Source organism: Ambystoma mexicanum, chromosome 12 (genome assembly GCF_040938575.1).
Source record: "Ambystoma mexicanum isolate Mex_15411 chromosome 12, UKY_AmexF1_1, whole genome shotgun sequence".
NCBI lineage: Eukaryota > Metazoa > Chordata > Amphibia > Caudata > Ambystomatidae > Ambystoma > Ambystoma mexicanum.
This window is the reverse complement of record NC_090936.1, coordinates 1,179,186,745-1,179,258,833: the sequence shown is the minus strand read 5'-3', so window position 1 is coordinate 1,179,258,833 and position 72,089 is coordinate 1,179,186,745.

The window sequence follows — 72,089 nt, the reverse complement described above, 5'->3', positions numbered from 1 at the left end:
GCCTCTTATAACAGATTGAGACACCTTTCCTCCAGCTCCGACATGGCAGACATGCAAGAACTACGTGAGGAATTACGAGCCATGCGTCTCGAGATGACCACCCTTCGCTAGGAGAATGACACTCTTCGGCAAGCAATGGGTCGAGGATTGAATGTTGCTCCACAACCTGAGAATTCTATGGCTCACACAACTCCTATGAAGTTCGATGGTGATCCACGTCGAGTGGCAGAGTTTTGTAGCCATTGCCGGATTCATTTTCAATTTCGATCAAGCCATTTCAATCAAGACAAGGCCAAGATAGGGTACATCCTAGGTAACTTGACCGGCAACGCTCTAGCTTGGGCTGCTCCCCTGGTTTCCGCCATTAGTCCCTTGTTGAGTGATTTTGCTGCTTTTGAAAAGGCCTTTCTGGATATCTTCAAACCACCAAACCTGGCTGCCGTGGCCCAGAACCAGCTGATGGAAATCAAACAGGGATCCGGTGACATCATTAACTACATTAGTCGGTTTCGGCAGCTTGCAACTGATTCCCAATGGCCCGAAATCACTCAGAAGACTTTGTTCCGTCGTGGGTTACGAGACGAGTACAAGGATGAATTGCTGCATATTCCTGAACCAGAAACCCTACCCGCATTGTTGGATCAGGTCCTCCGTATCGACCACAGACTGGCTGAAAGGAGAAGTGAACGTCGTAAAATGGAAAGATACCATCCGGGACTCTCAGTACACCCTTCAGGATCTACAACCCCAACTGACGCGGGTCCTGAGCCCATGCAACTGGGAGCTATTTGCGGACCATTATCTGTGGCTGAGAAGAAGAGACGACGTCAACAAAACCTATGTCTGTATTGTGGAGGAATTGGACATTATCTAGGAACCTGTCCTCTACGTCCCTTGAAGAAGTCGGAAAACTAACAGGCCCGCTGTGTGGTGAGAAGGCAGCAGTGGGCCGTTTTTCTGATTCAGACCTTCCTCCCATGCACTCGGTGCCCTTGTTGGTCTTGGAAGTCGGTATTGCATGGCAAGGGAAATGCATTAAGACCAGGGCTCTTCTGGACTGTGGAGCATCAGGCAATTACATTGATGCCTCGTTTGCGGTTTCCAATGGGATCCACCTGTATCGCAAGGAACATTCAGCAGTGGTTGAGGTAATCGATGGTACGCCATTGTCTTCGGGTCCTGTGTGCCAACATTCCGGTCAGTTATGGTTATCAGTGGAAGAACATCTTGAACGGATTTCGTTGGATGTGATCAAGTCTCCTTCCTTCCCTGTAGTGCTCGGTTTGCCTTGGCTGCTTTACCACAATCCACAGGTCAATTGAACTTCCCGAACCATGGTCTTTTCTTCTGTATGTTGTTTTCAGGAATGTCGTCTTCGTGATACCCTTCCGGCGAAATCTGGTGTGGGGCTACCCACTCCCGGAAATACCTCTGTCCGCCTATGTGTTACTCAGTACATACCTCAGGAATATGCTGAATTTCTCAAAGTATTCTCCAAACCAGAAGACATTCCATTGCCTCCTCATAGACAGTTCGACTGCTCCATTGATATTCTGCCTGATGCAGTCATTCCTCATGGCAAGATTTATTCTTTGACGCAATTAGAAATGGGTGTCCTGCAGGAGTACATCGAGGATTGCCTTGATAAGGGCTACATTGTACCATCTAAATCCCCTGCGGGATTTCCGCTTTTCTTCGTCAAAAAGAAAGAGGCTGCTTTGCGCCCTTGTATTGATTATCGCCAGTTGAATGAAATCACATGCAAGGACTGATACCCCCTGCCACTCATCCGGGACATCATTGGATCCTTGAAATCTGCTCAGATCTTCACCAAGTTGGATTTAAGAGGAGCCTACCACTTGGTGCGGATTAAAGATGGTGATGAGTGGAAGACAGCCTTCAAAACACCTTTTGGGCATTACGAGTATAGGGTAATGCCATTTGGACTCTGCAATGCCCCAGCCATCTTCCAGCGGTTCATGGATGTTGTCTTTTCAGATCTTGTTGGAGTGTCAGTATGGGTATATCTGGACGCATAGCTCTCAACTCACCCGCTTTTGGCGGGTGTCACCCGCCTTGAAAGCAGATGAATCACCCGCCAATTCCCTCATACGCCCATTCACTTCTATGGGCCTCTCACCCGCCAAAAAGAAAATCGGGTGTTTTCACCCGCCTTGCTGACAAAAAAGGTTGAGAGCTATGTGGACAACATCTTGATTTTTTCTTCTACTCGCATGGCTCATGTCGAACATGTTCAGGAAGTCCTCCGTAGATTATCTGCCAATCATTTGTATGCCAAAGCTGAGAAATGCCAATTTCATCTGGAAAGTGTGGAATTCCTAGGCTATGTAATCAGCAGCACAGGAGCTCGGATGGATCCCACGAAGCTGCAAGCCATGCAGGAATGGAAACAGCCCCATGATGTTAAGTCACTGCAACGGTTCTTGGGCTTCGCTAATTTTTACCGACGTTTCATTCCTCAATTCTCTCACTTAACTGCCATGTTGACTCGTCTGACCAGCAACAAGACGCCATTCTTTTGGGATTCTCAGGCCGAAGTGGCATTCCAGGAATTAAAGAAAGCCGTTATGTCAGCTCCGATTTTGAATCATCTGGATGACAAAAAACCATTCTTAGTTGAAACAGATGCTTCAGACTATGCAGTTGGTGCAGTCCTGTTGATCCAGTTACGGAAACAGAACATCCTGTGGCCTACTATTCGCGGAAGCTGTCACTCAGCGAAAGAAACTACGCTGTGATCGAGAAGGAACTGTTGGCCATAAAAGCAGCCTTCGAACATCACTTGCTGGGTGGTAAATATCCAGTGGAAGTGCGCACAGACCACCGTAACCTTCAATTTTTACGTTCCTTGCAATGCAGAACCTCACGGCATGCACGTTGGGCCTTTTTCTTTTCTCAGTTCGATTTCGTGGTGACTTACATACCTTCCTCTCAGAACATAAAGACTGATGCCCTGTCCCAATCCTTGGAGGACAACATAGACAGAGCCAAGACCAAGGAACCCTTGATTGCTTCGAAGCATTTCCTATCGATGTTGACTCCTCAGCTTCAGCAACTCTTAGATGCCACTCGGACGGATCCCTCCAGATCCCAGATATTGCAACGTTATGACATCTGTGAACGCGACGGATTGCTTTTCTTCAAGGATCGCCTGTACGTCCCCACTTTGAACCTTCAAGAGGACTGTCCTACAGAATTGTCACGATTCCGTTCATCGTGGGGTCAATACCACCCAAGAATTGGTTGCACGACAATTCTGGTGGCCAGGATGGGCCAAACAAGTTAAGCAATATGTGTATTCTTGCCCTGTTTGTGCTCAGGTGAAGGTTCCATGCAAGAAACCCCTTGGTCTACTGCAACCTACTCCTACGCCACCGTACCCATGGCATACTATTGCCACGGACTTCATTGTTGAATTACCGCTCTCTGGTGGGAATACGTGTATCATGGTAGTGGTGGATTGTTTTTCCAAGTTGGCCCACTTCATACCTTTTCCGAAGCTGCCCACTGCCTCCCAGATGGCTCGACGTTTCTTACATGAGGTGTATCGTCTGCACGGTCTTCCTGAGAAGATTCTGTCGGATCGTGGTTCGCAGTTTATTTCTTCTTTCTGGGATCAACTGTGTCGTCATTTGGACATTCAGCGCGCTCTGAGTTCCGGTTACCATCCCCAAACCAATGGGCAAACCGAGGGTACTAATCAATCCCTTGAACAGTACCTGCGATGTTACGCCAATGCCACTCAAGATAACTGGTCAGATTGGTTGGACACTGCGGAGGTGGCTTACAACAATGCTGTTCATTCTGCTACCGGACTCAGTCCCTTCGTTTGTTCTGCACCCCAAGCTGCTGCCTCTTCGTCCGATGCCTCCTAATGCCGTTCCATCGGCTGATGCCATGGTGGCTCTCATCCGTGATCAACATCGCCTGGCGGCCAGTACCTTGGCAGTGGCACAAGCACGTATGAAGGTTCAGGCCGATAAACGGCGGAGTCCTGAGCCCGACCTTCGGGTTGGCGATATGGTTTGGCTATCCTCCAAGAATCTGCCTGTTCGCAATTTGCCCGTGAAATTGGCTCCCTGCTTTTTTGGGCCCTTTCGCGTCCTTCAACGCATTTCCCCTGTTGCTTTTCGTTTGTCTTTGCCTCACTCTTGGTGGATACATCCTGTTTTTCATATCTCTCTTTTGAAACCCTGTGTGCCCGATGTTCTTGGCCATCCCTGTTCCCGTCCTGCCCCGGTGTTGGTTCAGGGGGTCCCTGAGTTTGAGGTACAGGAGATTTGTGATTTGCGGATTAGGTGTGGGGTGCTTCAGTTTTTGGTCAGTTGGAAAGGCTATCCGGCTTGTGACCGCACTTGGGGGCCTCGCTCCTTTGTGCATGCCCCGCGCTTGGTTCGGGACTTCTTCCTTCGCTATCCCTGGAAACCTGGTGCCCCGGGGTTGCCCGGGAGGGGGTATGGTGTCACGCCGCGTGCGCCACTCACCTGTTCTGGGGGTCGGGGTCCTCAGCTGTGGCGGTCTCCGTCCTGGAGATTGTATCCGCGTTGGCGCCTTTCTCTACGGCGTACCGGGCTCCCGGGGCGCAGCCATCTTGAATGTCCTGCGCATGTGCAGAATTTCAGTATCCGACGTTTCATGCATGCGCAGTGACAGCGGCTTGCGTTCCAAGCCTCGCTTTGGTCCCAGGCTATAAATAGCTTCTGCAGACCGGGAAACAACGCGTCTCAATGCGGTTTGTTCCGTGTATACGCTCCAGGAGCCCTGCTTTGCCTGAGTCTCTGTTCTGCTCATGTCCTGTTCCTGTTTCTTCCTCGTGCTTAGCCCTGTGCTCCTTTTTGCCTTGCTTGGTTCCTTGAGCCCTGCCCTGCCTTGGTTCCTTGCCCTTTTGGGTTCCAGTCTGGTACTTGGTCCTTGGGGTTAGGTAGGTCCCTGCCTGGGTTCCTCTGGTCCTGCACCATTCCTTGGTTGGGAAGGGGTCCGGTCCTGGGCTGGTCAGTTCTCTTCCCCTATTCTTTCCTTCCTTCTTGGAGGGTCTGCCTCCCCATTACCTTTTCTACTGGTATTGTGCCCTGCCGGTCTCTGTGCCATTTCTACCACCGAGGATATACCGAAGATCTGTCCTTCGAACTGCTGGTACCGAAGTGGACATCATCTGGCCTTCTCTGTCAGTGTTTACACTGTCCTGACGTCACGTAAATACAGAGAAGTGCTACCCGTGACGTTGGGAACTGGTTCAGCTCAATCCTGTCATTTATTGTCAGGAGGGTGTTGGGTCGGTCCCCCACGTTGCTCTTTAATCTTTGCGAAGATTCATCGACAGACTGGCAGCCTCATCTCCTCGCTCCCCAGGAAGAAAAGGTAACCAGCGATCTCGTGACGCCTCTTATAACACACCTCTACACACCCTGGGACCCTTAGTCCCTGCCAAATACAGTACACCTCTACACACCCCGGGGCCACACCCGGACAGCCAAACTGCACCAAATTGGTGCGAACATTGGACCAGTGAGTTTCACTTCCTGGATGAGGGAAATCACGTCGGAGCGCAATCTATGCATCCACAACGCCGCGCACGCTGTTACGTTCCAACGTTCTGGCCATGGAGACTGGTACGCCACCTCAACGTCATCATTGTCCATTTCAGCACCGGAGGGATCGTATCGTTTCACTCCTCCACTACAGAGACCCCGCACTTCTGCCAACATGACGGTGGAACATCCAGTCCTCCAGATGAATGTCACACTGGCAACACTTCTTGCCATCCCCTCCACGCCGGCACCTCCAATCTACCGCTACTCACAGGACCCAAGGATACAGCTGACCAGGTCCTATGTCCTCCACACTGGAACACTGGCTCCTCCTCCCTTCCGCTCCGGCACTGGACACGAAGACCCATGCTCGGTAGGTCCCAGCGACAGACGGCGGAAAACCGCCAACTGGAGATTGCACAGTGACCCTGCTAAAACTAGGAACACGCAACGCCCAAACCTCCTTAGATGCTCCAACACACGGCACTGGACCCGGGGACAACTGCACTTCCAAGCCCCCGCTGCAGGCTGTAAGGGAACACCTTTGGGCACTCTCGCTATCTCAGGAGCCACTTACTCTTGTTCAACACCACCCGGCCTGTTGTAACGCTCACCTGATTCTCGCAGAGGCGCCGGTCTTGACTGGGCGACTACCGTATCATCAAAGGTGATGTGTAGCACCCGGTTGGCTCTTTGGGCTGGACCTCTGTGCACTGTATGCCTGACGTGTAGAGTAAGATGTCTGCAGATAGAAAATATGGGGTTAATGAACTGGGGTTATTGGGGTGTCCCTATCTCTTTCCTCTTCTCCTCTCCTGTAGACCCCCAAAGGTTAACGCTCTCACCTTAGGTAAGTGAATGCCGAGCTCTCCATCTGCCTCGGGGCAGGGTGCTGTAACCAGTTTCTTCACTGGATAGGTAGCGCAGGCCTCTTGACTTCAGAGGACTGCTGTCCGTCGTTTACTGCACGAACGGTAAGTTTCGAGTCATTCAAATGTCTTTAAAGTCTTTAGTAATGATGTCTCTTGTTTTGCAGGGTTCCGGCGATGGCGGATGACGGGCTGAAGTGAGTTGAAGATGGAGCCCGTGTGATGAATAGAAGCGCCTGGAAGCACGTAAGTAAGCGCTTGTTGCCTGCTTCACTATGCGCTCTAACTGTCTTTTTATTTTGCAGGTACGAGTTCGGAGCGGCTGCAGGGTGCCGGAATACCCACTGGATTAGATGTGGAAAGGAGTAATGGCACGTGAGTATTAAAGTTCCCCAATGTCTTTAAACGCACCTTGTTTTGTCTTTCAGATGCGGGATGCAGCGCCGAAGGCCTCCGGAGCGTGCGAAGAGTTGGTAAACTTTTGCCTTTCAGATGCCGGAATGCTAACCTGTTCTTTCTTGTCTTTATAGGTGTTGCTGAAGACTGGATTCAGGATGGTAAGCCTTTGCCTTTCAGATGCCGGAATGCTAACCTGTTCTTTCTTGTCTTTATAGGTGTTGCTGAAGACTGGATTCAGGATGGTAAGCCTTTTTTCTTAGGCCCAGGACCGGATGCAGAAGACACGATGAGCGTTCTGCTGCAGAGGTTGCAGAATAACGCAAAGCAAGATTCATCCACCGGGTGTGGTTTAAATAGCCTCCTGTAGTGCTTAGATGTCTCCTTCCACAGCCACGCTTAAGTAAGAAAAGAGTTCCTGGTAAGAAAAGAGTTCCTGCCTTCCAGAAGAGTTCCAGTGTTCTGAATCTAGGGAGTGGCTCCAGCCCCACCCAACAGGAAAAGTAGTTCCAAACAGAAGAGGATCAGAGGCTCAACTGGCAGGCAAGTAAGCAGCATGGTCTGCTGAAGGTAAGTCCATCCAAGCATTATGAGCCCGGCGCTTCCAGCGCTGGGACTGGGCATATTTATGAGCCTGGTGCCACTGGCGCCAGGACTGGGTCCAAAAGGTCCCAATTGGGACTGGTTGGCACTCGGAACCTGGGTTATGGATCTGCTTCCAAGGGAGTTGGGAAAACCCTGACCTTTTGGAAGCAGAGACCATGACACCTGTTGAACTGCAAACTCTGGTCCGGACTCCAGAGCTGCACTGCTAGCTGCTACCAGGACATGGACACTTGGAGGGCGGTGTCCTGATCAACTACTGTCCCCTCCACGACAGGATCCCATCCTCGTTGCCAGTGTAACAAAGTGGTATTGTTCATCAACACACCTGAGCCAGCAGGTAAGTTATATGGGTTTATTAGATATGTAGTACAGCAGAAACACTGGCACATCCTTGCCAGCCAGCTCTCCTTCTCCAACTGTCCGCCATGGAACATACATTCAGATAACAACACTCCATCCACAGTGACATCCCTGCATTCCACACTGACACCACCACACTGTCACGTTTACCTGGTCTCCGAGGGGCGTACTCGTGTCCGCGGGATGATGTCTGCACTGGTGTTGCTCTGCTTAAATGAGGGTGCTAACTTGCGTCTTCCCTTCGTTCTTGCCTCAGGAGATGTTCGCCTGCAAGTCGAAACAAGATATTAGCCAACTGAATGGAGCTGGTTTTGGTTTTCACCTCCTTCCGATTTTCCTTCTCTTCCTCTGGCTCACCTTGGTTTTTTAATGGGTGAGCTCTCCGTCCTGCACATTCTGCAGGGGCGCGGTTACACTGTCGTTCCAGGATCAAGTTACTTCACTGATCCGATGGAGGTTGCTGAAGTGGAAGGACCGGAGTAAGCAGGTGAGTCTCTATTCCAATACCTCCTTGGAAAAGCTGCTTTAAGTCTCTCTGCTCAAGGTATCTAATGTTCGTTCTTGTCTTTCAGGTGCGGCATTAAGCGGCTTTCGGATGATGGGATGACTCTTCTGACAATGATGAGCAGGATTCCTGCCGATAAGTATAGCGCTGTGCGGGACGCACTCATTGTTTGCTTTATTTAGCTTTCCTTTGCTGTGTGCAACTAACCTGCTTTGTCTTTTCTGTTCGGCAGGTGCAGCGCAATTCCAGGAAGAAGATGGAAGAACCGTCTGATGGTGTCGAGTGGCGGCGCGATGCAGAATGATGGAGAACTGCTCGATGGAGTTCCTGGAGGTGGCCGATTCAGGTGAGTAGTTAGCCAAGAGGGTACCTTCTGTTGGGTTCTTCTACAGATGCGGCGGTCCGTGGGTAAGAAGAAGGCGAGGTCAGGATGTTCTGCAGGTAAGGCCTCCAATGCGTGAATAACTCCTGTTCTTCTCTTTTCACAGGTGCCGATGGATAGAAGACTCTGGACGGGCGTGGCAGAAGGGAAGCAAGAGCTGAACTGACACGGTGAGCATTACGCTGCAGGAGTGCGGAATAACACGAAACGTGTTCAGTTTTCAGGGTGCGGTTTATAGCCTTGCAGGTAGTTCCAGAAAAATAGTCCCCTTAACTGTATCCTGCCTCTCAAGTAAAATAGTCCCAAGCCACATCCTGTACTGAATGCCTCACCATCTCAGAGAAAAGTCTATGGACCATATGTTTAACACCTACCATGAGCCTGGCGCCAGCGGCGCCAGGACTGAGTCCAGGTAAGCCTAGCTGGGTCCTGAGAAGCCCCCAAGGAAGCCAGAGGCAGGGATGGGCTCGCCAGTTTCAGGGTTTTGGGAGCAAGCACCATGACACACACCAAGGGAAGTGGACGGAGACACACATTATAACAATCTTCTCGGGCGAAACCAGCCTAGGTGGCTCTGTTGCTTCCCAAAGATAGGTCTGCGCTCCATCAATACTCTTATAATAATAATAAAAAGTGAGACCTGGGATAGAGTTTTCGTGAAACATAATACAGCACCAAATAAACACCAATACTTTTTGTCCTACTACATAGAGAATAATATGAAAATGTCACTTTGCCAAGATACCCTCAGTCTGCGCGAGACAGCCTTGCAATCTCACATGTTTAGTAGCCAACTTTCTGCGTGTTGTTTATTGGGTAACTCCATCGATGGAGGAGTGGGTATTGCCCCCGCCCACACACTTGTCAGCCTGTGTGCTAAACTTTCTTCTAATGTGTCCCCAGTCAGTGTGCCATCATGTCCTGGCCTGCAGCTGCACACCTGCACCACACACTCCGCCCCAGTGCAGGAGACTCCCCTGACCTGCATACCAAAGTTACTTGCAGTTCTCAAGACTTCCAGAATCCTCCCATCCCCCAGCAGCTGCTAGCATACTTTGACCCTCCTAGGCTGTGGTTGATTTGATTGCAGATACCAGTCTATTTCTTCCCTGTATGTCTTGTGTAGATTTTCAGGCCATTGTCATTATGCCCCCTCCCACCTCTGGTGATGCAGCAGCTGAGGTCAGCCAGTCTTCTGGGCTCAGTGTCTTCAGAAACCGTCCACTTATCTGACTTTAATTCTTTGGTCATCTTGCTGATTCCACCAGGAATAGGACTCCCAGCTGGCCTATAACTATGTTCTCTGTCTCTGATCTTTGGGCAGTGGCTCTACCAATCTCTGGACCCACTTTGACCAGGCTCTCTGCCCTTAGTGCTTCTGCATTTGCCGCACCCCTGCTGAGATGCCATTGGTTCTGCCACCATCTTCTCAGAAACTCCTCTTTTGGCCCGGCCAATGTTTGCTCTTTGCTTTGGACCTCTGTGTCCAACTCCATCTCCTTCTCACTTCCTTCAACCTCCTTTAATGACAGTCTCCTTCCTCCCGCCTTTGGTCTCCTTTACCCTCCCCCTCAAGCTTCTTTGTCCCACCTCCACAAGCTCCCTCAACCGCCTTCTCCCTCTTTCTTCCATTCTCCTGATCTTTCCCTCCATCTTTTTTTCCTCTCTCCTCCTCCCTCCACTCTCCTCTTCACGCTCTACACTTTGTCTTTGTTGTCAAGCTACCACCCACTTCTTTAATCCTAGCCCCCTTTAATACCATTGGCCAGCCGGTAAATATGGGCTCTAAGAGCTGATGTGGCAGCACCTGTGTTCCCTATCTCCTACCAAACTGTATCTTCCAATGTTTACGTTATTGATTGTCAGCCTGCGGCTGCAAGGGTGGAGTTCTTAAAAGGGCATCTGCCATTTTGGAGTCAGGCAGCCCAGTCACAGTAGCAGCCTGACTCTGCCATGGTGCCTCTGGGATGTGTGTTTCTCTCATCTCTAGGTTGTGATGTATTTGCGATAGTTCCCTTCCCCATGTCAGCGATGAACTACGTGTAAATTTGGAAGTAAGGTCACGCACCAGAGCACAATCCACTCTCAATTTCTTGCTCCTACCCCCAAACCCTGGAGCAGTGAACCTTAGACAGGGGGTCCTTTATGTCACGGGAGGTAAAGTGATTTGCCTAAAATTACACAATGTGCCCAAGTGGAGAAGTCCAGAATAAATGCCAGGTCACCTTAGGCCACAGTAGTTAACTAAGTGACTAAAATCAGAACATTAGAGGCTTAGTGGTGTCTGAGAAAAACAGAACATTCCCCAAAATGTGAGTACCCTTGAAAGGCCAGAAGTTCTGGGCAGTGCCTGTCCACATGGCAGTACCTCTCAAATGTTGCTAGAGCGGTACGTGGTCCAGGGCACAACTGGGATGTCATGGCCTTATCCCATTGCTGGTTCGTTCACCCTCCTCCACCTCGCCGGCCCTCCTACCTCTGTGGTGACGTATGGAGTACTGTACAGGGATGAACCCCACTTGGAACCTATGATGTGAGTACTTGCAGTTGAATGACCATACCTGGCATGGGCTGCAATTCTTTTCATTTTATGCCTGACATTTGAGGGAATACCTGGCACGTGAGGTGAGCACCTGGCAGGTGTGTGATGGTCTTGCTGGGCACTGAAATAGAATCTAATGTATGTCATGCGAGTGCCTGTCATTTCCTGGTAATAGCTGGCATATAATGTGAAATCCTGCATATCTCATAGGAATGCATGGTATATGATATGTGTACTTGGAATTTCAAAGCATTGGCTGTCATTTAATTCGTGTATCTGGCATTTGGTGCTAATTACTGGCACTGTTAGCATTTCTAAGTATTTGGTGGGAATACATATATAGCATTTGAGGGCACTGCAAGCACATGCCTTTGCTTGTGATGGCTATAGATAGCCTATGATGTGAGCACCTAGCATTGGCTGGGAATAGCTGGCGTGGTGTGAGTACTTTGAGGGAATACCTGTTTATGTACTTGCCATTTGATGGCAATACTTGATGCAATGCGAGTACCTGGGCATTTAGTGGCAATACTTGACAACACAGAAAACAAATGCACTACACAAAACCCAAAAACAACACTAGTGGGTCTACACACAATCCACTAATTCTCTACTATTGTATAGGATTTGTTGCTGTGACTGTAGATGTTCACTTCATGGTAGATACATCTTTAATACACCTTGAAAGGTCTTTCTCTGACCTATACATGTTATCGTCACACCTATCAATCCATTCATCCAGAGAAACCCCACTCAGCTTGTCTCCATACAGGGGGCTGTCCCTACTCACACAGCCCAGAGAACAGCCAGGCCTTTCTATACCCGTTGGAGGCGGTTTTGTAAACTTCCTGGCAAGCGTGCAAGTTAAGCTCCAAACGTTGCATACTGTAATACAGCGCATATTACTTGTTCATTACTTACTTCCTATGAATGAATCTCTCCATCTCTTATGCGCGTCATAGATTCACTCACGGTCCGTGTCACGTCACGTGACTTTCCTGATTCCGGTCACGTGATAGCATTACGCGTTTACGCGACTATCACGTGTCCGGTATTTAACACACTGTGTTCTGTGACACGGTGCTCCTGATTGTATTGTGGTATTCCCACGTTCCGGAGCTCAGAGTTTTCTTTCATTGAATTCAAAACCCCTGCGCTTCTTCGCGTTGGTTATTTTCTTTCACGTCAACTGTTCCCACCTAATTCGGAGCAGCCGGACTTAACCCCGCTTCCAGCGGCGGTGCTCTTTTCATCGTCAAGCTGTTCCTTGTCTCCCGGAGCAGCTGAAGTCCTGCGGCGGTATTCCTTTCATCGTCAAGCTGTTCCTTGTCTCCCGGAGCAGCTGAAGTCCCGCGACGGTGCTCCTTTCATCGTCAAGCTGTTCCTTTGTCTCCGCTAGCCACAGTCAACTCCCTCTCCAGTCTCTGCGTCTACTCGTGACATCTCGAACTTGCTTTACACTGCCGTAACTGTTCCCTGTGCCATTAGCTGAGCCATTCACTCTGCATTCCTCAAGGGCAAGGCGATTCTGGTACTGATACCACTCCGCTATACATTTGTTTCTGAATCCAATAATACCAACTCATTCTTCCCTACTAAGGATATCTGCCAATATTGTTTCTAGACATTTCTGACTCACGAATTCGACAAGGGTATTCCATCTGGGCTTCACCTGGACATCATTTATCACCTCTACTTTCTTGGTCCACAACGCATGAATAAGTGCACTGGACTTTATGGACGCTGCCCTGAGTGCACCAACCCGTACCTAGTGTGGCCCTCGTTCCGTTCCGGTTAGTTTCCCTACTAACTACCTTTCTCTGTCGTTTCTAATTCCTCCCTTGGATTTGACAAGCAACTGTCCTGTGGAACAGGTTAGTGTCCTAAGAATAAGACTAATAGTGTTGTTTTACCTTCTGAGCCTGTTCCTAAATCCTTCCTATTCTTCTTTTCTCCAGTTTGGTGGTTATCCTATACAACGCTCTTTCCACTAATTACTCCCTTTGGCCGTGACTTGTGCTAGTCAGAGAGGGACATTAGTTGGAAGGTCTGAATTTGATAGACTTCGTTCTACCCTGGGTCAGCGTCAACGACTCCTCGTGTATCCTTTTTGAGTACTACGTGTATCTTTTCACTGGTGTGCTAGTAGCGTCACTGATGTACAACAGTTATTTATTTCCGTTAGAACTAAAAGTGTTTTTTAAAGATTGTTTTGGGGATGGCCCACCTTTCGACCCTCCTGAGTGGAAGAAACCCCATAAAACAGGTTATTTGAACCATGTCTGTTGTGAGTAGAGGAACTTCCACACTCTTGTATAATGTTATTTAACTGTGCATAGAGTTAGCTGCTAGAACAATGATTCTGCTTACAGCATAGAAACAGAAATAGTCTTGGCCAAAGTGCACGTGGATAGTGACACAATGCCAAGAAGAGGGCTTATGCAATTCAATTAAATCCTCTGGGTAGGAAGGAATTATGGCTCAATAGTGGTAAATCACACAAGAGATGTTCCAACACCACAGATGGTGAATTTGCGGGACACTGTTATGCATTCTTTCCCTTTTCACTGTGCCCGATTGCTGACCCTTCCATTTCACCTGGTCATCAATGTCTTCTTCTTTTCTCTCTTTACACCGCTCCCCTCTCTGCCCTCATCTCCTCCTTTCACCTTTCCTTTCACTGTTACGCTGATGGCACTCAGATCTTTCTCTCTTTCCGTTTCTTGGATTCTGCTCTGCACTCTACCGTTTCAAACCGTCCTGCAGCTGTCCAGAACGGGATGTCTTCCCATTTTCTACATCTCAATCCCTCAAAAGCTGAGGTTCTGTTCTTTCCCCCTTCTACTACCTCGTCCACTCCATCCCCCCTTCTCTTTCCTTCCCTCCATCCTTTCTTCCCTTTTCACTTTCAGCGAACAACCTGGGTGTTATCTTTGACCTTTCCCTCTCCCTGTGCCTTCATATATCCTCTATTGCCCGCTCCTGCCGCTATGCTTTGTGTAATATTCGTTGTGCTCGTGCTAATCTTTCCTTTCATGGCACTAAACTTCTTCTCTTTTCTCTTGTCTTTTCTTATACCGACTACTGTTCATCTTTATTGCCCGGTTGTAATGTTTTGACACCAACCTGTCTCGTGCAGCAATCTACGAGGCAATTGGGGAGTCCCCTGAGGCCCCTAACACCTCCCTCCTCCCTAAAAGGGAAACGAAGGGGTGTGCAAGGGATCCCAGGGAAACCCTCCTGGGGGAAAAAACCCTGCTGGAACGGATGAGAAGCTGGATCGGTCGCGTCTCCGCTGGCTGCAGCTCCTCAAGATTTACAGGATTAACTGGATCTGGTCACTTTACCTCGGCGAAGTCCTAATTCAAAATAAGTAAACGAGAGATGAGAGAAAAAACTAGGTACGAGAGGAATCAATATAATGATCGGGTAAGTACCTAATTTGTCTGGAAGGGGGGACTGTCTGTGGACTGCGGAACGGGAAGGCTAGGCAGGATGGTAAGACTGTAGAAAAGAGTAGAAAAGAAAAGGTAAGCATAGGTATGAGGGATAGAATAGTAAAACCCCCTAGTTGTGAACTCACGTAGCGTCTGTAGAGAGTAGCGACGCTCTGGGCTTCGGCTCTGCTGGACCATATCCGGAATCCATGAGAGAACGAGATGACGTCAGAGGACATCTGACTTGAGAATGTGAAAACACTGCACCGTAACCCAGAGGATGAGAAGCCATCTTGGAAAAGGGGAAAACGGCGAGTGCACGCAATCTCCAGCGTTGCCACAGGGAACGCCGGTGCCAGCTAGCCGTGACACCGGTCTCCCTGCTTGCCACCTTTTCCCTCTTCATTATAACTTTAGCTCCTCCGTTAATCCCCTTTTTCCCTACCCCCTATACGCCTATTACATCCTCCCTGCTCTAAATTTCACTATTTCCTTTTCAATCCCACCTTTTGTGTCACTTTCATCTCGATCGTTTTCAAATGCACCCATGGCCTGGCCCCGCCATATCTCTCTTCCCTACTCTCGTTCTATGTCCCTTCACGCTCCCTACGGTCTCAGAATGTATTTCTCTTAACTGTTCCTAAGTTCCCATGTGCCTCGTCCCGTTTCCGCTCTTTTACTCTTTTCACTCCTAAGCATTGGAACTCTCTTCCCCTCTCACTTCGCTCCTCCTCATCTCTTCGCATTTTCCAAACAAATCTTAAACTCTACCTTCTAAAAAAAAAATTCCCTACTTTCTCTCTGCTGATGTAACCTTTTTACTCATTGGTATCATTTTGATTGTACTGTTTTTTGGATTCTTCTTAATGTTCAGCACCTTTGCTGAAAGGCGCTACATTTAATAAAACACAAATACAGTACAAACATCAAGGGTCAGCTGCTGGAAAGGTCTGACAGTTGACGCCAGTAATCAAGAATGGGTCATTTATATAGACGACTACATCTGGTCTGCATCTCGCCTGGCTGCTGCATGCCCTCAGATGGAATGCTCCCTGAGGGTTCTGACCCCAGTGTCCTGTGAGTGTCAGCGGGCAAGTGTCAGCTGTCTTTTCCAATGGTGTTAGATGGCCCTGTGTCTCTGCCCTCTACCTAGCAGCACTTACCCTCCTACTGGCCCGAGTGTTCCTGCAACATGAAACAAAGGCCACTACATTGAACCCCCTGCCCTCCTTGCTTCAATAATTACAGAAAGACTTGACAATGTAAAGAAACAAGTCTCCCTGAAACGAAACTCCAGTTATAAAAGTCTTTGTTCAAAATAGAAACCCTCCCGAAGTCCTAGATGTACTGAGCACAAACACTCGCTAGGCCTAGGAACGACCGAAGTTCTGACACATTTGTCGGAGGCGATGTCTCATTTAGCGTGTGTACTTTCTCCGGATCAGGCGTCATCCCATTCACCAAGAAAACGTGACAGAAGAACCGAAGGGAGCCTTTCCTGAATTAACATTTCTCGTGATTCAAGGTGAGGTTGGCAGCTTCTAGGGCCATGCATACTCGCACCAGGGTGTCGTCATGCTTTTCTGTTGTGGTACCAAAGACAATGATGTTGTTGCTATAATTAATACAGTTCTGGATGTGTTCGATCACATTGTGGATTTCTACTTGGAAAGTCTCGGTCGTCGATGTGTCGCCAAAGCTTAGCCTCTTGTACCTATTTAACCCTAGATGGGTTACGAATGTTGTAATGTACCTGCTCTCTGGGCTCAAGACCAGCTGATGGTACCCTTTATTTAAGTCCAGTTTTGAAAATACTGTTGCGCCCGTTTAGTAGGTGAAACATGTTTGTGATGCGGGGGGCTAGGTGTCTCTCTTGTTTGATGCCTCGTTTGGCCTCCTTATGTCCACGCATAGCCAGATTGAGTCTGGCCCGTTCTTTGGAACCGGCCCATGGTGTAGGCCCCAACGCTTGTTCAATGATGTCCTGGCTCAGCAGGTTATGTAGCTCTTCTTCACCTGACGCTGGATTTTCACCGGAATTCCCCTGTAGTGCTGTGCCACCAGTCTAACTTCAGGGTCAATGTGGAGCATGATTTGGTGATTCTTGAATTTGCCAATCCCTTTGAATAGCGCTGGGTAGATCTGTTTGATATTGTCCATGATATCAATATATCTATGGACCATAAGCTTGTATAGGATGTGAATTAGGTCCATTTCGATTGCTGTCTTGAAACTCATGATGCATCCTGACTCTGTAGGGGTGAAGATCGCGTGCACTGGTATGTCTCTGGTTTGTGTTTTGTAGTGGCAGTGGGCCTCAAATTGCCTCAGGCAGTTTATGGGTATAGGTCTACTTCTGCTGGGCAGAGACTGGATGTGTGTAGCAGTGCCCGATACACTTGCTCACTGATGACATTTACCGTTGCACCTGTGTCGATGAGGAATTCCGTCTGTTTTTCATTTAGCTGCATTAGGAATGTGGGATTGTGTTTGGTCGCATCCTGATTTCTGAGTGCGTAGAGGTAACCCTTTTTCCTCTGTTCTCCTTCTGAGGATCTTCGTTTGTGTCGGACGGCCATTGTTCCACTACGTACCGGACATGACGTCTTGAGCGGCATTCCGGTCTTGCCTGTTTTCTCTTCCTGGTCGTTCTTCCTTTCTTTCTCTTCGGTGCCTTTCCTCGCCTGATCTGTGATCTCTCCTCTCACTTTCCGTTCCTCATTGTACTGCCTGTGTAGCTGTGTGAGAAGTTTCAGTGGCTGCGATGGTGGGCCTTCTGCGCTGTCTTACTGGATGTGCCTCCGTCGTTCTCCCGGCCGAGACTTCTCGCTATGTGGCACACCGATTTGAAATTATTTTCTTTTCTGCTGTCCGAGCATCGTTGTCCAATTACTGGGCACGAGCCCTCATGTGGGTACTTGTAACCACACCTGTAGCAGGAACACTTGTCGGGCGCTCTGGAGGTTCCTGATAGCTTATGTATGCTGTCAGGCTCCAGTGTCTGACCTTTTGGACTCCCGAATGACTACACCTGTGAGTTGATGGCCATTTCCGCCCTTGCTAATATGTGTATCTCGTCCAAGGATCTTACCTTTTGTAGTAATTTTCTCCCGAATGACTGCGATTGACATCCGGCAATGATCTGCAAGCGAAGCGCTTCGGTGTTAGAGTAATTTGCAAATTCACATGGTTTCATTTGGCTGCATAGTCTCATCACAAAAGCATCCATTGTTTCCTGTTTGGCTTGCTTCATGGTGTGGAAGAGATGCCTCTCATAATCTACGTTTGTTTGGGGCATAAAATATGTGGCCAGAGCGGTCTTGAGGCCTTGTATTGTGTCGATGGAGTCAGCTGGAAACTCGTCAATTATATCTCTGTTGGCAGGGCCTGATGCTAGTTTCAGTAGACACTGTTGGCATGCATCTTCCACTGGGCCAATTGCCCCTAAATATAGGTCGAAATCCCGGACCCGCCTTGCCCATCTGGGCCCCATGTTACTAGTGTCAGTGACATTAAATACACCTGGTAGTTACACTGCTAAGGAGTCAGCCACCCACTTATTTTGCTTGTTGTTGTGGGGTCACTAGTACTGTGGCCGGAATGTCCTGGTCCGACATGGTAGGGGACAGCCCACCCTGGTTCCTTCACTGTATGTCCTGATTCCTCTGTCCCCAGTGGGCATTATCCACTGGAAGCGGCCGCAGGAATAGGCATGAGCACCGCTTGTCTTCTGGGCCTTTCTGCGTGTTCTGGGGCTCCCACGTGTCCCTCACTGGAAAACTCTCCTTGCTGGATTGTCTGGGGCTCCCCCTGGTGGTCAACAGCCGCCTCCTCGAGACATGGACGCCGTTGCTTGGGATTGATGGGTCACGTGCTCCTTCAGCGCACTCCTCACTCACCGCTGCGGCCCAGGGCCGTGAAGTGATGCCTCCGGCCGGGCCGCTGCCTTCTCTTCCCTTTCAGCACCGTCGGGAGCTCGTCGCCTCGACCAACGCGCTGTAACAGGCAGTTGTTGTGACGGCCACATGCGCAGGCCGCCGTCCTCGTTGCCAGCACCTCAGAGCGCGGGAAGAATGAGGCAGAGACTGAGTCCAACTCTGAACGTCTTTATTCCGCACCTCACATCTTCGAATGCCTGTTCTCTTCCCTGTTGCGTCACTTCCCTCCCCACGCCCCTGGACCCGCCCCTCGCCTCCCAGACTGCAACTCCTGACACTACATTGACTTAATTTCCGGCAGGGATTTGCTGATGGGATTGGTTCCTCCCTTGTGAATCAGGGCCCTACTTCTGCAAATATTTGTGACTGAGGAAAATTGCTGACTGCAAGTGCGATTATCGCACAGAGAACAGCGCACATCTATTCATGGAAGTCTGTGCACGCGCAAAATGTGGGATGTGCGCTGAAAAAGTGTGCGGCGCACGCTGGCGCACAGGTCACCGAACGCCGTGCGATAAGGCCACAGCGAATTCGCACATAGCGCGGCGCACATAAAAAAAGTAGGCGTAACACGGGGCGTTACACGCAGAATGGGGAACAACTCGTGAAAATGTGGGCGTCACGGGGGAAGTACAGGAGGCAAGTGCGCGGAACGCCCACACGCTCGCCTACAACACGTATTCATGGAATCGAATAGGGAAAAACAGCGCATGGCCAAAGACGCGCACAGGCCCATACATGTCCGCCACACGAAAGCAGGCGGTAGCGTCCCTGCGCAGGAAAAAAATGTGTGCCAAAGTTCTACACGCGATCGGGCCTGGGGGAGCGTGTGCGTGTATTTCAGAGGTGCGCGAGAAGTCCCACACGCGATCGGGCCTGGGGGAGCGTGTGCGTGTATTTCAGAGGTGCGCGAGAAGTTCCACACGCGATTGGTCTGGGCGCGTGTATTTCAGGAGTGCGCGAGAAGTTCCACACGCGATTGGCCTGGGCGCGTGTATTTCAGGGGTGCGCGAGAAGTTCCACACGCGATTGGCCTGGGCGCGTGTATTTCAGAGGTGTGCGAGAAGTTCCACACGCGATCGGGCCTGGGGGAGCGTGTGCGTGTATTTCAGAGGTGCGCGAGAAGTCCCACACGCGATCGGGCCTGGGGGAGCGTGTGCATGTATTTCAGAGGTGTGCGAGAAGTTCCACACGCGATCGGGCCTGGGGGAGCGTGTGCGTGTATTTCAGAGGTGCGTGAGAAGTCCCACACGCGATCGGGCCTGGGGGAGCGTGTGCGTGTATTTCAGAGGTGCGCCAGAAGTTCCACACGCGATTGGCCTGGGCGCGTGTATTTCAGAGGTGCGCGAGAAGTACCACACGCGATCGGGCCTGGGGGAGCGTGTGCGTGTATTTCAGAGGTGCGCAAGAAGTTCTACACGCGATTGTCCTGGGCGCATGTATTTCAAGGGTGCGCGAGAAGGTCCACACGCGATTGGCCTGGGTGTGTGTATTTCAGAGGTGCGCGAGAAGTACCACATGCGATCGGGCCTAAGGGAGCGTGTGCGTGTATTTCAGAGGTGCGCAAGAAGTTCCACACGCGATTGGCCTGGGCGCGTGTATTTCAGAGGTGCGCAAGAAGTACCACACGAGATTGGCCTGGACGCGTGTATTTCAGGGGTGCGCGAGAAGTTCCACACGCGATCGGGCCTGGGGGAGCGTGTGCGTGTATTTCAGAGGTGCGCGAGAAGTTCCACACGCGATTGGCCTGGGCGCGTGTATTTCAGGGGTGCGCGAGAAGTTCCACATGCGATTGGCCTCGGTGCGTGTATTTCAGGGGTGCGCAAGAAGTTCCACACGCAATTGGCCTGGGCGCGTGTATTTCAGGGGGTGCGCGAGAAGTTCCACATGCGATTGGCCTCGGTGCGTGTATTTCAGGGGTGCGCAAGAAGTTCCACACGCGATTGGCCTGGGCGCGTGTATTTCAGAGGTGCGCGAGAAGTACCACACGCAATCGGGCCTGGGGGAGCGTGTGCTTGTATTTCAGAGGTGCGCAAGAAGTTCTACACGCGATTGTCCTGGGCGCATGTATTTCAGGGGTGCGCGAGAAGGTCCACACGCGATTGGCCTGTGCGCGTGTATTTCAGAGGTGCGCGAGAAGTACCACACGCGATCGGGCCTGGGGGAGCGTGTGCGTGTATTTCAGAGGTGCGCAAGAAGTTCCACACGCGATCGGGCCTGGGGGAGCGTGTGCGTGTATTTCAGAGGTGCGCGAGAAGTTCCACACGCAATTGGCCTGGGCGCGTGTATTTCAGGGGTGCGCGAGAAGTTCCACATGCGATTGGCCTCGGTGCGTGTATTTCAGGGGTGCGCAAGAAGTTCCACACGCAATTGGCCTGGGCGCGTGTATTTCAGGGGTGCGCGAGAAGTTCCACATGCGATTGGCCTCGGTGCGTGTATTTCAGGGGTGCGCAAGAAGTTCCACACGCGATTGGCCTGGGCGCGTGTATTTCAGAGGTGCGCGAGAAGTACCACACGCAATCGGGCCTGGGGGAGCGTGTGCTTGTATTTCAGAGGTGCGCGAGAAGTTCCACACGCGATTGGCCTGGGCGCGTGTATTTCAGGGGTGCGCGAGAAGTTCCACACGCGATTGGCCTGGGCGCGTGTATTTCAGGGGTGCGTGAGAAGTTCCACACGCGATTGGCCTGGGCGCGTGTATTTCAGAGGTGTGCGAGAAGTTCCACACGCGATCGGGCCTGGGGGAGCATGTGCGTGTATTTCAGAGGTGCGCGAGAAGTTCCACACGCGATCGGGCCTGGGGGAGCGTGTGCGTGTATTTCAGAGGTGCGCGAGAAGTCCCACACGCGATCGGGCCTGGGGGAGTGTGTGCGTGTATTTCAGAGGTGCGCGAGAAGTTCCACACGCGAATGGCCTGTGTACGTGATTCCATTGGACCAAAGGCCCTGACAGCGCAGGCGCGTCTGTGACGTGACACGCGCGGGCCTTTCCCTGTACCCGGGGGAATGTTACAAGACCAAAAACTGCACGTCCGAGTGTCAGCCCGCGTAATTGGAGGATAGGGCCTCAGTGCGTATACGCAGAAGTGACGTTGGACGTGTGGTGCGGTTTAAAAGGTACGTGTAGTACGTCATTTCCTTGTACGTGCTTCTCGTGGAGAGCGAGTGGGTGAAATCTGTACTCCTTGTCGGTTCACACGCGATTTACTTCACAGCATTTCTAGTTCGTACTCCCTGTTACCTCTGTCAGTATTTTTCTGATTTTCTCTTCGACCTGTTTCCTCAAACAGCGTTAACTTCTCCTTTTGTCCTGTCTCCTCAGACAGTGTACGAATCTTCTTTTGGCGGGGGTGTTGCCAACGCGCACACACGCATATTTTTCACCCTCTTTTCCCAGGCAGACGGTGAGTCGCGCACATATTTACCAACTGTGCTAGCCCCGTGTGTAGCGTACCCCTTCAGAGGTCATTGTAGGCTGCGTGTGACACGCATACGTTCATTTTTGGGTTTCTGGGTGCCACAGCGTAGTGCGGGTTCCTTTTCCCACGCACGTGGTCTACGAGGGGTCGCGTGCACGTCATTTTCTGTTTTAGGGGTGCCTGTGCGTTGCGTGACCCGTCATCTTTCCCCAGGGGTTCCATACAGCCTTGCTAGAGCACTTGGGTACGAATTCCATCTAGTACCCTACCCCTTTGACCCCCAATTGCCCAGGACAATTGTCCACTGCAACTCCCATACGCACAACTCCATCAGTGCCATGGCTGGGAGGCAAGCAAGTGGTAAGGGTGGCAAAGGTGGCCGAGCCTCAAGAGGTGGGCGTGGTGGGCGCGGTAGGGGACGTGGCCAGGATTTGCAGACTACCCCTAGCCCCCCACGTGTGGAGGACCAGTCAGGGACACACATCCCCCCCCCATGGTTGAGGGAAACGTGGCTGACACCATCCCTGCTCAGCCCTTGTTGGACCGGCCCGTTGTGGCACCTGACCTAGCACAGGGTGACTCCCAGGCTGACTTCCAGGTCGCCAAGTCCAGGCCACGGGTGGCGGCGCAAGCCAGTGTCACCAGGCCACGTGGTACAGGGGCAGCCATGTCATCTGCTGCCCCGAGTAGGCGGGGTGGGGAGGCTGCAGGGGCAGCTGCAGCTCCGTCCACCCCAGCTCTGACTCTCCCAGCCAGGACAGTGTTGGTCCCGGTACATCAGACTGAGGATCCCCCTGCCATCATCACACTTCAGCTAATGCCTGCAGAAAGTCATGTGGTCAGTGTGCCATCGCACACTACTACTACACAGTCCACCTGTGCACCTGCCTCTAGTGTCCAGAGCGGCGTAGGGCACTCCGGATCCCCACCACCCACAAAAAGAAAGAGGAAGAGTGCTCATCCAGTACAGGCTGATGACCCCGACACGGCTACACGGTCCGGCACGCCAATGAAGTCTAGCTTCAATGATGCCGAACTGGATGCACTTGTGCAGTATGTGTCTGAACATGACGCCGAAATGTTGGTCACTTCAGGGTGTAGGATCACACCTGCTCGACGTCCGGCACACTGGCAGTCCATCGCGGACAGCATAAGTGCCCTTGGGTTTGTGAGGCGCACAGCTGTTGAGTGCTACAAGCGATGGAACGACCTTAAGCGTAGGGCAAAGAAAAAGCTGGCCTCAAGTCATGCCGCAACTCTGGTGACTGGAGGTGGGTCTCCACAAGAGGACATTGAACTCACTCTACATGAGCATGTTGCTGGGACCTACGTCACAGAGGAGCAGATCCAAGATGTGGGAGAACTGTCAGATTACGAGGCATTGTCCGGTGAGTGCACATGCATGTGTGTGTGATCCATGTGTATGTTGTTTGTGGGAGGGGTTCTGGTTGAGTGCCAGGTCAGGGTGTGTGTGCCTGAGTGTTTTGGGCCACCCATGTGCTTCATCCAATGCATTCGGCGCCCCGGAATTTGGGTATTACAGTATCCCTTCTGCCCACAGTAGGCATTTTGCACTACATCGCGCCAGTTGCCCTTGAAGTGGCATCTTGCAACAACATTGTTCCGTATTTAGCTGTGTTCATTCAGGCTGATTGTAGAAATTCACCCGGTTCTACTGCGCATCACTCTGCCCTATTGTCACATATATGACATGCCTATGGTACATGCCATCTGTGTGATGGCATGTGTCATGTATGTGTATTGGACATGCCACTCCCAGGCCAATGTGTGATGGCACTGCTAGCCAGCATGCAGCTAATGTGTTGCTCTTCCATCTTGGTGTCATCAGTGTCTGACATTTTCCTCCCCTTCCAACTCATGGACAGTGCATGCATGGGAGGGTTATAGTCATGTGGGACATGTGTAAATCAAGTACTGGTACTGTAGCTTGTCTGGCCTAATAGCGTGCCATGGTGCTAATGCCTGTTTCCATTTTTTGTCTCATGTTTTTGCAGAGGATGACGCACCTGATGCTGTTGAGGGAGACGAGATGGTGCAGGCCCAGGAGGGATCTGAAGCACGACCAGGCACCAGTGGGGGACGTGGTTTGGTGGTGGGGGAGAACCCTCTCTTGCTACAGGCCATACTGTCCAGGGGTGTCCCTGGCTGCACCTCCCCAGAACTCTTTTCAGGTGTTGATTCGGATGAGAACTATGTGGATTCGCAGGTATGTGTTCATGGAAGGGATACTGTTCTGTCCGACCCACCTGCACCAGGGGTAGAGCCCACTATGGGGATGTCAGTGTTGGTAGGTGCGCCTGTGGTGGTTACAGATGCAGGGCCACACTCCGCAGCATCTGATCCTGTTCCTGGGCCAGCAGATCAGAGGGGAAATGCAGTCCTGCAGCCTCAGGCAGTGCCGACACAGCAAGGCGCAGTTCGCCTTGCCCCAGACAGGTGTGGTGCCCGCCAACGCGGTGGCCGTCCGCCACCGGGCAATACCGCATGGGAGCAATCCATATACGGTACGGCCAACCAACAGGCAGCATCATCAGAAATAATTGCTCAAGCCATGGAGAGGGTGGCCACTTCCATTGTCCCCCCAGAAAGGCAGATGGAGCTACTACAGCAGGCAACAGACTCCATTTGCCAATCAGTCAGGGAGGACATGTTGGCGTCCAACAGGGACAGACAGGCGGCCCTGGACAATCTGAGGGAACCAATTTCTCTAGATGCCCAGGGACAGAGGGAAGCCCTGAGGGGAGAGGTCCGGCACCTCAGGCAGACTCTTGTGGACCTTGAGGCTTCCACTGTCACCAGGATGGAACAGCTGCTGGAGCGCCTCACCCGTACGCTCTCAGCAGAGATGCAGGCAACTCGGGCGGAGGCGCGGGCAACTCGGGCAGAGGTCCGGGCAACACGTCGGGTGTTGCATGGGGATCTCTGCACCATATCCCTCCAGAACGAGGCCTTCCACACCCGCATGCTTGCTGCCATGGAGGACCAAACTAGGGCTTTGCGTGGGCTGCCTCCCATAGCACCACCACCTCCTGTGGCAGCAGCAGCAGAGGTTGAGGAGAGCGAATCCAGCAGTGATTCTCCCACAATTTAGTAGCCGTGCAGGCCATGAGCCCACGGAGGTGTTTTTTTTCCCAACATTCACACAGGTGGCTGTTGGTGGGCACCCTGTCCTCGGACCTCCTGGGTGGCCTCCCCCACCCTCCCTGGGCCACACATGGCCATTTTTGATTTTTTGTTGCAGTGTGTTGTCTTGTGTGGCTCCGTGGGCATCCACTGTATTCCGGCTGGGCACATGCAGGCTTGTCCTGAGTTTGGGTTAGATGCTTGGGTTCGTGAGACACACACCCCTCCTGCTTCCCGTTTCCATGGGCTTGCAAAGGGTGTGCCCAAGTGACAGTGACTTACACAGTGACGTTGGACTCCCACGACATGTGTGGGCAGTCTGTAGTTAATGCTGTGTATACATTCCTAGTGCATATTGTTGTATTGTGCACTCCATGCTGTATTGATGTGTGCTTGTGCATCCATGTCTCCCTCCTAATTTGCAGGTTCATTCCTCATGTCTTCACAAGGCCGTCCACTTTGGAGATGGAGCTCATGTTGTGAGCAGTGGACTTCCAGATGTGCGTGGCAACAACACCGTACAGTTGGAGGTGGTGGATGTGCTGACATTCTCATGTTGTAAGACTACGTATCCTTTACCTTAGTACTGTCATGTTAATGCTATGTCGATTGTATTGTGGTAAGTATTTGGTCATGTGTGTTGTTATTTCTACATTTATGTGGGCATGTTGTGTGTGGCCAGTTTCCATTAGGGACACTGTACTTTGTGACACGTGTCATGTTTGGGGGATGACTTTGTTTGCTCTCACATGGCATGTCATGCCATGGTGTGTTGGGTGGCGGTGCTGGGGAGGGGTTGGGTGACATGGCACTGTTGTCATGTTGTATCTTGCAAGGGGGTAATGATTTTAGCAGCATAGAAGTGTGTCTTTTGAACACAGCATTGGTGGTGTTTGTGTAGGTAGGGAAGCACACAATGGAACACTTCCAGATGTACAATCTCAGGCTGGTATGGTTGTGACAGTTGACTGTCCATTGACACATCATAATTGTCAGTTACAATCATCATTGATTGTCAGCTGGTATGTGCCAGGGCTGTGTGCACTCTACAGGGGTGTGATTTTATGTGAAGTAATTAGCCACGATCTGCGTACGGGCTGCCTCACCCTGTGCCCTTTCCCCTCCCATGCGCAGCGGGCATGCATGTGGTTGGGGATGTGGGGGCACCACCATGTCCACGGCCAGGCCCCGGCGTGTTGCAACGTTGTGCAGGACACATGCTGCCACTATGATCCTGCACACTACTGGGGGAGCGTATAACATCTGCCCGCCAGAACGGTCAAGGGAGCGGAAGCGTGACTTGAGCACTCCGAATGTGCGCTCCACGATGCCCCGGGTTGCAATGTGGGCTATGTTGTATCTTACCTGGGGTGGCGTGGTGGGGTTCCGAATTGGCGTCATCATGTGGGTGCTGAGAGGGTAGGCACTGTCCCCTGGGGAGGTGGTGATGGGTATCATTAGTGGGGTTGTGACATTACTCAGTATCTGACATGCATGCATGCGCAGTGGCATTTATACTCACCGAGCAGCCATGTATCGCCATGCCGCCCAGCTTCTATGTCCCAGTTTAGGGTAGACATTCTGTAGATGAAACTGTCGTGGGTGGAGCCTGGATAGTTGGCGTATACTGAGGTGATGATTCCCTTGGCATCACATACTACCTGGACGTTGATGGAATGCCAGTGCTTGCGGTTTCGATAGATGTGCTCAGTTGCCCTGGGGGGACGTAGAGCCACATGGGTGCAATCAATGGCACCTAGCACTTTGGGGAATTGTACCACCCTGTAGAAATCCTGGGCGACACGCTGCCTTTCTGCAGGTGTTTTGGGCAGGTATATGTGCCTGCGGACTGATGGGCGTGCAGTGATGATGGCCAAGACCTGGTGTAGGCAGCGTGACTGCGTGGCCTGTGACACTCCCCCCCACTATGGCACTTGTCCGCTGAAATGATCCAGTGGCCAAGAAGTGCAGTACATTGAGGACCTTCTCCAGGGGGCTGAGTGCTTGGGAGTACAGGGTGGTTGATGTGAGGTCATCCTCCCACTCACTGACCAGGTCGAGTATTATGTGAGGTGGAAACCTGTACCTCCCATACACATGGTCATCAGGCATCCCAAAAAGGCTGGTTCTGGGTGTACAAATTCTGGCCCTGACTATCCCCCTCGGCCACTGCTGCTAGGAACGGTATGTTCATCCTGGCGTCTGGGCTTGTTTGTTGTTTGCGTGCACTTTTATGCTGTGCGGATGGACGTACGCCTACTTCCTGCTGGCGTACGTGTTTCCGGATTGGCCACGTTCGATTCCATGAATACGTGTTGTAGGCGAGCGTGTAAAACGTCCCGCGCACCCCTGAAATACACGTACCCAGCCCAATCGCATGTGAAACTTCCCGTGCACCCCTGAAATACACGTACCCAGCCCAATCGCGTGTGAAACTTCCACGCACCCCTGAAATACACGCACACGCTCCCCCAGGCCCAATCGCGTGTGGAACTTCTCGCGCACCCCTGAAATACACGCGCCCAGGCCAATCGCGTGTGGAACTCCTCGCGCACCTCTGAAATACACGCGTCCAGGCCAATCGCGTGTGGAACTTCTCGCGCACCCCTGAAATACACGCGCTCATGCCAATCACGTGTGGAACTTCTCGCGCACCTCTGAAATACACGTGCCCAGGCCAATCGCGTGTGGAACTTCTCGCGCACCCGTGAAATACACGCACCCAGGCCATTCGCGTGTAAAACTTCTCGCGCACCCCTGAAATACACGCACACGCTCCCCCAGGCCCGATCGCGTGTGGAACTTCTCGCGCACCCCTGAAATACACGCACACATGCTCCCCCAGGCCCGATCGCGTGTGGAACTTCTCGCACACCCCTGACATACACGCACACGCTCCCCCAGGCCCGATCGCGTGTGTAACTTCTCGCGCACCTCTGTAATACACGCGGCCAGACCAATCGCGTGTGGAACTTCTCGCGCACCTCTGAAATACACGCGCCCAGGCCATTCGCGTGTGGAACTTCTCGCGCACCCCTGAAATACACGCACCCAGGCCATTCGCATGTAAAACTTCTCGCGCACCCCTGAAATACACGCACACGCTTCCCCAGGCCCGATCGCGTGTGAGACTTCTCGCGCACCCCTGAAATACACGCACACGCTCCCCCAGGCCAGATCGCGTGTGAAAATTCTCGCGCACGCTTGTTCCCGAAACCCGTAATACGCGTTCCCCGCTTTGCGTTTGCTGTTTGCCAGTCCGGTAGACTGGTACAGGGTTGGCGCAGCCCTTTGCGATGGTTTTGCGATCTTGATGGCTTTTCCTTGCGCGAGGGCGTTCTTGGGGGCGTAACTGGCGCTGCTGCAGGGTTGCTGCGCCACGTCTGCTTTTGGAGGCGAGAATCCATGAATACGCTGTGCGCGGAAATTGATTTTATCGCACGCGGCTGGCGCAGACATTCGCACGGGCACGCTGTGCGCCAGCCGCGTGCGACACTTTTGTGCGAATTTCCATGAATTACCCTGTATAAGTCTCCCTCCAGTGCTTACTCCCCTTCTGAAAGAAGATGGATTTGTATGCATGCCACATCTGGCAAGGTGGTGTTGGTGTTTCCCATATTGCCTTTCTTGCTATTTATTATTTATTTATTTATTTAAAATTCTTGTATACCACGCCACATGCCCGTGGGACTCAGGGCGCCCACATACAACAAACAGACAAAACATTCTCAAAAACATGACAGAAGAACAGTCAGTCAGAGAGCCGTGGAACAGAAAGGTACAACGTCCTTTTGCCGACAGGGTTTTTTTCAATGGGATTTTTTCGGAAAAAATTCCATCGAAAAAACACATCGAAATATAGAGGGGGTTAAGGGGATGGGTTAGGTATACAAATATAGGGAAGTGGGGCTTCAGAGGAGAACCTCCCACATATAAAAAATCGTGTTTTTTCAATGACATTTTTTCAGTAAAAATTCCTGTAAAAAATCTCCTATCAGAAAAACGACAATAGAATCCTTCCCTAAACCCCTTTGATACAGGTCTGCAAGGGGCTGTGTAGTGTGTGGATTTGCATGTATCTTTTGAATCTCGTTGCAACTACCATCTTTTGTTACAAATCGTGCAACACTGCAATCTTTGTTACATTCCAGGCCAGGCTAAAACGGTCATCTATTCAGGATATTAAAAAAAAGAAGCCCACTTTACTCCATCCAGCAGCTCCATTCATGAGGTGTCCAGAAATTCTTCCCGTTTCAAGATGGCTGGTGAGGTTTTGCGAATAATCCTAGCATCGTTTAAAAACAGATTTGCCTATTTGAACAGCTGCCCATGGCATATTCCGCTGCAAATAATCACTGGTGGAGAGTCCATGGGCCTCATGGGCTATTAGCACCATGGCTATCCCCTACCGCCGTCGGTGTCCGGGTAGGCGGTATGGGGACTTACCGGGTCATTCCGACCCTGGAGGACCCGGTAACTCCCCATGCCAATTACCATTCCCCATTCCCATTTGAGCCCCCATAGGGCTCAATGGGACTGGGGAAGGAGCAAATAGCGGTACCGTTATTTGCTCTGAAGTCCCTCAGCAGGTCCTGTCCTTAACGCGTGGTGACCACACGTTAAGGACGGGACCCGCTGATGGACCTCGTAGTAGGGCAGTAGGGGATTACCGGCACCAGTGCCCTTACCGGTGCCAGTAATCCCCTACTGTGTAATGAGGCCCCATGTCTTGTAAATTATTCTCCAATCGACTTTAATAGGCAATTCTTGGGTTTAAATGCAGCTCTTGACTAACCACAGAGGTGGTTGACTCATTTTGGGACATTTTGTATTAGTAATTTGAAATTAACCAATACAAACCATTGTACCTTTTTAAATATATTCTTTTAGCATACTTTATTGATTTATTTCACGTATAAAGCGTACAAACAGCCCGACTGCATCGCAGCGCTATTACAATCCAGTTACTAACAGTACAGAGGGCGCTAATGAGGCTTAGTACAAGGTGAGCTGTATGTGTTACTCAGAAACGGACAAAACAATTGCATGTGATCCGGTGAGTGTGATGGATTCTAGTTTTCAGGGCTTTTCGAAATGCATAGTAGTAGGGTTCAGCTCTAAGGGGGGGTGGCAGCAGGGAGTTCCATTGTATGGCTGCGATGAATGGAAAGCTTGTGCCTCCTGCTTTTGAGCATTTGTCTTTGGGTCAGATGAGGCGGTGAGCATATGGGGTTCTAGAATGCCTTGTTGAGTGGGATCTGGTGATTTTATGTTCAAGGTAGGGCAGGGTGGTGTTAGAGAGGCTCTTGTGGGTCATGGATAATGTCTTGAAAGGGGTCCGTTCACATATAGGGAGTCAGTGAACTGCTTTCCTGGCTGAAGTGATGTGGTCCTTTTTAGGACTGTTAAGGGCTGCTTGGAGAGCATTGTTTTGTATTACTTGCAGTATATGTATGTTTTTGGCAGAGGTGTCAGTGAAGAGGACGTTGCAATAATCGAGCCTGGAGCCGATGATTGCTCTGGCTATAGTAATGCTGCTGTCCTGTGAGAGGAAGGGTCTTGATGCAATTATACGTTTAGGTGCGTATGCTGCAGAGGTTGCAATAGCGCTTACAAGGCGGGATAGTGAGACGGTGGCATCAAGGTAGTCTCCTAGAGCATTCACAGCCGGAGAGACTGTGACAAGGATGTTCTCGATGTAGAATGCCGAGTATTGTTGATTGAGGTTTTTAAGTAGTGCCGGGGGCTCTACGATTAAATCTCGGTTTTGTCAACATTCAAACAGAGGCGGTTTGCTGTCATCCATGTCTGAATGGTAGGGTACGCATAGTTGAGGGTGTTAGAATCTTCAACGTAATTGCCATTGAGAGGGAGGAGGATCTGGGTGTCATCGGCATAGTTGGTGTAGGCTATGCCGATGGAGTCAAGGATTTCAAAGAGTGGTCTGGTGAATATATTGTAAAGGGTGAGGATATGCACAACCCCTGGGGCACCCCGCACAGAATAGTGGTTGGCGGTGCACTGGCGTTTTCCACATATACTCTAATCAGTCTCCCTTCTAGGAAGGAGGTGGTCCATTTGGATGTTTCAGCTGAGAAGGTAGCGAGATGGTGACAGAGAACGTTATGATTTACAAGGTTGAATGCAGCTGACAGATACAGAAGGAGGAGGACGGCAGACTTACCCTTGTCCCTGATATTGTCCTACTATTTTTTTAGGTCGAGTAGTGCTGATTCTGTACCATGCCCAGGCCGGAAGACGGACTGGCTCATGATGGGGATGTGGTTGGCTTCAAGAATGTGCTGCACTTGTAGGTAGGCTGCCTTGTCTAGAATTCTCAGAAGGAATGGTACTGCAGTGATATGTCTGTAATTGATGGGGGTTGTCGTGTCTGGTGAGGTTTTATTTAAGAGTTGTTCGTACCCAGGCTTACTTAAGACTTGTGGGCACTATTCCTGAAGAGAAGGTGGTGTTTATGAAGGAGGTTATGAACGGTGCTAGGACTTCTGAACAATCTTTAACAATGGTTGCAGGGCAGATATCTCCCTTACACCTAGGTTTTAGTTTTTTTTACGGATGGCTAGGACTTCTGGCTCTGTGACATCTTTAAAACAGAATGGAGGGGTGTCCGGGATTAGTCGGGAGGAGGTCGCTGTGGCATGTGTGGTATCATGGCGTGGGTGCGGTATGGCTTGATTTTTGGTGATTCTTTTGTTGAGCATGTTAATTTTGTTGATCATTGCTGGCTGGATATTTGTGCATCAAGCTTCTTCCTTGTTAATGGAGAAGGGAAGGGGTGGCAGGAGGGAGTTTCAAGCTCTCTAAGAATAGTGAATATTTCTCTGGTGTTGGACTTGGTGTTAGTTATTCTAGAGGTAGGAGGATTGGTTTTGCGGGGATGATGGCTTGCTTTTAAAGTTTTGATACCATGGTGAACTCTGCTCTCAGGATGTCGGATGTTTCTTTTTTTCCATGCCAATTATGGATGCACTTTATTTGTTTTGCTGAGATCAAGAAGATCAGGAGTAAAGGTTTGGCCTTCTGGGGCACTAGGGTGTCAAGGGAGTCTATTGCTGGCGTTAGGGTGAAGCTATAGAGTTGAGGCAGGATGTTAGGATCCAATGAGAATGGTGGCTTTAGATTATGGTTGTCCGGGAAGGGCAGTATATTTTTCGTTAGCTTACGGGAGCTACGTGCTAGCGATGGAGGGAAGGGGCAGCATGGTAGGGTTAGGTTTCCTGTGGTGCGGGATGGTGAATCCAATGATATGGTCAGACCAAGGGCATGGGGTGTTTGAGTCAACGGTGATAGCACAGTTAGGTTCTGCGATCCAGTCTAATGTACAACCTTTCATGTGGGTAGATTTGCTAATGCAAAGTTTGAATCCTAATGTTTTGAGGGCATTGGCGAGTGAGGCGGCTTCAGGGACGAGTAGATCATTAAGACCTATGCTTATATTGCCTAGTGTAGAGGAGGAGCCAAGTACCCCCACCCCAACTGTTCCACCCATTTTACCTGTATGCTGGAAACCAGAGTATGTGACATACACAGAATAGTTGAATCGACAAAGAGCAGAGTATGGACTCTGTGTAGTCCCAGGGAAAATACTGACAGCAAAGAGGCTCCTGGAGGCAAGGTTCCCGTTGAGTAAACCATACCTACATACAAGAAAATATGAGGGCCATTTGAGTGAAATCCCTGAAGAAGCAGACCCAATAAGCGGCAAGGACGAATGGTAACATCACTAACCATCGTCAGTATACGTCACAAGGAGCTGAGATGGCGTACATAAAAGAGATGCAGAGACCAGAGAATGCAGATATTGTACAAGGCATCAAGAAAGTATGAAGGATAAGTGACATCTTGGTATCAAGGTAAAGAAGCTTATGCCACAGAAACAGATGAAGATATTAAGTTACCTTACATGTGTACAGATGCAAGAGAAACGCAAGCAGCAAAGTAATCTTGAAAGCTAGCCTTAACCTTATAGTGAATAGATTGTGGCAAGCGCCAACATATACATATATAGGAATGAGAGAACTATGGATGTTTCCACTACGTATTCTAGCAGGTTGGACAGTAACAAAAAGGACCAATTTCTAATGTGTCGCAGTTAAAAAGCAAATTGAATTATAAGTGAATCTCAGCAGACGTGGCTGAACGAGCCAAAAAAGCCAAGGTCTTATCAAACTGGAGTGAACTGACGTTGGATACAAAATCGTGTGAAAGCACAAAACTCCTGTTCAGAAGGCATGAACATAACAAGGAAGACGTTAGAGGCCTATTAAAATATAGTATTAAATGCGCAGAAAGGCTCGATTCCATGGTCTCCAGTCACATGGAAGCATGAAGTTGGACGAACAAGATGATCACACCTACACACATAGGCAGACCGTGCTCCTCACTCCCTACATTTCTCAGAGTTAAGAACACTCTCAAGGGCGAGCTTCAAAGCCTAATGACTGAGGTGATAGATTGATATGCTAATTGGTGGGAAGCTAATGTTAAAATGATCTCACCAGCACCTGGATGACCAGGCTGCTAGCCGCAGGTGGAAAAGTACTGACAGAGGTTAGAGTGCCAACCAATTGTAGAGGACCATGTAATTATAGCTGTGTACACCAATGATACGTTGTATATTTAGTGACGTTCATAGTGGTCATTTTTAGGGGAGGGCTTAGTTGCCCCACCTGATGTTAAATAACCAATCACATAGTTACACTTTTTTAGACTAGTATGGATCATATACTTAGATGTTCACTCAGAGCCAATCACCCATGCGTACAGGTTTTTGTAGTTTGCCACGTAGGATGACGTTAGCACATACGTGGGTTAAACGCCATTGATGACGAATATTTCTTATAAAATCTGTTTTTTTCTTAAATGCATTAAGAGGATCGAGCGATTTCGTTGATGTTCGTTATGCTCCTTGTTTTAGATAATTGATATTAAAACAGTCTACCTTTTGTCAACTTCCTGAGTTGGATCTATAATTGATGTATGAATACAGTCTGTATCGCCATCCATCTCCAGGGTAATTGTTACTCATCAAAGGGGCTGGACTATGCAGTTCACTTGGTAGTGAGAGGATGGTTCAGAGCCATTGATCTGAGTAAACATTAGAGTTTCGGCAATATCGGACCACCTTTGCCATTCGGCTGAAAGGACGAGAAGCTCCCCGTAGATAGTGGTAAGTGTAAATTTAAAAGCCTAGCAATCTGGGTGTGACGGTCCCCTAGTTTCCATAGAATCCCCTCCCACATCTACGTGAAGCGGATCGATCGGAAAGTTGAAGGGGCAGTAAAAAAAGGTGGGCGATCCCGAGAGTCAGAAGACGAAAATTATATTGGTGAGTTAAAAACTGAGTGAGTTGGTAAAAGCATGGGTGATGAGTGAAGAAACAAAGTGAGTAACAGAGGGTGGCAGGATGAAATATAACGTGAGAGTAAGGAACAAGTTACTTACCTGTAACTGTTGTTCTCCAGCATGGGTCTGGCATGGATTCACATGCTCATGAATATTCCCCGTCGTCAGGCTGGGAATCCTCGGTAAACAAAAACCAGTATCAGTTTCGTTTCGGATCTGTCTTTCGTAGTAATAACCAATCACTGGTCTCTGCGTCATACTGACCACAGCCAATGACTGCCCTCTACCTAAGCACCGCCTCTGGCAGCCATCTTCAGATTTGGAAGCACGTGAAGTGGCAGTATGACCAAGTGAAGAGCCGCAGAGGGGTAGGCGGGAGGGTTCGCATGTGAATCCATGCCAGACCCATGCTGGAGAACAACAGTTACAGGTAAGTAACTTGTTCCTTCTCCAGCATGGGGTCTGGCATGGATTCACATGCTCATGAATAAAGAATACATAGCAGTACACACATGGACAACCACGGGAGGTGGCAACGGCTCAACATTAAGCAGTACATCAAACTCAACATTAAGCATCTTACCTCCTCACCAGGCTCACCTCAGGCGAACAGGTTGCGCAGCACTGCTTGGCCGACCCTGGACTCCTCCCTGGAATCCCGATCGACGCAGTAGAATTTCGTGAAGGTGTGCGTCGACCTCCACGTAGCAGCCCTGCATATGTCCAGCAGGGGCACACCAGAAAGGAACGCCGTGGTAGCTGCGATCGCTCTGGTGGAATGGGCTCTCGGACGGCCAGGCAGCGGTCGGTTTGCCAACCGATGACAGTACATGATACAGCCGGAGAGCCATCTGGAAATGGAAGCCTTCGAGAGAGCCTTCCCCTGATTGACAGGTCCAAAGTTCACAAAGAGTTGTGACGTCTTCCGAAAACACTTTGTGCGGTCCACGTAGAACTTCAGCGCTCTAGCCACATCCAGCGAGTGCAAAGTCCTCTCAGCCGGCGACGAAGGCGACGGGAAGAACACAGGCAACACCAAGGGTTCGTTGAGATGGAAGTCCGACGGTACCTTGGGCATGAAGGAGGGGTGCGTCCTGAGCACTACCCTCGTGTCGTGAAAAGTCAAGTACGGGGCCTTGCATGAAAGGGCCTGGATCTCTCCCACCCGTCGTGCGGAGGTGATGGCCACAAGAAACGCTGTTTTCCACGACAGAAACTTCAACGGGGCCGAGTGCAGAGGCTCGAACGGAGGTCCCATGAGCTTGGTCAGCACCACGTTGAGCTCCCACGCCGGGGCCGGAGCCTTCACCGGCGGGAACGATCTGAACAGTCCCTTCATGAACTCTTTCACCAGACGATGAGACCACAAGGACGTCCGGCCCGTGGTTCTGGTGTATCGGGAGATCGCAGCAAGATGAATCTTGATGGACGCGTGTGCCAGTCCAGCTTTGGCCAGCGTCAGCAGGTACGGCAGTACCTGGGGAGCCGTAATCCGTAGAGGGTTAATCTTCTGTGCGTGGCACCAGACAGAGAACCTCTTCCATTTGTGTCCGTAGCATTTAAGAGTCGAGGACGCCATGGCCTTTGCAAGAACCTCTCTGCAGTCGGCCGGTATGTTGTATCCTCCAAACTCTAGCGCTGCAGGAGCCAGGCCTGCAAGTTCAGCGATTTCGGGTCGTGGTGGAGGATGGCGCCTCCTTCCCTGGAAAGTAGATCCGCGTCCACCGGCAGCTTGATTGGCGGGGACGCTGACAAGTCCAGAAGGTCCGGGAACCATATCTGCCTCGGCCACGCAGGTGCGACGAGGGTCATCCTGCACCGTGACCTCTTGAGCTGGTTGACGAGCCGGATTAGCAGTGGCAAAGGAGGGAACGCGTAGAGGAACAGGCCCTCCCAGGGGAACGAGAAAGCATCGCCCATGCTCCTCGCCTGGGGAAACCTGCTGGCGAACCTCCGGCACTTGGAGTTCGTCGCCGTCGCGAACAGGTCGATCTGGGGTGTGCCCCACCGTCGGAAGAGGCGATCCACTAGATCCTGCCGTAGTTCCCACTCGTGGCACGAGCGCAGCTCCCTGCTGAGTGAGTCGGCGATGGTGTTTTTTATCCCGGCCATATGAAACGGCACCAGAAACATCCTTTGGGCGACGGCCCAATGCCACAGGTCCTGCGCCTCCTTGGACAGCGCTGGGGACCTGGTTCCGCCCTGTTTCCTGATGTAAAACATGGTGGTGGTGTTGTCGGTGAAGATCCTCACCACCTTGCCCTTGAGGGACGGAAGGAAGGACCTGAGGGCCCAGAACACTGCACGGAGCTCCAGGACGTTGATATGGAGGGACTTCTCCGTCGGGAGCCAAAGGCCTCTCGCGTGCAGATTTTCAGTGTGCGCTCCCCACCCTTCCAGGGAGGCATCGGTGGTCACTGTCTCCTGGTGGTCTGGGGTCTGGAAGTCCATGCCCGCCGTCAGATGCGTGCGGTTGCCCCACCACCGGACCGCTCGGCGGAAACTCTCGTCGAGTGTGATCCTCTCCTCGAAGCTGCCCGTCGTTTGGATCCAGCGCGCGTCCAGGAACTCCTGCAACGGGCGCATCCGGAGCCTGCACATGGGAATGAGGTAGATGCAGGAAGACATCATTCCGAGGAGGGACTTGATGGACCTCACCTTGGCCGCGTCGGAAACCAACATCCGCTGTACCTTGCCCAGGATGGACCTGGTCCTTTCCTCCGACGGGGAGGCCAGAAGAGACACTGTGTCGAGCTTCGCTCCCAGAAACAGTGCGTTTTGCGCAGGTACCAGGTGAGACTTGGCGTAGTTCACGGAGAATCCCAGGTCCGTGAGAAGTTGGACGGTCCTTGCCGTGTGATCCACGGCGAGCTCCCTCGTCTTGGCTCGGATGAGCCAGTCGTCCAGGTAGGGGTAGACGTGGATCCCCTCGCGGCGCAGCTGCGCCGCCACCGGTGCAAGGCACTTGGTGAATACCCTGGGTGCCGACCGTAGTCCGAAGGGGAGGGCTTTGAACTGGTAGTGACGCCCTTGGACCACAAACCTGAGGAATTTTCGGTGCCCTTTTAGGATGGGAATATGGAAGTAGGCATCCTCCAAATCCAACGACGACAGGAAGTCTCCTTCCTCCAGCTGACCCAGGATGTGCTGGAGGGTGACCATCCGGAACTTTTGCGCCTTGATGAACTTGTTCAGACGTCGCAGGTCCAGGATGGGGCGCCATCCCCCCGTCTTCTTCTTCACGAGGAAGTATCTCGAGTAAACTCCGGAGCCCCGAAGCATCTTTGGGACGAGTTCGATGGCGCCCTTCCTGAGCATCGCCTTTACCTCCAGGAGAAGTTGAGGGACGTGAAGTTCTTTCCTGGCCACGGGGGGGACGCGCGGACACCTTCTTTGAAACTCGAGCGCGTGGCCCCGGGCCAAGGCGTCCAGCACCCAACGGTCGGTGGAGATGGACTCCCACACGCTGACGAAGCTCGCCAGCCGGCCTCCCACCGGGGTGCTTCGGTGGGGGCCCGACCCCACGGTCGGTTCAATCCTGCTTCGACGAGGCTTTGCCGCCTTGACCTCCTTGGCGACGACGGCGGGGTCCGCCAGACTTGCCTCGTCCTCTGTAGGCCTCCTGAGCCGACGAGTGGGCCGCTTGACGGTAGGTGGAGAAACCGCCGCCGGAACTTTTGGAGGCGCTCTTGCCTCCGCTGCTCCGAAAGGGCGTCCGTCGTTGTTGCAGAACTCCAAGGGCCCGGGCCGTCTCGGTGTCCACTTTAATGGCCTGGAGGGAATCGTCCACTGTTTTCCCAAACAGGTTGTTCCCATCGAAGGGCATGTCCAGGACTCTGGTCTGAACGTCTTGACGGAAGTCCGTAGCCTTGAGCCATCCACGCCGCCTAAGGCAAACGCCGTTGCCCAACTGGCGGAACCCAGTGTCGGCGATGTCCGTCGCAACGGTAATGGCGTGGTCCGAAGCCACCTCACCTTCCTGCAGGATCTCCAGGGCCTCTGCCCTCTTGTCCGGCAAGAAGTCCAGCAGGGGAGCCAGTTTGTACCAGAGCTCCCTGTCATAGCGGGCCACGATAGCCAAGGCGTTGGCCGCTTTAATCGTCGTCGCCGCAGAAGAGATGACTCTGCGTCCCATAGCGTCCAATTTCTTTCCCTCGCCGTCCGGTGGGGAAGTCGATGTGGAGGCCGCACCCCCCCCCGCTTTTTTCCTGGCCGCCGCGGAGACGACGGAGTCCGGGGTAGGCTGCGCCCGGAGGCACAGGGGGGCCGTGTCCGGGACCCGGTACTTCTTCTCGTACCGGTCTCTTCTAGCTGGCGTCGTGGAAGGGTTCTTGAGGAGGGTGAGGCCCTCATCCCAAATGTCGTCCAATAGAGGCACTGAGAGGACCGTCTTCCTCTTGGCCTCGCGCCGCTGATAAAGGAAACCTTCCTTCTTCTTCTCCTCAGGGCAGAGTTGGAAAAGCTCGGATGCCCTGGTGATCATGGAGTGGAACGATCCAATCTCGTCGGGCGGAGAAGCCCTGGTGGGAGGCGACGACGGTACATCCTCGTCGTATACCTCGTCGTCCGTACCCGTCGCTGCCGTGTCAGTCCCCGTATCATCCCCTCGGGTGGACGGGGAGGAGGGCTGGAAGGGGCGCGACGGCTGAAAAGGAGGCGGAGGGTGGATCCTTCTTTTCTTGGTAGGGGGAACACCAGAAGGTCCCGGTTCTGGGTCCCCCGACGGGAGAGGTTCCGTCGGCAACGGTAGTCTCGTCCTTATCTCTGAGCATAAGGACTGTATAGCCAACAAAATGGCCGCCGAGTTGTCTCGCGGCGCTGGCAGAGGGGAATCCGACGGGCGATCAGGGGCCCCGTCGGTACCCTCGACGAGGTCGTCGTCACCTGCGTCAGGATCCATCCCGACGTGCCGGTCTTCTTCCACGCCGAGGCCGTGGCTTAAGACTTCGACCAGCTCCTCCTCCGAGGTTGAGGCCGAATCTACGACGACGCCCTGCCCCTCCTTTTTCTTCCCCACGGGGGATTTCACGGGGGTCCTATCGATGGGCACAAAAGAGGACTCCCTCCGAGGTGGCAGGGAGACTCTGAGCCCCGAGGTCGCCACCACTGGTGTAGCCTCCACAGGCTGAGCCAGGGCCGCCGCGACAGTTTCGACCGGATGGATTAAGGCCTTCACCACCCTAGGTGCGCTCACCGCCTTATCCTTGAGGGGGGGGACACTGCCTCGCTCCCCCTCCGCCTTCGAGCTCGACCGGGGCCTCGCCAGGAGCTTCGCCGGGTGCTCGGCCTTCCTCTTACCCAACCCAGAGCGTTGGCTCGTGGTTGATGGTGCCGGGGAGGGTGCGCCCTGCCTGGCGCCCGTAGAGCCCGACCGTTCGGCGCTCCCGGTGCCAGCGGACTCGCGGTGCTTGGCCTTATGTTGGACCCCCGTCGCCGGGGCGTCCTCAAAGGTCTTAGAAGACCGCTCGGCTTTCTTCCTCTTCTTCTCGCCGGACGGGCTCTTCCCTTCCAGCCAGTTGGCGAGACGTTGATGGCGGTCCTTCATGGTCCGCTCCGACATGTTGCCGCAACACGCACAGTCCTTCTCCACGTGCTTCTTGTCCTCATGTAGGCAGTAAAGACAAAAAGAGTGTTCGTCCTCCTTGAAGACGTTCTGCAGCTGGCATCCAGGGCAGACCCTGAACAGCTTTCCGGGCGTCGAGCTCCCCTTCTCCTGGGCCATGACCGGGCCTGAGAAACTTCTGGAGTCCTCCAAAAGCGTAGCTCGACGAAATCTTCACCCTTGAGGGGCGCAGACGAATCCGACACGGGTCCCCGTTGATCGGATGGAGAATCGGTGGAGCTTGAGGCTCTTTTGACCGAAAAAACGCAGTTTTTGAGAAAAAACGTGAAAAAATAGCACTAACGCTCGAGAGCAATAGCACGAGGATCCCAACACATGAACGTGCGGTAAAAATCTGAAGATGGCTGCCAGAGGCGGTGCTTAGGTAGAGGGCAGTCATTGGCTGTGGTCAGTATGACGCAGAGACCAGTGATTGGTTATTACTACGAAAGACAGATCAGAAACGAAACTGATACTGTTTTTTTCTTTACCGAGGATTCCCAGCCTGACGACGGGGAATATTCATGAGCATGTGAATCCATGCCAGACCCCATGCTGGAGAAGAGTATAATATATATATATATATATATGGGGAATGAGATATTGACTTGAGTGTGGCCGAGCAATATATAATCGTGAGAGGCCACGATAAGAGAATACACCCTGGCCTGTGTTTTTTACAAACGTAACAGAAGAAATTTGAACCCAGAGTCCCGTAGCGGAACACGTAGAAAATGGATTCAATTAAAGGCAAATCTAAAGGGGTAATTTACACTTCGTATGAAGTATTTTAAAGGGCAAGACAAGTCTTAGAGAAAAGATCGGAGGAGATTTATGTCACCGGTTGAGTTTGTCTGTTTGTCTCATGTGGTTCTGGGAATGATGACATCATAAGTGGAAAAAATTAATTGATTGGTTAGAATTGAGCATGGTTGTTATTTTTTAGCAAGATTAAAGTAATCATTGTGGTTAACGGGATTGGATCTTGCGACGATTGGTGCTTGCTCATATTGTTTTATTTTTATGAAACGTACCTAAGTCTGTGATTCAAACCAAATGAGTGTCAGACAGGTTAAGAGTAGACGAGTTGAGAATGGAGGGTATTACTCCACTTGTGCATCTCTGCAAGCAGTTGCTGAAACATGCACCTAAGCTTAGACAGTACAGTGCAAATTGGGTTAAAGGAACCGCAGATAAAATGTTTATGCTGTGGCCGCAAGGAGGGTCACTATCAAAGGCTGTCCTGCAGCACATGATGACATATTTGCATGCAGCGTATACTGGGAAGAAGCTAGACAAGCACCTAGCGAGCTTAGAGCTCTGGAAGATGTACCAAGAAGAGCGAGATGAACCGCCTCCTGTAGATTGTATACTTAATGTATGCAAAGAGGGGTGTGAGGAGCCCTCTGCTCCCCCCGTTCCAACTGAAATATGAGGCGAGAGCAAGAAAGAGGATGAGTTATACCCATTGAGGGAGCTTAAGGCAGCGACAGGCTATAGCAACCCGGCATATGAGTCACTTGTACAAAGCAGTGACAACGGTACAGAGAAAAATACTGAGAGAGATGTAATCTCTAAGGTCCCGAGGGATAAAGAGAGATGCGATAAGGAGAGAAGTGATCGAGCAAGCACATCTCTAGATATAGGAAGAGAAATAAAGAGATGGAAGGGAGAAAGAGATAAAGCTGATGAGTTATCGCTTTTACTGAATGAAATGGATGGGTGGTCCAATTTTACTTAAACTCGATGGTAAAGGAATTGAGGATGTAAGACAACAGGAAGATCAAGATGAGCAAGATAAAAAAGATAAAGAAAGAGAAATGATTGAAAGACAAAGGAGCGAAAAGCAAGGATAGGCAAAGACAAGAGCAGTTACACCAAGAAGAGCAGTCAAGAAAACAAGAGAGAGCAGAAGAGCAAAGAAAACGTGATAACAGACAGAGAGCGATCGATGAGCAGGAAAGGTTAGAACGAAAAAGAATAGAACAGGAGGAACAGAAGTTAAGGGATAAGAGAATACAGAGACGAAAGGATGAGGAGATACACAGGGCAAATCGGAGAAGGGATATGAAGAAAAAAGAAGACCGAGTCAGGGAGGAAGCAAGGAAATGAAGAGAATTTGACGATGATATGAAACGTAAAATAAGGCAGAGAGTACGCAATCTTGATCGCCTGGAAAAGGAGATAAGAGATCCTGAACCAGAAGTAGCATGAGAGGATATAGAGGAATTCATCCCAGAATACGAGTCATTACCAGGCCCGTCTAGATTAAATTTAGAAGACGAGTTTGACTCTAGGAGCATTGGGGAAGCGATCGATAAAGTATATTATGACATGAAAACTCAGAAAGAATTAAAGGGGAAGGGAAAAAATAATCGACTCGAGAGCACTCAGTTGTATGACACAGAGGGAGCCTCCTGTAGTACGAGGTAAAAGGAGCTGTCTCTAGATAGACTGACTCTAAATAGAGATGACGAGGAGAGAATTTGCACGAGTTGGGCACAGGAAATGTCGGACGAAGACAGAGACACCTTCCATGGGGAAGAAAGAGGGAACGTATGTGCTCCCGAGGGATGTTTTTCAATAGAGAAAGAAGTCAGATGGTCAGATTTAAAGTACCTGTAGCTAAGGCATCAGAACCATTGATGCAGGCAGATCGACCTAAAGGGCAACTCCATGGTCAGAGGGGGGAGTTAGCGCCTTATGTGAGCAGATTAAGATCGCTACCAGGAAGAAGGCGATGTGGCAAAATTGTCCCTGCAGTGGACAGACAAATGATGAGTGATGAGAATGAGTTTGGGGCGTCACAGTTTCCCTTGTTAGAGAAAAGAGGGGCCAGACCACAGTATAAACCGTGGATCCAGATGGACAAGTGTAATTTAAGGTGTAAACTCCTGAGTCTAACTTCTGGCGCATGGAAACGGATACATGAATTAGAAAAAACTTATGGTAGGGAACACGTTGGCTATATGGGACATTAAGGGTCTCCTAATCGCTATACTTGGTGAGAGAGCTGATGACGTGTGGACAAGGGCAGGGTACCCTGGTGTGACTACAGTCAACACTGCTCATGATGGAGCACCATTCAATAACTGTAGGGCGGCAATCTGGAAAGCGCTTAAAGTATTGTATCCAGACACGTCCGATATGGAATCTATAATGACGAAAAAGATGCAGGACGGAGATGATCCGCTTGTTTACATTCAGAATTTTCAGGAGACATGGAGCCTGGATACACGTGAGGCTTGGGGAAAATCTATACCTGTATTTTATCATATATTGTGCCAAGGGCTACCTGACCCTGTACAGAAGCAGCTCAAGGAGTTAGTAAGTATAGAGGCAAAACCGTGGTCGGAGATTCAGCTGACCATTGTGCATTATTGCAGACTCTTGCAGGAAAAGAATCACAAAAAAAATATGCTAGAAAGAGCCAAGAGGCAAAATCAGTGCAGAAAAAACTGTCTATGTATGCCATTGAAGGGGCAATGTTGACTAGTGTAGATGGATTGAATTCACAACAGATTGCAAATATGCCACAGGTGAATAACCAAAGGCGGTTTGATCAGAGTAATAATGGGTTTACTCTGCGCTGAAGGGGTGGATTTCGAGTAAGAGGTTTTCAGACTAATCAAGGAAATTGCCAGAACAATCAGGGAAGCTTCAGAACGATCAAGGTGGGTTTCAAAATATGCAGAATGACGGTCAAAACATGCAGGATGGGCAGATTAGGAGGCCACCTACATGTTGGACATGCGGGATGACAGGGCATTTTGCTTGTATGTGTAGAAGTCAAGGGTTTGTGCAAAACTATCCGTTTTTAAGACGGGGGACTTCAAACCTGCCTGCATATTCACAGCAGCGTGGTGATGGGTTTGCTCAGAATCAAATGATGGAGCAGCAGCAAGCACTGAGAGTGCAGCAAGGCTTGCAGACAGAGCAGGTAGCAGTGGCTCTGCCACAAGGGCATTCGCAGCACTCGCCCATGCAGATCCAGCAGAGCATGAATCCAGAACAATTAATGACTCCTATAATAGGGGATGTCACTGTCGATGGAGGGAATCCTTTTACAGGTAACAGAATGAGGCTGTACCCGCAATAGGACAGCTCACTGGAAGACTTGATGTGTTCAGTTCTATCTGTGACGCTGAATCCTCACGAGGAACCGAGGGTAGACATCAATATAGGAGGCAAAAGCTTTTTGTTTTTAGTAGACACAGGTGCAATGCACTCATGTATACAAGAGGGAACGTTTTTAATGTCTGGCACTGCCATGAATACTCAAGGTTTTTCAGGAGCTACAAGTGGAGTTCCTTTCACTGAAGAATTACCAGTCTCTATAGGAGAATGCAACATGAAGGAGCCTTTGCTATATTCGAGGCAGACACCTGTCAATATATTGGGTCGAGATTTGATGACGAAGCTGAATATGACAATCTCGTTTACCGATGAATGCATAGTGTGTTCAACACCAGGAATGCATTATTTAAATGTGAGTGAAATTATTACGGCATTTGCAGGACAAGTAGGCATGAGAGCAATACCCTTAGAACCAGAAGATTTTCATTATGGACTACGCATTTTATTGACATATCTACCAGACCTAGTGGGCAGAGCAATGAGAATACCTGATGAATTTCTGTTTAGGCCAAATCAGGGTATCTTAGTGACTTCAGAGTCACCAGGCCGAGTTCCCTCTAGTTCCTAACCCGTCTACAATTTTATGTAATATACCTGTTGGAACATGATATTTCACTGTGATTGATTTGAAAAATGTGTTTTTCTCAATCCCATTGCACAAAGACTCCCAGGATCTGACGTCATTTATATTCAGGAAAACACGTCTGAAAAGTACTTGTTTACCTCAGGGGTATTGTGAGTCTTCATCGATTTTCAATAGAGTCCTGCAGATGGACTTGAGCAATATTGCTTTAGAAAGTGTTGTGTTGCAATATGTAGATATTTTAGTATGCAGCACTTCAGAGGAAGAGTGCAGACGCGATTCTGTTCAGCTGATGATTATACCCGCTGACAAAGGATATAAAGTTGACAAAGAGAAGTTACAGTATTGTCAACAAGAAGTGTTGTACATTGGCCAATTGATTTCACTTGAAGGAGAGAAGGTTATTCCTGAGAGAGCTGAGGCTATTTTGAAAACTGCAAAAGCGACACACGATAAAACCCATGCAGAGATTTTTGGGATTATGTAATTATGTCAGAGCATGGGTCTTTGACTACAGCTGTATATAAGGCCTTTATTGCAGGCTTTAAAGAAAGCACAGGCAACGTAGGAAAAAATTGTGTGGACTGAGGAAATGGAAGAAGGGTTTGAAGAGCTGAAAAAAGCAATTTGCACAGTTCCAGTTTTAGAGATTCCTAATTACGCTGAGGAATTCTTTTTATTCTCACATACGGATGGCACTGTTATGACAGCAGTCCTTATGCAGAGAACCACATTAGGGTACAAGCCCCTTGTATATTACAATGGGATTTTGACCCAGTAATGAGGGGTCACTTCCCGTGCGAACAATCGCTGGCAGCCGCTGCGTTCGCTATGGAGAAAGCTGCAAGGATAGTGATGAGATGCTCTATGACGTTATTTGTTGAGCACGCACTATTTGCCATTCTAGAGAAACCAAAAGGGACGTTGACTTCTCAGAGGGCTTCTGCCTATGAGGTAGTCATATCAAATCCAGTGATCAAAATAGTTTGATGCAGAATAGTGAACCCTGCCATGTTTATAGCTGAACCACTGGCAGAGGATGAGCATGTGCATGATTGGTGGTCAAACTACGAAGAGTTCTATGATGAAATCCCTAGGATAAAAGAAAATGCCTTGACAGGTGGAGAAATTGTTTTTATTGACGGTTCTTCAAGAATTGATCAAAATGATGGACAGAGATATACGGGTGCCCGTGTGGTAAAACACACAGCCAATGGGGAGTATCAAACATTGGAAAGTGCACGACTCCCGTTCACTATTCAACACAGGCTGCAGAGCTAGTGGCGTTGATTGTCGGGTTCGAGATTCATGCAGACCAGGAAGAAACAGTGTACAGCGACTCTGCCTATGTGACATCAAGGGTGTCGCAAGTCTCTCCCCTTCTCACCTGTCTTTCCTGTTGGCTTGCCACCTTCTTTCGTGACTTCTTCCGCACAGTCCGGGATTTGTATAGAGCTGTGCGCGGGTCTTCGGATTCCAGCGTGCTTCGTTCAGATTGTCTGGGATGGAACCAGGAAGGAACAATGTCCGCGCACGGAGGCACGGTAGCCATGACTCGAAAGCAGTGAAAATCCAGGAAGTTGGGTAAGTTTAGAGGATGTAAGGAAAGGAGAAGGAATCAAGGAAATGGGAAAGGGGAAATTCAAGAGGATAGCCCTGAGCGAACTCTGGCAGCACACGTACAGCTACGGCGAACAGCAGCGTTGAGACGCGCAGCGCCGCGGGGGTGTGTCTGTTTAATAGTGTGTGAAGTGCGGAACGTAAAGGCTGGCAAGCTATGTTTTGTATACGATGGCCATGTTGGGAGGGTTACTGCATTCAGAGCTCTATGGGTCAGGGACAAGGAGGTCCAAAAGGGACGCAGGTGACGGTTCATGACAGCATGCCTCCTCTGAAGCCCAGCTCCTCCGGGTTTGCCTGGATGGATAAGGTGGTATCTTCGAATAAACCTGGGAGCATTCATGTTTGAAAGGGGTTCCCAGGTTCGCTCACTAGGTGGATATCCTTTCCATTCGACCAAGTACTGCAGCTGACCACATCGGTACCTGGAATCACATATTCTGGAGACCTCATATTCGAGTTGGTCATTGACAATCACTGGCGTAGCTCTTGGAGCAGTTCGAGAGGGTTGGACATATGGCTTTAACAGAGAAGTATGGAAAACTGGGTGGATCCTTTTCCATGATTCAGGTAATTGGAGTCGAAAGGCCACTGGATTGACGATTTCTTTTATAGTAAAGGGACTGTAATACCTGGGTGCCAATTTATTTGGACGTAAGTGACATGGGAGGAGTTTTGAGGATAACCAGACTTTATCGCCTATTGAATATGAAGGACCTGGTCTTCTTTTGGAGTCAGCATAAAGTTTCACGTCTCTTCGTGCCTTTTCCAGGTTTTCTTTAGCGTCCTTATGTACATTGATTAATGTTTCAATCCAAGAATCAACCGTAGGAACTGGGGTTGGATGTGGAAGAATGGACGGTAGGACTGAATCTTGACTACAGAAAAAAGGACTGGTTTGATAGCTGAATGATCCGAATTATTCTATGCAAATTCGGCCACAGGTATTAAGAGTGACCAATCATCCTGGACCTTGGTGGCGAAGCAACGAAGATATTGTTCTAAAGTTTGGTTAACACGCTCAGTAGCTCCATTGGTCGGTGGGCGATATCCCGAAGACAAGGCAAGCTGGATTCCCAGTATACGACATAACTGTTTCCAGAACTGGGATATGTATTGGGGCCCTCCATCAGAAATGATCTTGGAAGGTAGCCCATGAAGCCGGAATATGTGTTCCAGGAAAATTACAGCAAGCTCAGATGAGGATGGCAGTTTGCATAAAGGTGTAAAATGAGCCATATAAGTGAACAAATCAATGGTAACCATTATAGTTGTGTAGCCCCTGGAAGAGGGTAGTTCCACAATGAAATCCGTGGCAATGATTTCCCAGGGTCTTGTTGGTATCGCCGGTTGGAGCAGGAGACCTGCTGGTTTTTTGTTATCGTGTTTGTTCTGATTGCAGACTGCACACATCTGGATATGGATCCTGATATCATCCTTCATCTTTGGCCACCAAAACTGTCTTTGTATTAGATGGAGAGTGTTGGTGATGCCACGGTGCCCTGAACGGAAAGTATTATGATGTAGGCTTGTGATTCTTTGTCTCAATCCAGGAGTGGGAATGACCAAGCGATTGTCCTTGAACAGGTATCTGTCCTTTGTTTTGAGATTCCATCGATTGTTTCTATTAAACTCCTTCCAAAGTTCAGAGGACTGGGTTTGAATTTGAATATCCTCTAAGACGGTGATTGCTTGGGCAACAAATATTGTGTGGGGAAACATCTTAGGAAAGGTCCGATCTTCAAGGGGCTCATAGTCGGGACGCCTGGATAAAGCATCTGCTATGACGTTATGTGTTCCAGGGAAATGATGGATTTGGAATTGGTATTGGGCAAAAAAGAAGGCCCAGCGAGCTTGGCGACTGTTTCTGCATTCTAGGGATTGTAATACTTGGAGATTCCGATGGTCTGTGCGAACTTGAACTGGGTGTTTTGCTCCTAGAAGGAGATGACGCCAATCAGTGAAGGCCTGATGGATGGCTAACAATTCCTTCTCCAGGACGGAATAATGGGTTTCACTGGGAGTCAAGGTGCGCGAGAGATAGGCGATGCAATGTTCTAGTTTGTCTCGAAGTTCCTGTTTCAAGACTGCCCCAATGGCGTAGTTGGAAGCATCAGTTTCGACAATGGAGGGTTTGTTTGTGTCAGGTTGAGCAAGGATGGGGGCTTGTGTAAACTCCGATTTTAATCGCTGAAACCCCGAATCTTGGACTGAGGTCCAATGAAAGGGGATGTCCTTTTTTAACAACGTGATAATTGAATGAACAATTTCCGAAAATGCTGGAATAAACTTTCTGTAGAAGTTTGCAAGCCCCAGGAAGGATTGAATTTGCTTAACGCTAGTGGGAACAGGCCAAGATAGAATGGAGTCAACCTTCGAAGAATCCATTCCAATCCCTTTTTGGCTAAGAACAAATCCGAGATAGTGAACAGCGGACACGTGAAAGAGGCATTTCTCGGGTTTGGCCAGGAGTTTATGTTCCCGTAAACGTTGTAAGACTGCCTTTACGTGTTCTTCATGTTTTTGATGGTCCTTGGAGTAGATCAGTATGTCGTCTAGATATACAATGAGGAAGAGGAACAGCATATCAGGAAATACCCGGTACATGAAGCGTTGGAAAACTGCTGCGGCATTAGCAAGTCCAAAGGGCATAACTAAATACTCAAAATGGCCGAAGGGTGTTCTAAAGGCTGTCTTCCATTCATCACCTTCCTTTGTAAGAATAAGATGGTAGGCGCCCCTGAGATCTAGTTCTGTGAAGATGACTCTCACCTCTGACGGCTTCCAGGATGTCTGAGATGAGGGGCAGTGGATAACGGTCCTCAAGAGTGCATTGATTAAGGCCACAGTAATCGAGACATGGTCTAAGCTCCTTGGAATCCTTCTTTGGAACGAAAAACAGGGAGGTGGCCGCTGGGGACTTGGATGGACGAATAGTTCCGTTTTCCAGATTGGTATCCAGGTATTCCCGGAGGGCCCTCTTTTCAGGTTCTGACAAGATAAACATTCTTCCAAACGGAATTACAGCTGAAGGTTCAGTACCGATGACACAATCTTCAGCTCTGTGGGGTGGTAGAGCTTGAACTATGGCAGTTGAAAACACATCTGAGTACGCCTGATAGGCCCTGGAAATCTGGATGACTTTAGAGCTGGTGACTGGTATTTGTTGATTCTTTGGGACGTCTTCAGAGGCTTTTGGTAAGGTGTTCAGGGTCAAACAATGGGACATACAATGTTCTGAACCAAGAAACAAGGAGCCTGCTGCCCAATTGATGTAAGGGTTATTCTTTTGTAACCAAGGCATACCTAAAACCATTGGATAGTGGGCGGATCTTATAACATCAAATTTAATCTTTTCTTGATGGTGGTTTATGGAGAGAAGAAGCTCCTTAGTTTGAAGGGTTATGGGTCCTGAAGACAGGGGTCTTCCGTCGATTGCTTCGACAGGTTGCATAATCTCTCGTGTTTCACATGGGATATGAGTTGTGACCCAATCCTGATCTATGAATATGCCCATGGCTCCGCAATCCACTAATGCCAGGATGGGGCAGGATTCTTTCTTGGAAGACGATAGAAAGGCCTGTAGAATCACAAGATTATTTTGTCCAGGAGAGTTCAAGGAAGGAATTGATGTGGACCAGACATCATTCTCCCTAAACTGTGCCCCATCTAGGATCAGGAGCTGGCGTTTCCCGAACACCGTGGAGGAGCAATAGGGCACTCTCTCACAAGGTGTTTATCGGAGGCGCAATACATGCAGAGACCAGTGTGAATACGGTGCATCCTTTCTTGTGGGGTAATGGGTCCACGGAAGGCCCCCAGTTGCATAGGTTCCGGGTCTGAGGTCGGAGAAACTGCGGATTCAGGACTAGAAGGATGATCGATGACAGTCTTTGGGAATGATGATTTCGACTTCTTTTTCTCCGCCTTTCTTTCCTGGATTCGAAAATCAATTTGCAAGGAAAGATCCAAGAGCGCCTGGAAAGAATTAGGGCGAGCTACCCTGGCTAGCTCGTCCTTTATTTCTTCATTAAACCCTCTGCGAAAGAGGGTGAAGCTAGCCTCTTGGGACCAATCGGCTTCCTTCATAAGTTGTTTGAAACGGGTGACATAGGTAAGCATATCCTGGGATCCTTGTCTAAAATCAAGTAGACGTTGTTAAGCACTATAGACCTGCTCAGGACGATCAAACATGGCCTTTAGGGCTTCCACAAATCCATTGTAGTCATCCAGGAGGGCGTTGCCCAAATTGACTAGGGGAGTACCCCAGGTTAATGCGTTGCCAGTGAGGTGTGAAACCATAAACCCTACTTTTGCTCTATGTGTGGAAAAGTAGTAGGGCTTGAAGGTGAAATGCACTAGGCATGAATCCAGGAAGACACGAAGGGTCTTTGGAGAGCCGTCGTATTTGTCCACCACTCCTCCTAATAACACACTTTCCTTGGTAGCAGAATCCAGAGACAATACCAGCTGTTTTAAGGCAGCGTTCTCAGCTTTAAGGTTTTGAACTTCGGTGGTAAGTTCCTGCATGCCTCGCATGAGGTCTTGAACCGCGGCTTCCATCCCTGTATCCGTATTGACTTTTGGGCGTCTCAATCTGTCGCAAGTGTCTCCCCTTCTCACCTGTCTTTCCTGTTGGCTTGCGACCTTCTTTCGGCACTTTTTCAGCACAGTCCGGGATTTGTATAGAGCTGTGCGCGGGTCTTCAGATTCCAGCGTGCTTCGTTCAGACTGTCCAGGATGGAACCAGGAAGGTACAATGTATGCGCACAGAGGCACGGTAGCCATGACTCGAGCGCGGTGAAAATCCAGGAAGTTGGGTAAGTTTAGAGGATGTAAGGAAAGGAGGAGGAATCAAGGAACCGGAAAGGGGAAATTCAAGAGGATAGCCACGAGCAAACTCCGGCAGCACACGTCCAGCTACGGCGAACAGCAGCGTTGAGGGTGTGTGTCTGTTTAATAGTGTGTGAAGCTCGGAACGTAAAGGCTGGCAAGCTACGTTTCGTATACGACGGCCATGTTGGGAGGGTTACTGCATTCAGAGCTCTATGGGTCAGGGACCAGGAGGTCCAAAAGGGACGCAGGCGACGGTTCATGACAAAGGGTGCATGCAGGATTAGCATGTTGGAAAAGGAGGGGCTACCTCCAAGTGCAACACGCCACCTTATTGGACAGGCTTATTAAGGCACTGCAACTCCCAGTGGCCATCACGGTCGTTAAATGCGCAGCTCACACTAAAAGGGCAGATTTTATCTCACGTGGAAACCAAGCTGCAGATGATGAAGTGAAACTCGCTTCATGTTCAGAAAATGTAATGACTTTTGAAACACCTGATGTAAAAGAGAAAATGGTTTTGTTGATGAATTTGACTGAAAAATATAACATTCTGCCAAAAACGCAGCTTATGGAGGTTCAGGGGGAAGCACCTCAAGATGAGAAAGATTTGTGGACGCAAAGAGGGTGTTCTTTAAACCCCTCTGAAGCATTGTGGTGACAAGACAGCACTGGTAAACCGGTGATGCCTGTAGCCTTATTGAGGGTGGCTCGAACAGCTACACTACCCTGCGCACACAACTAGAGAGAACCTCACTGTAACTATTGCTGAAGATTGGTTTGTACCAAATCTGTTAAAGCATGTTGCATTTTATATGACATTGTATAGTTTGTCAAAAATATATGGCTGGGCATACACTGCGTACAGTTAGAGGAGCTATTCCGAGATCCACTGGCCCTTTTCAGTATTTGCATAGTGACTATGTCGGCATGATACAAGTATGTAATGGATATAGATACATGATTGTTGTAGTGTGTCCCTTTTCAAGGTGGATTGAAGCAGGTTCCTGTACACACCCAGATTCCACCTGTGCAGCAAAATGGTAGTGCGAGAAGTGTTTCCCAGATGGGGAGTATGTGAAGTAATGAGGTAAGATAATGGCCCGCATTTTGTGAATCAAACATTTGAGCAGATCAGCTTGTTGCTTGGTATAAAGCACAATTTTCTTCGGCCTATCATCCACATGGAAATGGGATCTGTGTGAGGCTCAACGGCCTGCTCAAGGAAAGAATAGCCAAATTGAAGCTTACCTTGAAGAAAGGGTGGTTGCATTGCCTACCACTGGCATTATATGCATTAAGGAACCAACCAGGTTCTGACCACCATCTCACGCCCACGAGATAGTGACAGGGAGACAAATGAGTACACCCCTAATGCCTCCATCCAGAGTTAGAAGTGATGCTCAGCTAACTGCAGATTTGCTAGGAATGGAATTGCATGACTTTTTGAATTGTATGACTTCAAGTATCTCTGTCATTTCAGGACAGCTGCAGTGACAAGGGTGCAGGGCAGTACAGAACACAGAAGGAGATGCCTCACCAAGTGAATCTCAAGAATTTGGTGTTCCCCAACTTTTCACCGGAGATGCAGTCTTAATCCGCAACCACACAAGGAAGAAGTGGGACGAACCCTGCTTCAACGGTCTATTCATTGTGGAAGATGTCATGCCTTCTGCTGTCCAAGTGCAGGGCAGGCGTGCTTGGACTTTCTTTGGCAATGTTAAGATATTTGCTGGAAAAATCCCTCTTCCCGCACCCCTACTAGAAGCAAGTACAAGCATCGGGGAAGAACCACAGCACGTGCAGACGAGATCTATTATGAGGAAGAAGGACGCAGAAGCTGTCAACTAAAGTGAAAGAGTTCATTGGACTGTGGCTCGGTTCAAGGCATTCTTTTAGCCATCTCTGAAAGGGCTAAGGGAAGCTGATGCAAATATTGTGTGCAGTCATTACAGGCTAAAGGAATAAATCTTTGTTCTTAAGCCACAGAGAAGCTTGTTAAAAACATTGGACTGAGGCATGCTTCAGCCTTGATAAGAAGAGAAATATGCCAGATTCTGATCGTGGTTTCAACAATTGGAAAAGAGTACAGTATCCTGACTCGTTCTACACTGAGTTTTTGTTCGGATTTACCCATGATGTTATCCAATGACAACGTTTCAAGGATCGTATTTGAAGTTTTTCTGTTTGTTCTGCGCTCTTACCCGGCTATTATGGGAAGAACTTCTAATATTCGCGTTTTCCTGCAAGATCCTAAGAACGGTCCTATTGTGAGGAGACTACTCGCAGCAATCGTCGAGCAAGTTTTGCAGTTACCTAAATACAGTGGGGAGAGCACAAATGCACCTATCAACTGATGCTGCACATAGACTTATCAGTAGGGTTTTCTTTCGTCTAGTTGAAGAGTACCCGCATCTTGGTGGAAGACGCATGGATGTGCTCACATTTCTAAGGGAGCCTAGAAACAATGCATAATTAAATGTAATCTTGGAAGGTATTATAATCCAAGTGAGCATATATTCCGAGCGAATTCATAGGTCGTTGTGAAACTTTCCTCCGAGTTACAGATTGAGAGGTTGCGGATAAAGACAGACTCTTGTTTCATGCTGAAAGAAGTTCATCATGTTGTCTGGGCTAAAGCAGATTCGAGGAGTGACTGGGAGCTAGTGTATGTCATTGAACTTGTCTAGACATACTGAGAGTGGTTTGCTTCTTGCTGGAGAGACATCCACATTTCGGGTGGTTAAAAACTGGTTCCAGAGAGAGATTGAGAGTTTGTTCTTATCATCCAGTAAGCAGACAGCAGATCGAGGACGAAATTGCAGAGTCAAGACAGCAGCTTCCAGAAGTAGTACATAATGCTGATGTATTAAAGATTACTTTTTCCTTCCTTAGGCAATAAAGATGGGTAGCATCAACAGTAATTTCGTAATGCCTGATGCAGAGAGACGTCCACATCGTAGATGCTGTAAATTAACATACCTTTGCATAATTTATGCTTGCATTTTATTCACAATTATATTGCTTTCACTCACAGTTCGCACATCATATTATTTTGTTGTACATGGATCTAAGACTCCAGTGAATCTTCCTTAGCAGGAGGAAGGAGCAATCATAGCAATTACTAGGCACCCAAGACCCTATGTAGTTATTCCTGTTCCAAAGAAAGATGACAAATTACCTGAGACTGAGATAAGTGTCATTAGCAATCGTTCACATGCAAGAGGTGTTGTAGAAATTCTGTTTGGACACAAAAAGCAGTCTTGGCAAGACAGGCAAGAGAGTGTTAGACGATGTGCCTATACAGGTAACGCCTGCAAACACACCTGGTTCTGTGATAAATGACCCAAAGAGAATCCCTAAAAGACAGACACACACAGAGATTTTGCGAGACATTTTTATGCCTAAATGGTCTGCTGAGCAGATAAGACGTTCTGAACTTTCTCCGACTCAAGGAACATTGATAGGTGCGTCTATGATTTATCCAGAAAGAAGAAGTTATGCTGATAGATACACTTCATGACATGATTATGGAAGGTCACATGAGGAGAATGAGAAATAAAAGGAAAGCTCAAGAAGATGATTTTGAACTAACTGATTACCTGGACAGTACAGCTCACTTAGGAAATAACATCTGGTATCAACATATGAAAGAAGTGGGAAGAAGACCTCGAATGAGGAATGCTTTGTGTGTGCACACCTGCCATACAGTATGGGGAAGTCTAAAATCTTCATAGCTATCGAAACAGATGTCCAGACAGTTCATTGTCTTTCGCACGTAGCACTTTGCAAACCCAGAGGCCAGTTTATGGGTCGAGATGCCTACATGAAATGGGCAGGTCCAGATGAAGAGGACTATGTGCAAGATACAAAGACAAGAGACGGAGAACACACCAACAATCATGTAATCAGATATGAGAAGCCTGGGGTAAAAGGAGCTGAAATCAGATGGGAGGTGAACAAAAAGCTTCACAGTCCAGGAAAAACCAAAGAAAACATCAAGGATTGGAAGAACAGAGGCAAAATGCAGATCTGGGGATCTGTGTTGTCTCCAGATGGTTGGGAAGGAGTGGTTATCTGCAGAGCATGGATGGTGTATGATCGTCCTGAATCGACTATTTGGAATGTGCAGGTGCTATGCAAGCCCCTGTGGAAGAGCATTGCCACATTACTGACATTGACCAAAGATATAGGACGACCCCTGCAAATAATTCTGTTAGAAAAACAAAGTTGTGCTTCAGAAATAGTGGCACTAGAAAGGTTGGAGAGAATCACAACTGTGACAGAATCTCTGATGCACCAAAGATGAACATTGGTACTGCAGTGATCATGGATCATTATTGGACATGTGGAACCAGAGCTTCTATCAGATTGCCTGCAGACTTGGGAGGAATTTGCTCCATAGTAAATGTCCATGTTCCAGCATTGGTGATTCCAAAAAGTGATTTGCACCCTGACAGTTTCCCAAAAGCAGATGCTCACCTGAGGAAGAGGAGATCTGTGGAGCTGACAAAGAGGATGAAAAGAGAGAACTATTTCTCAGCTAAATCAATAGAAGCTTTTGATGCCATACCATATGAGCACAGACTGTTTAGCCAGACCTCATCTGTGTTTCACGTTGATCTTCATGTCGAGTATCCAGGTTGGAGCAAACACCAAGTGGCTACAGATAACCGGATGGGAATGCTGCAGACAATTAACACTACAATAAAGGGATTCAATGCGTTCAGAGAAGAGAGGAGAGCTATACGACTGATGACGACTGGACATGATTACAGCAATGGATGGAGGTGTTTGTGCAAAATCAGAGAATCATGTTGCACATTTATACCTTCTCATGATGACAAGAATGGAACCTTGACAAAGGCGCCATAGACATGCTGATGAACTCCATGGCCAGATGATAGATGGCGTGGAAGACATTGCTGATGACAGCTGGTTTGGATCACTCTACTCTTGGGTTCTACAATGGATTGCAGACATGTTCAAGTTTCCTGAAGCCCTGATTGTATTAGTGTTGCTTGGATTTTGTGTGATCAAGATAATAATCTCACAATGCAAGAAGACAGCAAAGAAAGCCATAGGGATGAAGATCATGATTGATGTTGAATCAGGATGGAAGCCCAAAGACCTGACAGATGAAGAAATCAGAGACTTTGTGAAGGCCAGTATCCATGCACCTGAGGGGATGAAGTTCATGTATCCAAAGAATCACAAGAGGTATGTGGGAAGATGGATCTACTGCAGTCCAAGTGGACAATGTAGTCTCATGACATGGAACAAATATGAGCATGTGAAAACAGCAGGATGCCTGAAGGGAGTCATAAAGATATGGGTACCAAAGAAGCTTTTCATCAAACCAAAATGTCTGGATGTAAAAGATGATGAGACAGTGGTCGATGAATCACCCAGAGGGGGGAGTGTAGAGGAGGAGCCAAGTACCCCCACCTCAACCGTTCCGCCCCTTTTACCTGTATGCTGGAAACCAGAGTATGTGACATACACAGAGCAGTTGAATCAACAAAGAGCAGAGTATGGACTCTGTGCAGTCCCAGTGAAAATACTGACAGCAAAGAGACTCCTGGCGACAAAGTTCCCATTCAGGAAACCATACCCGCATACAAGAACATATGATGGCCATTTGAATGAAATCCCTGATGAAACAAAGCCAATAATCGGCAAGGACGAATGGTAACATCACTAACCATTGCCAGTATACGTCCCACAGAACTGAGATGACGTACATAGAAGAGATGCAGAGACCAGAGAATGCAGATATTCTACAAGGCATCAAGAAAGTATCAAGGATAAGTGACATCTTGGGATCAAGGTGAAGAAGCTTATGCCACAGAAACATATGAAGATATTAAGCTACTTTGCATGTGTACAGATGCAAGAGAAACGCAAGCAGCAAAGTAATCTTGAAAGCTAGCCTTAAGCTTATAGTGAATAGATTGCGGCAAGCGCCGACTTATACATATATATAGGAATGAGAGAGCTATGGATGTTTCCACTACATATTATAGCAGGACAGTAACAAGAATGCCTCATTTCTAGTGTGTCGCAGTCAAAAATCAAATTTAATTACAAGTGAATCTCAGTAGACGAGGCTGGACGACCCAAAGAAGCGAAGGTCTTATCAAAATGGAGTGAACTGACATTGGATACAAAATCATGTGAAAGAACAAAACTCCTGTTCAGAAGGCATGAACATAACAAGGAAGACATCAGAGGCCTATTCAAAAATAGTATTAAATGCAAGAAAAGGCTTGATTCCATGGTCTCCAGTCACACTGAAGCATAAAGTTGGAAGAACGAGATGGTCACACCTACGCACAGAGGCAGACCATGCTTCTCACGCCCTAAATTTCTCAGAGCTAAGAACACTCTCAAGGACGCGCTTCAAAGCCTAAATGACAGTAGACCACTGAGGTGATGATAGATTGATATGCTAATTGGTGGGAAGCTAATGTTAAAATGATCTCACCAGCACCTGGATGGCCAGCCGACAGGCTGCTAGAAGTAGGTGGGAAAGTACAGACGGAGGTTAGAGTTCCAACCAATTGTAGAGGACCATGTCATTAGGGTTCCTATAGTTGTGTAAACCAATGGGACGTCGTGTATTTAGTGACGTTCATAGTGGTCATTTTTAGGGGAGGTCTTAGTTGCCCCACCTGTTGTTAAGTAACCAATCACATAGTTACACTTTTTTAGACTAGTATGGATCATATACTTAGATGTTCACTCAGAGCCAATCACCCATGCGTATAGGTTTTTGTAGTTTGCCACGTAGGATGAAGTTCGCACATACGTGGGTTAAAGGTCATTGATGACGAATATTGCTTATAAAATCTCAGTTTTTTCTTAAATGCTTTGAGTAAGAGGATCAAGTGATTTCGTTGATGTTAGTTATGCTCCCTGTTTTAGATAATTGATATTAAAACAGTCTTCCTTTAATCAACTTCCTGAGTCGGCTCTATTATTGATGTATGAGTAAAGTCTGCATCCCCATCCATCTCCAGTGCAATTGCTACTCATCAAAGGGGCTGGACTATCCAGTTCACAAGTATACAGGGCTTCAAGTGGAGTAAGAAATCGAGGCGGGCCCTCATTTGGGGGCGCAGCTTTTGGGATGGGCGTGGCTTAAAAAAAAAGTATGCAAACAAATATATAAATACATGAAAGCATTTATATATTTGCATACCGTACTATGCTTTGTGTACTTCAAGATGCCTTGAAAAGTACACAAACCATAGTAAGGTGGGCACACAAATATATAACACCTACCTTCACTTCAGTTCCAACCTCATCCATTGGATCAAGGAAAACGACCACTAACATGCTCACCAGCGTCTCTCCCTCACCTATACCCCTGCCCACCTGTACATCTCGTAAATGACTATATCACCTCAATACCCGTACATATACATCTCTGTTTTCATATTATATTTCAACTTTTGATTGTGTCCTGTATATACTGTACTCACGTGCAACACAATGTACATATCCGTATTTACTGTATGCTCCTGTGACCACACAGCAATGTAACCAAGCTGAACAACCCTCTAGCATTAGGTTGGTCTTTGCAGTAGATTGAGTATCCTGTGGGGGTGGCTAGTGATAGAGTTGGCCCAGCTGCCTCATGTTTCAGAGATTGCTAGAGCGTTTAGTTTGCGAGAGGTGATAAGGTTGTTTATGTCGAGGGCGTGCGCCGGTAGGGAGGGGGCATTGATCAGAGCATAGTTGAAATGGTGGTCCTCTACTAGTGGAATTGAAGCCGACTCCTTAGGATTAGTAGGGATTGCCCTTTCTGTGGGTAAGTGAACGTCTTGGCGGATTGGGGTGGTGGTCTGGGCATAGCTGTCATTTACATTTAGGCTGCGAGCATACTTGTACACATTAGCAACTGGGCTGCACCCATTGTGTGGGCATTCTGTATTAAGTTAGGAGCATTCTTGTAAGCATTTGCATTTGGGCTGCAGGCAGTGGCAATGTGGCAGGAAACATGGAGGGGGCTACCATCATTTTCGTTAGCATTAACACGAGCATACTTGTGAGCAGTATTAACTTGGCAGCACTGATTGGGGTTGGCAGTAAAACTTAGTTTAGAATCATTTTTGTCAACATTTACATTTGTAGCTGGGCAGCACACATTAATATCAGCAATATGAGTTGGGCTAAGATCCTTCATGTTAACTTTTACAATTGGGCTATAAACGTTCTTGGGGATGTTGGCATTAGGGTTACAGGCAACATGATTGTAAACAGAAGGAATTGAGCAACAGTCATTTTTGTCCCCATTGGCATGTCGATAGAGCTTTTGTGTTGGCTTGGCCACATTAATTAATAGATCTAATGCAGTATTTAGAGTTTGCCCAAATGTACTTTGAGAAATGTTCGTACCACAGTCCAGACCTCACTGAGCAAAGGGTTCTCCTGTGTACAGTATAAATGGAATCCAGGATGCGTGCCTAAAGAGAGCGCGATTGCGCAATGAGGTCCGGTGGCGCGTTAAGCCAGCAATGGGTCTCTTCATGCACTGAGAGATGAGGGAACTATTAAGGTGGGCTTCCATCATGGGCAGCAGGAAGTAGAGAGAGGCCCATCAAGATAGGTCATTAAAGCAGTGCACCCTTTGCATTGGTGTGTAAATGGAAGATCGCGAGGGTGAAATTTCCCTATAGACAGGGAACATAAGTTAGCAAAGGACACAGAGTCCGGAGAGAGTCCTCTATGGTAAGGATTGCTTCTGGGCTTCTGGTAAGCTACGGGCCAATCAGGATAGAGAAGCAAGTGTGGCGGAAGGAGGTGACCAGTAAAGAAAGTAGGAATGTGCTTAGCAGTTAATCCAGCAACATGGAGGATAAGTGGGGAAGGAAGCGGTCAAGGGGCGAAAGGTTGCATGGGGTGGTGGGGGTGCATGCAGAAAAGCCTTTGGCCTTAGGGTTTGGGTAATTTGCAGCATAATCCGTCAGGTCTACAAAGACGCAACAGAGACACGAGAAGCATGTGGTCAGAATGTGAACTCACTGTAGGTTGGCGAGGCGGTCTAGGGTGGCGGGCAGGGTAACATGCTGTGTCTTAAGGGTTTTTAAAAAAATGGTGACGAGCTTGTTTTGGAAGACAGTAGTAGAAGGTTCAGGGGCAAATAGAGAGCAGGGGGTGCAATCTCCAGGTCTTGGGGGCTCCACAAGAGAATGATTGATTGGTTGGTTTTGGGTCGTCTCTCTTTTCAAATTCCATAACTTGTAGGTGGCCAGGCCACTAGTAACATCACAAACACTTTTGTCACAGTCACCCTGCTACAGTCATTGTCCTTCATCGCTGCCCTTCCCCTAATAGCTAATAGTAAATAGTGATAGCTAATAGTAAAAACGCAAACACCTCTATATTTTTCAAATAAAAGATGAACAAAAGACCGTGAAGCTGTGAAAGGGCACAGGTATGGGGGCCCCAAGAGAATCTGTGTGGCCCCCACACGGCTTTGCACTCTGGGACACCTCGAATATCAAGGAATATTTGCGTTTATCAGCAAGTCAAAAGGAAACTCGTGTCAGAACCGCAATAGTCCATATTTTCTGTAGTCAATCTTAACAATACAGGTTGTTTTAGGGTATTAAAAGTCAGTCTTTCCAACTTGCCCTCAGGGCTGTTGCTAGGTATGCATTTTTTAAGCTGTCTGTAACCTTGCTGTGATACCTAAGGATCTGGGTGAGTAACAAATGTAATAAAAACAAAAATAGATCTGGGGCTCCTCTAATGTCAGGGTTCGGGGATAGCTAGCCTTGTGGTTGTGGCTCCTGAGCTTCTATCCGGGGCTACAACCAAAAGACCCAGGGCTATAGCTCCCCCTAGCAGGGCCTCTGCTTGCCCCCATCATAAGGGACCTGCACATAACTGTATGCCTTAAGTCAGGGTTCCTTAACTTTTGGAATCACAGATTTCTTGCACTACAACTCCCATCATCCTTAGTCAGCGTATTTAGTGGTGAGGGTTACAGTCCAAAACCTGTGGAGAGCGGCAGGTTTCAGGCCAGTGACTTATGAGAGCAGACTTGTATTTTGTTGGAAACCCTTGAATAATGTATTCGATGTAACCTCAAAAGCTCACCTAACTTTCCCGCCCCATGTCAGGGAGTTAGTGGATCATCCCATTGGCTGGAGGGATGGTCCAAATGTACTTGAACTTCAGCCTCGTTCCCCGGGTGCCCGCACTCTTGGACATAGGATACATTGTTTGCTGGGAGGCTTTTATTTTGTTTACAACTTCAAAGAACGACATGGATTTGCAAGGAGCAAATGATCAAACGTGCTTGTTACTCCCGAAGGAATTGTCCAGTTAAAAGGTTTTGCTTTTTTCAGCCTCTATTGTTTGATCAGGTCTGACATTAGCTCGGCTATTTCGGTTTGCGAAACTGGGGGCCTGTTGGCTTGATCGCAAACAACGCCTGCTCTATCTGAGAGCAAACATGTTTCCGATCCCTCTCAAACATTGACCTGTGTTAAAGGCACAGGATTGCAAAGAGAGTCCACCATCCCCCAACACCCGAGTTGTGTTGTGTAAGCCTGGGCTTACTCTCTGTTCACGGGACTGGCACTTTAAAGTCCTTCATGTTTCATGAGCATTGGCAAAGCCAACAGGCTTGGCTTTCTAAAAGAGGGTAGGAGGTTTCTGTACAGCACCAACAGGACAAAAGGAGGGCCAAGGGACAGCTCAGTGGCTACGCAAGGCCACGGCTTAAAACCCAATCCTATGCTTAGAGGCTGGGCTCCAGCATACAGCGCAATGTAAACCCCCAATTTAACTATTTCAACATCAATTTTGTTTTACAATCATTTATCGAATTTCACCTAATTTGTCATAGGTGTACTGATATGGCCGGATCAGTTACCAAAGACGAGAACAGATGCTACAGCAGTAACGATTTTTCATTTTCCAATGCAAATGGTCATGTAACCTTAACTATAGAGTTGCCAATCAATAATACCTCTGTGTGTATATCATTATCTAGATATACAAAACACACGCAATACCAAATTTAACAATCAAATCGGCAACCTGGTACAGCACATCTCCACGTAGAGGGCAGGGGAGAGGGGCTGGATTTGGCTTTATAGAGAAGGTGTGGGTGGGGGTTTGAGAATAGAGGGATTGGGGGAAGAGGGACTGGGCAAGGAATGCTAGGCAATGTGCATGTACTGGGTAGGGGTGCGCTTGGTACAGATCGCTCAACACCAGCATTGAGACGGGGGTTGGAAATGGCTACCCTCCTATGCTGCATCCTTGCACACTCTTAAGATCTCCGTTTTGTTCTCTGCATTTTGCAATATGAATGGGCTATGGGTGCAGGGAATGAGTGGACAGTGGTGGTGGCAATTCCTATAGGTGGTGCTGTAGAGAACATATATATGGTGGGCCAATTTACCTAATTCACCTGACGTATAGATACATGTATACATCTGTTAAATTGCTCCCTTGGTGGATTTTTGTTTACGTGTCCCTCTTTGTTTATGCACCCTCTCCATGTAAATATTTGAATCGCTATTCCTGGTAAGTAGTCCTGATCAACGATGGTTGTTGGCGTGTAAACAAATGGCGCAGACTTGGGTCATGGAGACCGAGAGCAGAGCGGTTGTTTAGACTTTACTCCGGTCAGCCCTGGTGCCAGCCTGCTGTCCAGCATTAATGCCCCTGCACTTTTCCTTTGTGTCCTGATCTCGAATGCCAAGCCGCGAGGTGTTTCCTCCACAGAGGACACTTGCGTTGTACTTTAGCTATAAGCACTGCTAGGTTGAGCTCTCTTCTAACCGGTATGAAAGGCAGGCTGACTGCCGCTCAACTTCAAGTGATCTGTCTCTGCCCTTCTGTGATCTACTGGTTTGGCAAGACTCCTCTGTCATGCACCTGGGCCCCAGAGCCACTTCGCATACCACCCATGACTTTACAATGCTGGATCATAGATCCATATAATATCAATATGGATATACACCACAGGAAGCTTCGCACCTCTGGATCCAAGATGCTCACATACCACCTTGGACTGCGCAACGCTGGATCTCAGATCCAGGCATGCCACCCTTGATGACACACCTCTGGATCACAGACCCCTTCTCTTCAAGTCTCTGGATTTAAGATTCAAGCACAGCACCCCTTTACTTTATTTTCTTTTATACCGCGCAGGCCCAGAGGCATACAGATGCTGATGATGACACCTAAAAGGGGAGAGGAAATACACAACATACTACAAATAAAAACAATATCCTAGGAACAGCCTGAGAAACAAACAGGACCCGACTCATACACAGTCTTTATCTAGAAAAGCAACGTCTTCACAATTTTCGAATTCTGACCTCTGGATATCCAATGCTTTCCTATTTTCTCCTTTTTCTTTCCTTTTTTGAATTTATGAAGCATAGAATTGACAAATGTTTTCTGCTTTTACAACTGCCATCATCCAATTTGGTATGAACGTTTCTCTCCTTTTCATCTGCTTCTGTCATCCTTGGAATGGATTATACAGTCAAATGTTGTGTACTGAGGAACGCTTTTTTATGAGGTTTGCCTTGAGAAAGCACTGAGTGGGGCAAAACAGATGTCCACGCAGTTGGCAGATCATATGAATTAAGCGTTTCAAGTTGATTTCAAGAATCGCACCTTACTAACACACACAAAGCATGTGATATATTGAAACAGTGTGAACCAATATCCAAGTTTCAAGTGAGATGTACTATTTTTATTAACTAAAATACAAAATCTTTATACTCATTAATATTATTGTACATGATTATTTTGATACCGATAAGAAGCGCATGCATGTGAGATTTCACTAATCCTTTGTCATACTATTTAGGCTGTAGGATAATTGCCTAATGCAGCAGCCCTCAAATAGCAAAGGCACACTCTATATTTGATACTGGTGCCGCCCTAATTACTCTGACAACCCTTTCTCATTAAATACTACCTTTCATACGGTGGTGTGGCTTCTTTTAAAACAATAACATGTTTGCTAAAACAGGACATTGGGCCTCATTACGACCCTGGCGGAAATCGCGGTGCTAAATGCACCGCGGAGCACGGCGGAAAGCTGCCGATAGCGCCATGGGGGTTGGCGGATTTTCCGCCCCATGCCGACCTTGGCGGGGCGGTAAATCCCCATTCCCCATTTTACCCTTCCCCATTCCCATTTTTGCCCCATAGGGTATAATGGGAGTGGGGAAGGCGTTAATTACGCCACCGTAAAATACGGTGGCGTAATTAACAACAAGGTCCCGTAGCGCCATGGATTTCTCCGCCCGGAAAAACCAGGCGGAAAACGCTCCATGGCGCTACGGGAACTCGTAGTAGGGCGGACGGGTCCGCCGCGAATAACGCTGGCGTAAACCCACTCCGCCAGGGTCGTAATGAGGCCCATTGTCAGTATTATTTTACACATATACTACACATTTCAATCAAGGCATCCAACTAATACAACTATAATACAGAAATATATATCAATGTATGCAAACGCACACACCTTTTAGTTTGGTGAAGGTTTCTCACAATAGCTTTCCTCTATTATGTAGACACTATAAAATTGCCTGTAGAGTCCAGTTCAAAGCATATTTTATAACATAGTGGATAGTAGACATTTCTGGCAGTTGTTTGTATTAAATGGTAATGCTCTGCCTGTCAGGGCATTTGGATGTCAAAACAGAAATGTGTTTTTCCAAGGAAAATCAAAGATTCACAGCTCTGTTTACAGTGGAAATTATCTAATTACAAAACATGTTCATTCTATCATTTCTGAACTATGGTGTTGATGTTGTATTCAAATATGCATGTAGCTTAATATTTGTTCACTCATTACATATACAGAATTCGTATGTTTGTTTCCATTACCGTAGGTAACATTTTCAATAAAAAATGCACAACTGTTCCTAAAAAAGAACTCTGGGTTGTGGGGCGGGGAATACAAAACCTTTTCCCCCTTTACAGGACCCTCTCTGTTAGGTGTGGGCCCAACTACATTCGCTTCAGGTCCAACTTGTTAAAACAATCCAGGCTATGCTCTGCCTGCGCCTCAGATCCTTATAGTTTGGCCTTTAACTGCATACCTCTGCTCGCAGTACCGTGCATACTGACCTTTACCTCATACTGCAAATCATCATCATACGACTGCCTTTCCTTGTCCACCACAGGTCTCATATCCTCATTCAGTGATATTTGCTTGTCCTCATTGTATTCTGGACCCAGCCTTTATTTTTCCACCCAGGCTTCAGCTACACAGACAGTGGCCTTCAGTTGGGACCCTTTGATGTAAACCATGACACACTAATCATTACTTGTACTACTGTGTCTCCGAGCGTCATCTACTGGGCTCTCTTCTGGGCCTCAGATCCTCACGTAGCGCCCTTTACTTTTCCACATTGCTTCAGATCCTTCCAGAGAATGCCAGACTCCACTTCAGATCTGCTGCTAACATTTGCGTCCCTACCACAGCAAATGCCAACAAATCTAAGAAGACATGCAAAATAACATTTATTTAATAAAAACACCCTTACTATTTTTGTATTTTTTATTTAGGTTCTACAGTGGATGGTAGTCTGCCTGACCACACAAAACCAGTTATTTAGTTTGTGCCCATTGAAATGCGACACAACAAGAAGTATCCGTCAGCCTGCAAACAGCAGAGTGCACACTCATCAGTTGTCCTGGACACAACCAGAGCCGAAATTGACCATACTTGATAGAGTGCTCCACACATTACCTCAACGGTACAATTAAACATGTTCTATTGTCATACTCGGTCACATAGTTGGCGAGTGTTCAGCGGCCCAGATCCTAGTCTTCAACTTGTCTTGTTCGAGTGGATAGATGGCTCACATGATATCAAGATCGTGATCTTCCGATGACCGCTGGTGTTGACAAAGGCGAGGCTGCAGTTGGCAAGGGGTAGGTTCTGTCTGATCATCAGTGAATGATAGTTCCTTTGTGGTACCTGTGGGGAAATCCATGATGTCCTTTTCTGGATCAGGGCCTCTATGGTAAGAGACAACTGAGGAATCCCGCCGTGGTTATCCTGGTAGAAATGATGAATTCAGAATCATTGACTGATGTCCCAAGCCATTATGCCGTTGCCCTGCTGCCTTTACCCTTCCAAGGGATAGTGATGAAATGTGCGTTCGCTTTAACTTGTGGATGGTTGTTTTTGACAAGCACTTCACTAAGGGCGCAGATAGATGAAGGCGCCTCATATCTCCCGACACTCACCAGTGTATTATTAGCATACAGGGCATCGCATTAGCCTCACTTGTAGGAATGCTGGGAGGCCAGGAGCTATGGTTGCGAATGCTAGAGGCAATTATTCATCCAGTCAGGAGCATCACAGGAGCACAACCGACAAATCAGGTGATGTGTTTTTCTGTAGTTCATCAGAAACCTGAAGAGTTTTATTTCTAGCCAGCGCGCCTTTTCTGTGAACTAGCCGTAAAACCTTATGGATTGTCCCCATTGGCCCAATACCAGCACAGGGTGTTGCAGCTGCAGCAAATTCCCAGGTAGTTTCGAAAATGCCTGTTCTGTGAGTCTGCCGTAAGGTGAAGCTATGGTTCCCCAGGATCATGGCCGCTTCAGCACTGACTGTTGTCCCCATTTGCACCTCTGGGTATCTGGGACAATCATCCACCAGTTCAAATAAGATCCCAAACAATAGAGAAAAAACTGCACTCCTCCTTCTTCACAAACTGTGGCTAGGTGTTCAGCAGTGCCATTTGCTTCACAAAGGAAGCAGGTGTCTATTCTATTCTTAACAAGGGGGTCTCTGACAGCGATTAAAAGCTTTTACTTCCACCTTACCATTGTCTTAACCCCTTGGTGATCTTTACGAACAAGAAGAAACATTCTTATGGTTAGGTTCCGGCTGAGAAACTCACTTTCTCCAGAGGCCACCGTACCACCGGAAGCCTTGACATTACCAGGCTGGAAACAAAATACTGCAAGGAGGGCGGGGGGGAATAGGAAACAAGATTTTGCCAGCTACTCACTCTGTCTCTGGAACAAGCAACTAAGGCAGTTAAGAATGCCTCCTTCCATTCTACAGCTGAGGAAGGACCGGAAGAGGCTGCCCCACAAAGAACATCTCACCAATAGCTCTACTCATCCATACTTCTCCCCGGCACTTGCAATCCTCAAACCCTACGTGTATCGCCTGTACATCACTCTCTTGCTTCCCAACTAGGATTGTGGTCTCGTGGTATTGGAGGGGGTGGTCGAGCAGATCTGTATTGTGCTATATGATGCTGTACAGGATTAATATAGGTTTAATCAGTCCAGAGATCAAAACTATGTAGGTTGTAAGCCCCTTAACATCCAACACCACATTTTAGGTCCCTCTCCACAGTCATTCACTTTTGCATCATTACAGAATTTAAGTATTTCTTAATTGAAATGCATGCTACTATTGGGGCTGCCATTCTTTTATTTAATTCCTTAGAATTTTGGGTTGAGTTTGGATCACAACTTACCTGCCATCTTGCAAGCTTTGACTCAAATGTTGTTTTCACTGACAAATGCAAGGAAAACATGCATAAGCAATATTGGTTTGAGCGTATATATGCTTGGGGAAGCAATTGGATTCAAGGCTTGGTTCCGGAGGGGCTATGCCACAGCCTGTGCAAAGACACTAGAGAGGTTTGGGTAATCAAGCTAGCGACCAAAGTGCCAAGGATAAAGCTGTTTTTTCCCTCCAAACCCTTACTGAATGCAAAGCTTACATAGCCATTGAAGTAACAGTTGGCATGACCAAAAAATCTGCATGATACAAAAATATCCCTCACCCAGCAACACATATTACAAACAATATCGGGCCTCTCCTCCCCTAAAATGTCACATTAGGGAGTAACCCGCCAGCAGGGGGAAGCCTAAAGGTCAGGGACAGAAACTCTGATAGTCAAGGAACAGCATATAAATATTTGGTGAGTCAACTGTTCAGACAGGCAGTAACGTTTTCTGCAACCAAAATATCCCACATCTTAAGCCACCATCGCCCCCCAGGGTTTTTCCAGCCTCTCACAACCGTAATTCTGTCTGCCAAGAGAAACCGGGTAACCAAATGCACCATGCAGCCAGATTTAGCATAAACCTCCTCCACAAGGGACCCCAGCAGTACGACCAACGGATCAAACGGCAGGTCTGTTCCTGTAATTTTCTTTATGAGCATGAAGACCCACAGAATGTACGAATCTCGGGACAGGCCCAGCACATCTGAAAATAGCTACCCCGCAAGCCACAACCCTGCCAACAGTTTGGATCAAAGTCGTGGTTCATTTTGTGTAACCTGAGTGGGAGCAAATACCATCAAAGAACATAATTTGTACATACAATCTCTGTTCATAATGCATTTGGAAGATCCATGGTTTCTAGGCCAGATGTCCTCCCAGACCTCATCATGTGTTGTATATCCCACACCTGTTTCCCAGCCAGTTATATATGATAGCCTAGCCTGCAACAAATCGAACCCCAACAACTTCTGTAAACGTGAGATCACCCCAATAGCCCCTTCAACCACAGTAAGCACCAGTCCCACAGGATCTCTGTTAGCCCCGGTCTTTACCAAGGGGTTAAAGATCCAGGCCCAGATACAAGCATATCTGAATCTCTGGGAACCCCCCTGATGGAGACCGCCACTAAGGTGAGAACCCAGATCCCAAAATTCCAGGCAAGGACTTTGGATTTCCCATAACGGGGTGCACAGGCCCAGTCCTGGGACCACACCAACTCTCCTCAGTGCCCTCCACCAGCAATTTAGCGACACCCGCATAGAAGTCAATAGCCTAGTAGTGCAGGGGAATTTGGTATATCAATGAAGGGCAAAGACTCTAATTTGCAAGGAGAAAATGCCTGTTCAAAGGTGACCCTCCTGCATAGACCAGCGGAGTCTCTCTCTTCAAGCACCTGGGAAACCTGAGCAGTGATATAATACCTGAAAAGGTCCGGAGCCCACAGGCCACCCCCTCATGATGTCACCCCCCCCACAATTCCCCTGGGAATCCAAGGCTTCTTCCCCGCCCATATGAATTGTTGGACCTTGCGCCACAGCGACAGGAAGGTGGAAACAGGCAAAGCTTGACAAACACAGGAATCGCGGCAAAACATTAATCTTTACTGCTGTGATACGCCCCATCAGAGATATCTGCTGCTTACTCCGACGATGTAGGTCGTCCGCCAAATCCTTGAACAGGCCAGGGAAATTAACCCGATATATATCACTTGGGAAGACCCAGGGATACGCACCCCCAAATATTAAAGAGAATCAGATTCCCATACCACAGGACAAATAGTTTGCACCAATGCCATAATATTGCTAGGTATCTGGACCCCCAGGGCAGTGGACTTCTTATAATTAACAGAATCCGGAACACCTCAAGGATACGTTACAACCACCCCGAGAAAGGTTTTGAGATCTGTTGGTGTAAACAGAATATCATCCGCATAGAAGGAAATCTTGTGAGGGGCGGCCCCCTCCCCACTATCCCTCCCCACATTTCCGGATCTTCCCTAATGCTTTAGGCGAAAGGCTCCATAACAAGAGCAAACAACAAAGGCGAAAGCGGACAGCCCTCTCTGGTTCCACGAGTGATGCGAATAGGAGCAGTATACTCCTGATAAACACTTTTCCTAGTGGATGGCGCCTGGTAATTAGCTGGGAACAGACATTGAAATGTCAAGCCAAACCCCCAAACCTGTAAGACCTCCTAGGGTGGAGACACAACACTATCAAATGCGTAACATCCAATGCAAGAATCCTCAGGTCTGGGTTATCCCCACCTGCGATGATGATAAGATGCAGCACACGCCTGATATCGTTGTGAGTACTACACCCAGGAACAAAACCAGCCTGATCGGAGTCGACTAGGCGAGGCAACACCACAGCCAGCCTATTAGCTAATATTTTAGAGTAAAGCTTAACGCCAAGGTTCAATAATGTAATAGGTCTGTACGATTGACAGTCTTGTGGGAACATGCCTTGTTTTAGCAATAAAACAGTTATGGATTCACCCATCGAGGGGGGTAACAATCCCTGATGTTGAAAACAAGTTAAACAATTTAGTAAGGGGTTTGGTAAGGGGTTTAACCAAATAGGTCCGAAACACCTCATAGAAAGAAGCCGAGAATCAATCCGGTCCAGAAGTTCCATTCTTAAGTGAGGTGATGACCGCAGCTACTTCCTCCATCGTCATCGGGGCATCCAACAACTCCTGCTCATCCACTGCAAGCCTGGGTAACCATCCAACCCGCAATAGGTAGATGCTGGAGGAGTGGGAGAATCCGCTCCCATTTCTGCAGCAAAATACCTTTTGACTATCTCCACCTTCCCTTGCTCAGAGTACTGAAACAACCGGCCCCCCGCTATCAGCCCTGTGATCGTGTTGCTTGTCTGCACAGCCTTGATTTTTTGTGCCAAGAATTTATTTGTCTCATTACCTTTGCCGTAAAAGGTTTTGTTTGGTGCGCCCGGCCAAATGAATCTTGCGCTTGTTCCTTGCCAAACACAATTGTCGCATAGCTTTTACAGAGCCTGACTGCTTGTGGCTCGATTCTGCGTCACGAACCTCAGTCTCAAGAATATCCTGAAGATTTTGCTGTCGCTTAATATATGCTGTAGTACATTCAACCCCTAATAACCGGCCTACTTTGCATCAGGGACCCCCAGATCAGCGTTTTCTGCAGAGTAATCCACAATCTCCTTTGCAATGGCGTCCCCTAGGATCGGGTCATACAGTTTCCAGGGTGGCCTATGGGTAGGGGAAATCCGATGCAGGAGCACTACCAGCTACAATGGGGCATGGTCCGACAGGATACAGATAGTAATATGTACCTCAGGAATGTAGGGTACAAACGAAGGCGAAACCAGGAGGAGTTCAATCCTCGAAAAGGGCCTGTGTACATGTGGGAAATGTGTATAATTGCGTGCCCTGGCATGTAACAGCCTCCAAAGATCAACTAGGTTCATTTCGCTAACTAGCTTCCGTACAGCCAGGGCATATCTATGGACAGTCGTGCGGGGGGAATGGGATTTACCCAAATCAGGATCAGGTACCAAGTTGAAATCAGACTCCCCAATGATCACTTCCCCTTCAATAAAGGGAATCACCTCAGACAGAAAATTGTCAAGGAAAAATCCTTTCGTTCAGAGCATAAAGAGAAACTATGGAAAACAGATGACCAAACAAGAAGTCTTTGACCCTCACAAACGTTCCCTCTGGTTCCTCGCTTAACCTGGAGCTCCTCAAAAGGCATATCCTTAGCAAATAGCATTCCAGTCCCACACCGCTTGAACCACTAGAGGCCACATATTGAACGGGGAAGACATAAATGAATCTCTTCAAGCAAATCTATAGAAAAATTTGTGTCATGGAGCCTTTGCGCTAATTGGGAGAGTTAAGCCCCTGCACACTGAGGGTAAGCACATGGACCCTGGACAGGGAGGGATATACTACCTCATCAATTACGAAGGAATCATAATGAAAGGGTACAACGTTGCTAAACAGGCTGTCTTTTTTTATGGGTTTTTTTTACCAATTTTATTTTTCTCGAAAAAAAACTTTTGAAAAATATATGGGGTAGTGGGTAAGGGTATATAAGTGGTAGGGAATAATGTTAAATTAATAAGGAAAAGGGGACTGGGAGACACCCAAAATAAAAAATAAAAATGTTCGATGGCTTTTTTTCAAAAAAGGTTTTGGTAAAAAACCCATCGGAAAAAAGCTTGTCATAATAACATAGAACCAATGAAAGACCAAGCATTGCCAACTTCAAACATTCTAG